This window comes from Micromys minutus (genome assembly GCF_963924665.1).
Source record: "Micromys minutus genome assembly, chromosome: 6".
Classification (NCBI taxonomy): domain Eukaryota; kingdom Metazoa; phylum Chordata; class Mammalia; order Rodentia; family Muridae; genus Micromys; species Micromys minutus.
In genome coordinates this window covers 39,576,338-39,648,426 of record NC_137975.1, presented here as the reverse complement: position 1 = coordinate 39,648,426, position 72,089 = coordinate 39,576,338, and positions in this window count along the sequence as shown.

Here is a 72,089-nt window from a genome sequence, read left to right as displayed (position 1 = left end):
CCTATGAAATTAGGGCAACCTTTGAGAGGTAATAACAACAGGGAGCACTGGACAATATCAACTGGACATTTAAAACATCAGGACTCCATGACAGTTTCCTATAGCATTAGAACAGACGGTAATTAAAAGATAGTTATTGCCTGGTTGCAGTCACCTGGAGAACCAGCACAGCAGTGATAGATAGCCTTGGTTTACTTATATCTATGATTAGTGGCCAGTTTTTAGGCAAGAATGGGCAACTTGGAAGTGGGATGAGATGGGTCCACAGAATCTCTTTATGGGAAAATGGCAAAAGTCTAGATGAGAGCAAGTCCTAGTGTCAGGGAGCATTGTACCTTGGTACAAAAGGGGACAGGGAGGTAAAGAGGGGAACATGGTCAAGTATTTGGTGGGAGAAACAGGAGTGAAGCTTCAAGAGCCAGCAGAAAGACTAGAAAAAGGCAACCTCAGGAGGTAAGAGGTAAGGGGACTCTCCAGAGCATACCAGAGACCTAAGAGTCTCCCAACTCAAACAAGGACTCAAAGGGAGGAACTTGGATGAAATGCCTTACATTCATGTGAGGAAACTTGTAGAGCCCATTTTCAGCAGAAAGACAAGGCATCAAGTGAGAGACGGGGTTGCCCTGGTCAAAACCCTGACCCTAATTGTGGGAACATGGAGAAAGACAATCTGTAGTTAGAGAAAGGATAATAAAAAATCCTCAGACATATTATCTAGATGAACCTTGAATAAGAACAGGGGTCAATCAACAGAAAAGAGGAAGGAAAGTCATTTTCAGAAACATTAGATTGCAACCAACCAGTCAACCTACTGCAGAATCCTTGCCTTTGTGATGTTATGCACTTACTTCTTAAGATTCTAAAGCACTAGTGTCTGATCCACTGAGGCTCAATGGAGCAAATATGATGTGGATGCTAAAGGAGATGGTACTTTCAGGACACTGCTTGCTTTTTAAGCAGCATATAAAGGTATCTATAGTGGTAGGGAATGTGACTATGGCTGTAGGAATAGTCCAGCAAGACAAATTCTGCAGTAGCATCCTGTTGAGCAATCTTTCCAAAATGAGGCATATTTTGATGTTTCAGTATTACCCATAAAAAAATAAAATGGAAACAGAATAGTTCTTGCTCCTTTTTGGATTTGAAGAAAAAGAAATACACATCACATTTATCACATAACCCTAACTTATATTCCAAATGTTTCCTAAGACTGCTAGCTTTCATATGTCTCCAGGCAGGAAATGTGTCTTTATGGGATACAGGTTGTAACTGTTTCGATACTTTGGCCCTATGATCCAGAAGCCCCAAAGGTCTATGATAGATGTTTTGTCATAAGCCTAAATATTAAAGAATAATCCAGATTCCTCAGTGATGGCAGAAGGCCATCGTATCTTTTGACCATAATTTTCGTTCATGGTAAATCAGTTCTTGGTCTATCACTGGAGCACAAAGTGTCGGTGCACTCCTGATTGCCCATTATGAACTGAATATTATATGGTCTACTCAACTATAAAATTGAATGTGCACAGCAGCATTCTGTTATAAGATGAAAACGGTGTGTAAGAGACTAGGGTTGAACTGGCTCACAAGGAATGAGTAAGCAGCAGTGTTCGGTGGCTCAGATTCCCAACACACCTGGTCTCTCTGCTTTGGTCGGACTTTCAAACCTGTGATTTTTTTTTTTTTTTTGGATAGTAATCTATAAGTAATTAAGGAAGAAGAAAAACTCTCATCTGATTTGCACATGACTATGTATGATATGCTAGGGTTAGCTAGAAGTAGATAGCTACTTTTTAACAGTCCCACTGAGAAGTTCTAGAAAGGGTAGTGACGAGAAACAACCCGCACAAGCAAACATCTTGTCATGCAGATCTACTGCCCAAAAGAATTGTTATAAATATCCAGACCCAGGTCTAATTGTGGGGGACAAGAACTTTAGAAAAGCTCAGTATGCATGGAGACATAGATCTAAGTTACCTGGAAAACCCTGTTTCCCATCTCACAGCAAGTTAGACATTTTCCTGAGGTTGTTCTTCAAAATTAACGAGGACTGGGCAACAATATTATGAAAGATGGAAGTCTCCATGTGGCACTGGAAAGAACTTGTTACATCTATGCAACTAGTCTGAGACACTTAAAAAGTTTAATCAAGTCAAAAATATTCAGCATGATACAAAGAAAAGGAGTAGGAGTAGTAGTAGTTTTTTTTTTTTTTCTGTATCAGATGGGAATAAATATAGAGACCACAACAAGACATTGTGAAGAGAGTGAGACATCATGGAATACCCAGCTCTAGGGATATTTTCATAAAATCCTTCCTCTTAGGATTCAGGGAACTCAACAGAAGAGGTGGCAGGAAAGGTTTAAGAGACAGAGGTTTAAGAGACAATTAGACCTGGGTCTGGACATCTATCACAATTCTTTTGGGCAGTAGATTTGCATGACAAGATGTTTGCTTGTGAGGGTTCTTTCTCTTCACTACCCTTTCTAGAACTTCTATTTTTCAATACAAGGAAAATGCATTATATGTAAAAGTAAGAACCAACCAACCAACCAACGAACCAACTGAACAAAAAAAAAAAAAAAAAAAAAAACAAAAAACAAAAAAACAAAAAAAACAAAAAAACTTTCAAGAGTTTACCAATTGGTATCAGTTCTTGTTCTGGTGACCCTAGTTAACTACTCTAAATAAATAGAACAGTGTGTGGGGACATTAATATTTTTGCTCCAAGCCCTCACTATAGGACCATGCTTGCTTGGTTACTTCCTTCAGTTATTCAGCTCCTTTAGTCCTCCCCTTAGCACTTCCACTGGAGTCACCAGGCTCAGACCAATTTGGCTGTTAGTATTTATATATGTATTTGTCAGGTTCTGGTAGAATCTCTCAGGCAACAGCCATATCAGGCTCCTGTCAGCAAGAGCTTCTTGGCATCAGCAATAGTGTGGAGGTTTGGTGCAGATGGGATGGGTCCATAGGTAGAGTGGTCTCTGGATGGCCTTTCCTTCTGTCTCTGTTCCACTTTTTTGTCCCTTTCTTTCTTTTAGAGAGGAACAATTCTAGCTTAATTTTAAAAAGATGTGTGGGTGGCTCTACCGGGGTGGTTTCTACAGGTTGTGTTTCCCCTATGTTGGGTATTTCAGCTAGTCATTGACATTGAGTAGTAGTTAATGGTAATCCCTTCCTTCCCTAAAGTTTGGGTTATTCTAGTGGCTACTCCAAGCTCCCTATCCCCCTCTGCTACGTTTCTATTCAACTTTCAGATCCTTTGTACTTCTCTCCTGTTCCTTCTAACACCTGTTTCTTCCACCACTCCCCTTTCTCCATTCCCCTCCTCTCTCTGTCCCAGGTTGCTCCTTCTACAAGATCCTGTAGTTATTTTGTTCCCCGTTCTATTAAAGAATCTGATGCATGCATTTAAGTTACTACTATTTTAATATAAATGTTTGGGTAGTTATATATTTAAAGTAGTTTTATATGCTTCTAAATTTGCATATTGAATTGATTGAATCCCATAAGGATGTCATTCTGTTCATCTTTTCTAGTTCTATTAGAGAACATTTTTATTAGACATATCTTTGATAGTTTCATACATGTATACAATACATCCTGATTCCTGGTGTTTCCTTTTGGGTTTCAGATATGAGTGCAATGATCTTTCTTCATGTGACATGATTTCTTAATATGTCAGTCCCTTATTGATGTCTTTGGTAGGCTTTAAAACTTACTGAACTTTTCTACCTTAGAATTTCTGTTTTTTTTCTTATCAATGCATTCTCTCTCTTTTTAGTAGTCATATTTATGCTACTTTCCAGATTTTTATTTAAATTCATATTTGTGTTTCCTTGGTATAGTTAAGACAGTTACACTGAAGTCTTTGACTATTAAATCTGAATCTTGTCCTCTGTTAGGGTAGACTGCCAAATATTGGTTTTGATTTGTTAAATGGGCCACAGTTTCCCAATTCTCTACTTGTATAGATAGTGCATTTTGAAAGGTGAATATTTGAATAAAAATTTACTTCTCATAGTCTTTACAGAGCAGTTTTATGCAAGAAAGACTCACAGTAATGGCAGGAGGACTAATTATTCTCAGAAAGTGTTCATATTCCTGGTTCTATTTCTTTCTCTCTCTCTCTATTTCTCTCTTATATGTAATAAGATTAAGATAATTAAAGGTATATATACATATATACTTATATGTATATCTATGTGTATACACACACACACATATATCCTCTCAACTATCCTCTTAGGAATTCATGGATCATGTTGTCCCCCTTTCTGACATTGTCTTTCGTTCAGAGGTCTTTACTATTCCTGAAAAAGTTTTAGAGCCTATTATTGCTTTTATTGACCTTCACTCAGATTCTAACCTATAACATGTTTTGATCTAAGCTCCGAGTCAGGTAAGATGGAATTCTATCTCCTAGAAAATTATTGATGAAATAGAATACTGGAGAGGACTTTTCCTTTCATTCTAAAGAAAAAATAATGTTTTGGACATTTCTCCTCTAGTGATTCCATGATTGTAGGGAAGGATTGCACATGACAACTATGTACCATATAATATTTTATCCCTTTAATGTGAATTTTCTTTGATCTGCTATTTATTTTTGTTTCCACCAATTATTGAATAATTTTTGGAGCATTTACAAAATCATTATCTCCACATTTTTGGAAAGAATAAGCTCCAGAGCTTCCAAATTGCATTTTGCTAATTTTCGCCTCTTGGTTATTAAAAATTGCTTATTTTTACTGATCTTCCTGTTCAAAGCCATCTTACTTTTTATTTCCATTTTGGGGCTCTTCATTGACTATTATGATTTTTTAGACTAGGTAAAGAAGTACTTAAAAAAAAAATTACACCACTTTAGGTAATGAGTCTTTCGCCCCCAGCGAATTGTAAGCTGGTTATAGATACGCGGATAAACTGGCATTATCGAGTTAGCTTGGGCTTTGCAATATCCTTGCTTATAGCTACTATTATTGTCTCCCATAAGTCTGCAGGGAAGGTCAAGTCTTTATAGATCTTTAAAAGTCAATACTGTTCTTTACTCTTCCTCCTTTAGCATTTACATCATTTCCACATTCTGCTTCTGCAATGTTCCCCGCGGCTTCTAGAGCACAATGTAATTGTATTACTTGTGACTGAGCATTCAACAGTTCCTAGTTCTCATCACTTTGATCAATAATTAGTCTCTGGCATTGGTGCTGTCTACTGCAAAAGGACTTTTTTTTCTGAATAGAGTTGGTGGAAACTCTAAGGTATGAGAAAATATAATTATTTAAAAGGTAAGCCTGGTGGGCACATATTACCCAATAAGTGTGACATATTGAATAATTTTCACCATCGTTTGTGATCTCCCTAGCTAATTAGCAGGGCTAAATTATTAAATGTGTATTTTCCTCCTGAAATGTACATGTTACACTCATCCAGAATCCCAGTGGTTACCACAATTACTGGCTTGCCACTAATGCACCAATGGGAGATTTTAGTCTTGCTGTTTGGTATACACTATAGAATTTACAGCTGAGGTATACATTTTGATGCTGGAAATTTTCCCCTGGTAACCTGTACCAAAACATATTTCATTTTAATGAAATCACAAATAAAACTATATGGTTAGTTTAAGATAGATGATGAAACAAATGATTAGTTCCAACTACATATAATTTTAAGCAGAGAAATTATATTGTTTGGTGTAAAAGAAAACTTTTTCACCAAAACCAAAATTTAAAACCCAACATTTTCTAATTGGGTCAATGTGAAAAAATATTCAGTCATTGATCATGTCTAATTGCTATTGTACTATTGTTCAATGGAATTAAAAATAAAGTCCCGGGGTAAGTGACATGATTTGATGGTTAAGAGCAATGGCTATTCTTCCAGAGAACCAGGGTTTAATTCCCAGCAAATGAATCATGGGTTTGGTATAATCAGCAGAGCTGATGACCCAATCGCAGTTCCTTAACTGGATTCAGCTCCTTGCTGAGAGGGGATGTTCATCATCTTACCCAGAAGTCTCATGGTAAATTTACACAAATGCTTTTCATAAAGCAATTCTCCCACCAAGTATTGAGGATTTTCTTTCTAAAAATTGGATATTTTATTTATTTACATTTGAAATGTTATCCTATTCCCGCTTCCGCAAACCCGCATCCCATCCCTCCTCCCCTTGCTTCTGTGAGGGTGCTCCACCACTCACCCACCCACTCTCACTTGACCGCCCTAGCATTCCCTACACTGGGGCATCAAGCCTTCATAGAGAACAAGGGCCTCTTCTTCCACTGATGCCAGATAAGTCCATCGTCTGCTACATATGCAGCTGGAGCCATGGGTCACATCATGTGTACCCTTTGGTAGGTGGTTTAGTCCCTGGGAGCTCAGTGCTGGGGCATCTGGTTGGTTGATACTGTTGTTCTTCCTCTTGGCTTTTGATGTGGACTATAGCCTTTTGACGGAGAGAGTTATGCTGACTTCATTACACACACTTTCATGGCTACAGCATTTGGCTTACATTTTCATAAGTCTCATTTGCATTTCTTACTGAGATCACTGGATTTTTTTTTTTAAACATGGATCATTCTTGGAATCAAAACACTTAAATCTTTAAAAAATTGTGATTGTGATTGTTTCACTGAAATTAGTATAATTTCATTTGTGAAACAAAGTCTCACTGTTTTACCTAGTCAGGCTTTGAACTTCTGACCTTTGCCTCTCAAATAGATTATTCACAAACATATACGGCCTCTTGTGTACTTTGTAAACATCATAAAGAGTTCTATATATTAAAGTAACATTAGGGTATGTACATTTAATGCTGGTAGCATAAAACAACTTTAGTGTTTGCTTTGTATTAAGATGACCTAATGATCCTCCGTATCCTCCATCCCATCCTCCATCCCTAGCTCACTAAAGTCTGGTTTTGATGACACATTCTCTTGGCAGTAACTACCGCTATCATACTTATGAAATTATGCAATTATGTCTATTAATATTTTAACATTTCATATTTTCTTCTTGACTCGTGGCTTCTGTTGATACACAGTCTACATTTTCTAAGTTCTAAGTCTGTCCTCTGTGTTGAACTTGGAGCTGTGACTTCTTCTATATCTTTGTGTCATTTCTCAAATATTAGTTCTGAGTTCCTTTCTATATTTTTGCACAATTTATTCCACATAGTTTTTTGCTCTAGTGTTGCCTTAGCATCTTAAACTGTTTGCTATTTTCTTAAATTTTCTACAGATGATTTTAGAGCTATTGCTTATTTTTAGGGATTTTTTTGTATGCCTGTGTGTGTTTGTGTGTGTGTGTGTATGTGCTTGTGTAAAATATTAAAAAAGAGAAGGTCATGAATATAAAAAATGGAAAAGTATATGAGATGTTCTGGAGGATAGAAAGAAAAGAAGGGGGTGTTTGTTTAAATTATAGTATAATCCCAAAACTAAAAGCCATAATTTTTATTTGTTTTTTAAATTTATTTTATTTTATTTTTATACTCAGGATTTTATTCCTCCCCACCCCTGGTCCACCCTTCTACTGTTCCACATCCCATACCTCCTTCCTGTATCCAAGATGCTGTTCCCACCCTACACACCCAACCAGACCTTTAAACTACCTGAGGCCTCCAGTCTCTTGAGTGTTAGGTGCATCTTCTCTGACTGAACCCAGACCAAAGAGTCCTCTACTGTATATGTGTTAGAGGACTCATCAGCTAATGTATGCTGCCTGGTTGGTAATTCAGTTTCTGAGAGATCTTGGGGTTCCAGGTTAATTGATACTGCTGATCCTCCTACAAGGTCATCCTCCTCCTTAGCTTCCTCCAACTTTTCCCTAGTTTAACCACAAGGGTCAGCAGCATCTATTGATTGGTTGGGTGCAAATGTTTGCATTGGACTCTTTCAGCTGCTTGTTGGATCTTTCAAAGGGCAGTCATTATAAGTCTCTTTTTGTGAGAGCTCCATAGCCTCAGTAATAGTGTAAGGCCTTAAGGCCTCCCCTTGAGTTTGATCCCCTTTTGGGCAAGTCTCTTGATCTTTTTTTCCTCAGTCACCTCCATTTCAACCCCTGAAGTTCTTTCAGACAGGAACAATTATGGGTAAAGTTTTGAGAGTGAAACAGCAACCCCATCCTTTACTTGATGCTCTGTTGGAAGTGGGCTCTACAAGAACATTTTTTGGGAGGTCTGAGTCATCTCACTCAGAATGATATTTTCTAGTTTTATCCATTTGCCTGCAAAACTCAGAATGTCCTTGCTTTTAATAGCTGATTAATATCCCATTGTGTCTATGAACCACATTTCTGTATCCATTCTTCTGTCATGGGATATCTGGGTTGTTCCAGTTGTTTCCAGCTTCTGGCTATCACAAATAAGGCCACTTTTAAAAACGGTCCACACCCATTCAAAGACATAGGGGTGTCTTTTGTTGGCTAACTACCAGTCATCAGGTGTGCTGAGGAGTGTGGTTGATATAGCCTGCTGTACTCCATTGAAGACAGTGATTTTTCCATCTCCCAGAAGGTATCAGTTGCAAATAGCTCCTTGTTTGGGGTAGATTTCTATGTCTTCTGCTCATTTTACTTGCTAAGATTTTGTTTGGGTTAAAGTCGTACAGGTCGTGCATCTGTTGTCACATGCTGTAGGTGACAACCTCTGTGAGCTCATATATTCATTGAAAGTTGTGTCTAGAAGATATAATTTTGCTTTACTTTTTAGTCTTCTATCTTTGAGAGATTTCTATTGCAATGTGTGTTAATTTATTAAATTAAGCATATTTTTAAATTTTGAGACTTCCAATATTTGTCCAATATTTATTATTGATTTATCTGTTTAATATGCTTATTTATTTATTTATTTATTTAATGCTGATTGATAAAATTTTGGGTATGAGCATGACAAGTACTCTACCACTGAAAAGCACACAAGGATTAAAGACCTTTAACTTTAAAATTTATCAGCAAAGTAAAGTCATGCCCTGTAGTCTTGCTTTGTATGTCAATAACATGTAATTTGCCTGTATAGCCTTGCTTTCAGAAATGCAGTAAACTCTTTCCCTTTAAAGATGAACTAGATCGATGCAGGATCTTTTAACCCAGACCCATAAAGAGAAAAAAATGTTTCAAAAACCGGTGACTATAACTGCTACCATGAGGCCCAACTTCCTACTTGCTGTGAAATTGTTATAGCCCCAGAATATTTTCCTGAAACATCTTTTCAGTTTGATCTTGAATGTCCACAATTTCCTGGCAAAATGCAGTGACTCAGACATCTATCTTCTTTGCTTTCTCAACTTTCACCCTTACTTCTGGAAGGTAAGTGGGGGCATCACATGTAGTTGAGGGCCATTGGTGTTCAGACCCATGGGCATCCGGTGAGGCAGACATACATAGTGATTGAGAAGCTTCTCACTTAAGTCTATATTTTCTAAGCCCTCAGGAGGCAACTGCCCATTTGTCTTCCTGGATGGGACATCCCAACAATGACATCGATTCTTCTCCCTTTCACTAACATTTTTCAGCAACTTGAAAAAAAATTAGTTCATCATGTCTTAAGCCACTTTATAGCTCCGTTGCCCCAGTGTAGCAAACTTGGGGGGTGGAGCAGGAAGTGCTCAAACTTCTGGGAGGTCAGGAAAGCATTAATGGAGATTTTGCAATTATACAGTTTCTATCTTCTTTAGCTCTGCATAGGAACTGTCAATCATGAAGTCCAATCTCCATTCTTTCTTGCTTTGAAGTCTGTCTGTTTCTACAGAAATTGGGTCATAGCAGACTTGACAGAAATGAGCTAATAACTTCTCAAGAGGTGTCTGCCTCCCTCATGACTCTGCAAAGTCTGAACTAGGAATATGATTTTAGATGGTGTCCAATGGGGCTCACGCAGTAAAAAGGTTTGGGTTTTTCAGTTCTGTTATTGGCTCTGCTGTACTTTTTACTAAGGCAGCAAAATGATGGTCATAGTTCACATTATAAGATTCCTATGGGACACATAGGGCCAAACTTGTGCGTACTTTTGTTCCATATTCTATTACCTCATCCTGCCTGCTGGGAACCTGTTAGCTCTGCCTACCCATCCTCACACATCACTCCCACAAAACTATGCCTGTGTATCTCCAGCTCTTGGTTATTTCTTCTTTTGTGATCAAGACTGAATATTTTTCAAAGCATGTCTGCATATGTATTATGACAGTTAAAGTTAGGAGGTCCCAAAACATCGTTCCCAAATCTTTCAGGTTTGTTGTAAGAAAATAGCTTATTAATCATTTGAATCAATAAAATATTAAACATTTAATATAGGTAAATAATAAGAAAGTTGATGACTAGTCTATATTAAAAATGTGTGTAAATATTCATGCACATGTGTGTGTGCAAATGGGTGTGTACGTTCATGGTGTACCTGTGTGTGCAAGTGTGTGTCTCTGTCTTTAGGTCAGAGGATGATTTTCTGAATTTTACTTGTCTTTTCCCACATGAATTTCATAGATTGAAATTAGATCCTTAGGGTTAGCAACAAATAACTTTACCCACTAAACCATCATCACACTAGGTCAAATTTTAATCTTTAAATTATTTTTAACTGTTACATAAAATGCCTAAAATTTCTAAATATTAATGGAGTGTCATGGAGTCCTTTTATATAAGCTGAGTATTTCTTAAATCAGTTTAAATATATCAATCTCCTCAAATATTTATCATATTTTTATTATAAATATATTCCAGATTTTATTTGTTTTACTCATTTAGTTATTTTGAAACTATTCTTAAATTATTATTTTATTTATATGTTTGAGTGTTTTACCTCAAACATCTCATGCATATCTCTGTACCACATAAAAATCTCATAAAAGCAAAAAGAGGGTGTCAGATCCCATTATATTGAAGTTTATAGGTGTTTTTCATCTGCCATGAAGGTGCTGGGAATTGAACTGAGGTCCTCGGGAAAAGCAAATAGTGCTCTTAACTGCTTAGCCATATCTCTGTCCTTCTTATTGTTTTACTATATAGTACATTATTGACTTTTTACACCCCAATATTCATTATCAAACCAAGAGTACTTACTAATTAAATGTAACAGTACTCACCGATCAACAGGGACACTTCTAGACAATCATTGTTGTATTTGGACTACACACTTGTAATATACATATACATGATGCATACATGTAATACACATAGCCCACATACAACACAAACATAGAACACACACATAGAACACACATGCACATAATACATAAATGTAACACACACATAACACACATAAAGCACAAATGTATCACACAGAGAGATATACTTACATATACACATCAGAAACCTGATATCATTTTTGTGAGATAACAAGTCTTGACTTTGATGTTCCCAAGGATCTTAGGACTAATGCTAACACACCATGAACACACCAGTACCTTGTTAACAACTGTTCTTACATAGTAAACTTTATCTTTATGGTTCTGTCTTATACAGACATTTCAATTTCACTACATTTTGTTCAGCTTTGAAATTGATGTTTGCTTCTCATTTATTGGATTAAAATTTTTCAGGAAAATTTTTATATCTCACAGAAACTCCCTTTATAACATCTTAGAGTTTTTAGTAGGGCACTGACCAAAGAACTGATACTGTTTTAAGAACATCATGTTCAAAGCATATATTTATTATGCATGAAGACTTTAAAAACAAAATTATCTCTCAAGTAAAAAAGATTCCAGGATATTTATAGAAATTCCTGCTTGGGTTTTCCCACTACTTTTTATCCCTTTTGTTTATAGAAGAAGGCGTGTTTTGTTTTTCTTATTCCATAGTATTTTACAAGAGGAAAACAGTATAAAATTAACTTAGTGGCATCTTTTATTGACAGCTTTGATTTAGTATTTTAAAAATGTCCATACTAATTTTCATATCATTTCCTCTTTGAATGTAAGACAGAACATTACATTTCCAACTAAGAAAACCCCAGTTAAAATTCTAAGACTGATATTATCACAGTACAACATGATACTAATTTTCACTCAATGTTAATGGAATCCTTTTCTGTATAGAACTGTTATGACCAAAGCTACAAAAGGTCTTAAGGTATTTTTACTGATGTTGTCACTGTCAGGTACTATCTACTGATAAGAATCTATCTGATACAATTATCTTTTGATAAGAAACTATTTCATAATAATGTTAAAGATCACTTACTCATTTGTTATTTGGGACAATTTTATAAGGTAATGCCTTTCCAGATAGCAGAGGCTTCCAGACAGCAGATGCTCCTTGGAGGCCAGAGTTATGTTTTCTTCTAGAAAGTTGTTTCAGGGGTGCAACCCATCGGCCCCAAATGACCATAAGTAATGTAGCTTTCTAAATGCACTGACAGCTCTGACCCAATCAAGCTCTGATTAGTCTAACCAAGAATGGAGGAATATCTTCATCTAGGGTTGGTACCTGGGTGCTGCTCAGCTTTTAATGTCTGTGTTTCTATGATAAATTTGGAATATTTTACCAGTAAATTTAGCTGTCCATTGTACAGACAGTTCTTTGGTTTTTCAGCATAAAGTGTTCATATGAAACATATATGTGCTTTAATACAGCTAAGGAGTGAATTCCAAAAACCTGGAAAGTAAAGCAACTAAGAGCTTTTCATTTTGCAGTTCCCTCCCTGGGTTCCTGTAGTTAACCATTCACCATCATACAGGAGTTTTTGAACAGAAATTCCAAATTGGAGATATCCACATGGAGGCAGATACTTTCCCTCCCACTCAATGAGCTGCTATTTTGTGAGGTCTACATGCAATCCTAATACTTTCATTTGACTTTACATGTTGCTGCTATGGGCGGTCTTTCTAGTCTTTGAAAAAATTATCCATTAAAATAAACACAGCATCTATACAAGGTTTTCAATAAATTAGGAAGTTATTTCAGTGCCATATGAAGCAGAAAAATAACATCAACTTCTAAAACTGATATTTATTGAGTGCTGCTTCTATGTAATATGCAGAATCACATTTGATCCACTGACCCATATCACAAGAAGGAACTGTTAATACTACTCTTCTTCAACAGAAGAAGAGATTAAAGATTGGAAAATACCACACAGCTTGGTCATTTTGAGGTCAAATTTTGACCTGATTCCTTGGTCAAAGTTTAATAGGTGTGTGTGTGTGTGTGTGTGTGTGTGTGTGTGTGTGTGTGTGTGTGTGTGTGTGTGTGTTGGTGTTGGGGTTTTGGGATTGAGCAAGACAGAGATGAGCATTTACAGAACAGTGCCTTGGTTAACTAAGAAATATTCTTTATCTAGGAGTAAGAAGACAAAGATTGTGCATGTTATGGTGAGAGTGAGGGTCCCTTCTTAGAAACAGGAGGGCAGACAGCTTACACTGGTTGGAAAAGATATTTAATAGAATAATATAACTACCTCAATCTCCAGTCATTCTAATCTTATACTAACATAAACTTTATTCTTGATAATTGACTTTAATTGTATTCAATAGTAATTGTTAGGTTGACAAATAGCTCAACAAACTAAAAACTTTAGATCAAAATAGTAGTAAATAATATTTATACTCTCTGATTCTGATGTCTTCTCAAGTTAATCAGAGAGGCAGAGAACCTAAACTAAATCTATTCTAGGAAGAAATTAAAATGTCTATAAAATATAAGAGAATGGTTATACTATCTGCTTATATTTTAACTTGACAAGAGAACTAATCTCCAGAAATGACTTAGTTGTTTATACTGTTATTATTTTTTTATTAAAAGGGAACCTTGAGTTTTCTAAATTCGACTTGCCAGTTTTAACAAAGCTCTTCTGAAAAACATCCTTTAAATAATCACCCATCACTGTGGGATTGGGTTAGAGAGTCAGCTGTGATGGAAATAAATTGATACACAGTAAAAGGGACTAGGAAGATAATTTATATTCAGCAGAAGCTCAAATACTAATTCAGAGAAAAAAAATCTCAAGATGAAATACATCCCAGAGTTAAGAAATCTAATTACGCTGAATGCCGCATTTCTCAGCAAGCTAACTTTGCTTTTGTATCTGTGCCATTAAGTCAGCATGCTACTAGTGTTTAATGGAGGTGTTTTTCACTAATATCTATAGATTATTGCAAATTTTTGAGAACAAAAATATTCACATTTTTAGAGAAGAGTGTTTGTTACTAATTCAATGCTCCAATATTTTATCCAGTCATTTTATTTGTTTCAAGACTTATTGGAACATTACAATCACATAATATAAAATCTAAATTTTAAAAAATAAAAATAATCTTATTTGGATAGTTTTATTATTGCTTTTTCCCAGATGGGCATGTTTTTCCTTTACCCTGTCATGGAGTTTCATGATCCTATTGTTTGTACATCTTCATAATATTTCAGTTTATAGTGTAATACAGATCCTTTTATTGAATAAAAGCACCTGAGTAAACTATGATCAAAAGACAGCAATACAACTATGCAGCTTTTAAGTATCACAATCTCTAACTTCACATCAAAGGAACCCATTCTGTGTAAATATTTAATTGCTCAGGATAATTTGACCTATCTTGTTCAGAAGACAGAGATCCAATTGGTCTTCGTAGTGACCTCCTTTATTAACTGTTTTTCTAGTATCACCTAGGCTTGCTGAATTGTTTAAGCTACTGAAATAGATCTGAGATCCAAAGATGGCCCTGATTACAAATTAAAAATCTCTGCTTTGTGATTCTCCCAAATAGCTACATAAATGTTCCTTTTCTCCTATCTTCTTAGAAGAAAAGCAACAAAATGTGCAGATCAATAGAGTTAGCAACAAAGAAAAGTACACCATTATCTAAGTTTTAAAGTTACAGTCCAGTCCTAGCCCAAACACATCTCAATCCTGTTTTGCTCCTATGACTCTTTGTTGTTTCAAGTCAGTCCTCTCGCTGGGTTGTAGAAGCACATTTACCCTATGACTGCTATTGGGTGCTGGGCTTCAGTGAAGCACAGAGATCAGGAAAACATAGCCTCGGATTTGGGAGGGATGACTGGTGGGCATCCAGTTGCTACTGTAAACTGTATGGGTTAGGGAACAAAGGGTAAGGAATCAGGGGCCTGCTGTGAGGAGCCCCAGTCAGGAGTTCTCTATCTCCTTGACATCCAGACACCTCTGGAAGACACAGAGGAGCCAAACATGAAGGAGCCTCCTGGGTTGAGGATGAGGACCATCCTAGACTGGGATGTGTGTGGGGAAAGGGAACTTGGGTTTACCTCATCAGTGAAAGTCCTTAGTTTAGCAGTGGTTGTGTGGGAGCACAGCAGGGCCTTCTGCAGGAGGCTTAGGCAGTGCGGCATTACAGATGAAGGTTTGCTTCATGTTTTCCACAGCAGTTATTGATAAATGAGAAAGTCCTCGGTTCCAAAATGTTCATTGATTGTTCATTGTAGAAAATGGGTGTATAGCAACTCCTTGGGGTGGATCAGAGATTAAATACCTTTTGCAAGAAGGAATGTCAGAGAAAGGAAGCTTATTGGCCAAACCCTCAGGACTTCTAAATATCTCATTAGCAGGGAGAACTCTGCTTTGGGCTACATGACCACAGGACATGTTTCAAATGTGAGAAAGAAGTGTGGCACATGTTCAAGGCCAGGAATCTGGTAGGGAACAGGGAGCTACCTACCTTCTCAGGTGATTGCCTGGGTGCTGCTTAATCTTAAGTTTCCTGCCATGGCCCATTGTCCCACATTTCTTGAGACTGAAACGAGAATGTAAAAATTTATATCTTTAAGTTGAATATAGATACATATATAATTACTTTTGGTATTTTCTTTTTTTTCCAAAAAAATTTTTATTGGAAATTCTCTGCATTTATATTGCAGATGTTATCACTTTCCCACAATTCCATCCCTCCTTCCCTTCCCATTGCCTCCATGAAGGTGCTCCCTCTCCCAACAACCCTCTCCCACCTCAGTACCTTGGCATTCCCCTACACTGAGAAAATGAGCCTTCACTGGACCAAAGGCCTCTCTCCCAGTGTTGTCAGAAAATGCTATCCTCTGCTGCATATGCACCTGGGGCTATGAATCCTTTCGTGCAAACTCATTGGTTGGTGTTTTTGTCCCTGGGAGCTGTGGTAAGTTTAGATAGTTGATAAATTTGTTCTTCCCATGGGGTTGCAGACCCTTTCAGTTCCTTCAGTTCTTTCTTTAGCTCTTTCATTGGGGTCCCCATATTTAGTCTGCTGGTTAGCTGTAAGCATCCTCCTCTGTATCAGTATGGCTCTGTCAGAGCCTCTGAGGAGCCATCCATATCACGTTTTTGCCAGTAAGCACAACTTGGAATCAGCAAAAGTGCTTGTGTTTACCCGGCACATATAGGGTATACCCCCAGTTGAGGCAGTCTCTGAATGATCTTTTCTCCAATACCTGCTCCTCTATTTGTCCCTTTATTTATTCCTATGAATGTTTTGTTTTCCCTTCTAAGAAAGACTGAGGCATCCACTTTCTGGTCTTCCTTCTTTTTGAGCTTCATAAATTCTGTGGATGATTTCTTGGGTATTCGAAGCATATTGGGGCTAGTATCCACTCATAAGTGAGTACATGCTATGGGTGTTCTTTTGTGACTGGGTTACATCACTCAGGATGATAGCTTCAAGTTCCATCTATTTGTCTAGGAATTTTATGAAGTCATTGTTTTTAATAGCTGAGTAGTACTCCATTGTGTATATGTACCACAATTTCTGTTTCCATTCCTTTGTTGAAGAATATTTGGGTTCTTTCCAGCTTCTGGCTATTAGAAATAAGGTTGGTATGAACATGATTGTGTATGTGTTCTTGTTAGATGTTGGAGTATCTTTTGGGTATATGCCTGAGGGTGGTATAGCTGGGTCCTCAGGTAGTATTATGTCCAATTTTCTGAGGAACCACCAGCCTGATTTCCAGAGTGGTTGTACCATTTTACAGTCCCACCAACAATGAAGGAGTGTTCTTCTTTCTTCAAATCCTCACCAGCATCTGCTGTCACCTGAGTTTTTGATCTTAGCCATTCTGACTGGTGTAGTAAAACTTTTAAGCTTAATAGTGTTTCCATCTACAAGTTCTTTAAAAAAAACTTTAACAACAACAACAATAATGGAGTTCTGGTTAGCTTGGCATGGTGGTGAATGAATCTCTGTTATTTAGCACTTGGAAGATGGAGACAGGAGGAACTTAGTGTACAGCTATAATACATGAGCAAGTCCCATCTGGGTTACCTCTGCCTCACCCCTCACAAAAATGCTAAAAACTCAAAAGGAGGTCTATGGAGAGATTGGTCTACTCTTCCACAGAAGCTGGGCTTATTTCCAGCCAACATAATGGTGAACAGTATCTGTTACTTCATTCTAGGGGATTTGATGATGACCCCTAAGGCTATGTAGTGCAGAGCCATACATGCAGGCCCAAACTCACATGTAAAAATAAACATATCTTTAAAAATACTTAGAAAATGAGAGGGGAGAGGAGAAGGAGGGAGAAAAAGAAGAAGAGGGAGAAAAAGAGGTGGATTGTCCTTTTAAGTTCATATTTCAGGTATTTTGTCACTCCAAGATTTGTCTAGGAGGGCAAACAATACCTAGGAATTGTAAACAACCTGTGACCTGCAGCCATGTAGTTTAGAAGCCCTTTGCAGAACAAGTTTGGAAAAACTCATGAAAGATTACTGAGGCTCTAGTCTACATATGCACAGCTTCATGAACAATTCTGGATGTGCATAAGACAGGAAGGCTAACATGAATGTGAACAGTAAGGCCTCCCAGTGAGAGTTAACTGAAAGTGAACTTTATTGTAGTGTTGAACTGAAGGAGTGGTGCTGAATTTAAACACAGCTCTCTAGTTCATCCGATAAAAAACATTCCAAGGCATCACAACATACATGTGGCAGGTTTACAGTGAGAACAGAAGATATAAATCAGAGCAGAAAGATTTGAAAAAAGAAAAAAAACTTGCAATTTGATCCGAAAATCGGGCGAGAGGATGCTGGGTTGAGACAAATAGGACTGTTTTTGATTAAAATGAAGCCATGTACTTTGGGACAAGAGGGATTGGTGCCTAGAGATCATCTGAGGGATAGCAAGACTCATTAAAATTGCTTTTTAATCTAAAATGTCTCAAAAGTTAGAAATCACAAAATTTTTTCAAGGAAAAGCATAGAACATGGACAGGACAGTGGAGAAGAAGGTTGCATCTTTCTCTTGCCCATTCTGTCCTTTCTTATTTTCTGACTGCCATTATGTCCCTCCAGCAGGATGGTCAGCTGGAATTCAGGCCCATAGTAATGGAGACTGCTGACTATAGCTCCTGAAAACCCTGATCCAAAAATACAGACCTCTTCTCTTACCTGGTTTTTCTCAGATGTGTTCTTGCCATGATGAAAACCTAACAGAACAGACAAAGGTAGTTTGGCTTTCAATCAAACCATAGTTTGATTTTCCTTTTACCAACTATTTGATCTGCAGGGAATGAAATATTCATGAAGTTAACTGGGTAATGTAGTTTTTAAGGAGACATCTCATTTTTTCCTTTGCCATGAGAGCCAGATTCCAAATTGTTTTTTCTATAGTCTCACCTCCACTTTGTAACTTGTTTTAAGATTCTGAGTTACCTTTACAAGACATTTTTATTTCTGTGGTATTCAGATGTGGTTTTACTACATCTGAAAGCTGATACTCTTTTCTGACTAGTTAGTTCTCTGGTTAAGTTTGTCACCATATGTGTGGTTTTGGTTTAGTTTGTCACCATATGTGCAAACTTGGCTGTTATTCTTAATTATACAATGACTTTTGCAATATTTCTACCTACAAATCTACTTAGAAACATAGGGGAGAGATTATACATCCCACATTACCACGTTAGATTTTGTGTTTTCATATTGTCTGATCATGAGAGTGACATGAATATTTGAAAAGTATTTATCACTAAGTTATTTGATAATGCTCCGTGGAAGATAGAGAAATAAATGCCACCATGTTGGCAAAGCTTACTTAGAGAGGCTGGACTCTCAAAGTACTGTTGGAAATATCCTAACAAATACATTTTCTTCTATTTCTTCTACTTGTCTCTAGGTAAGTCATAGTAAAAGTCTGTATGTGAGGGAAACTACTGTGGAAATAACAGGGTGGACATAGCAGTTAAAGAATGTAGAATTTATGGAAGCCTGGTATCTTTGTTTTAAAAATAAAAATTTAATTTGTCATTTAGTAGTGCATCTTGAAACAGAGCACACTAGAAGTTAACATCATAAATGCATTTTTTTTTTGGTCTGGGTTTCTTCACTCAGCAAGGATAATCCAGAAATGAATTTCTCTCTTGTGTATTATAGAATTTTTTTAGATTATTTTCATTAGTGTTCTTCTATGGTTATTTGTCAAATTACCTGTTAATAATAGCCCATGGCATTATAGAAAGTAATGACTTCATATACTAACGAGTCAAATGGATTCTTTTGTTTTTTATCAGTTATGTTTATCATCAAAACTGAAAACAAATTGGAAATGCTTTTCTCAATTATTCGACTTTTCTCCTAAAAAACTAATGAAAATAAGATTCAATGGAGAAAGTAGCTCAGAACAGGCAAATATTAAGCAAAGCAAAACATAGCAAGCAGAATTTTACATAAAATGCAACATTTAGAACATGATGAACTATAGAATTTAAACCAATATAAAACTAGAACTAGGGCTGGGGATTGCACTGAGTAGAATGTTCTCTATACAAGTACAAGGACCAGACAGTCCTGATGCCCATTAAAAAGCCAGGTGTTCTGACCCCTCTGTATACATCAAGCCCTGGGAGCATAAACAAATGGGTCTTGTCTATTCAAGATAATTCGATCAATGTGATCCTAACACAGCCAGAGATTATGTCCCAAAATTTACATAGAGAACTCTAAGAGAAGGCATGCGGCATTAGCTTCTCAACCTCTATATATTCACACAGACAGACACACATACAAATATACATATATCCCACACAAATGCATGCACCACAAACACAGAGTGTGCACACATACACAGATATCAGACAAATACAAATGGAGAAGGGACCAAAGATTACATATCTTTAGCATTTTTTTTTAGTCCAAATTTAGTAATTCTTGTGTGTGAAGGTGATTTAAAATGAATAATAGAGTGTGGGCCCTGAGAAGTTGGCCAATCCCCTGAAAGGGCAAACTTCCAGGAGTATTTGGAAAGTACAGTAGAGGCAGAGTTGTTCTGCAGATGCTGAAGAAAGTGAGAGTATGATCAAAACCACTGTATGGAATTCTCAAAGAAATAAACACATAGACGCAAGCACAAATACACACATACACATGTACACACACATACACAATATACAAACACATACACACACGTACATACACATACATACACACACACACACACACACACACACACACACACACAGGAGCCTCCCTAGATAATATCAGCAGTTCGTGTTTATATTTCAAACTGCATAATGCGGGGCTAATATAAAATTTTGTGTCTGACCTCAGATCATGTTCTGTTCTATTATGATGTTTCTGGCTCTAGGAATATTTCCCTAGACACAGGATATCTTGACGTTTGCTTATGAGAACAAAATCTTCCTGGGACATTAATAATTTCATTATGTTTGTCAAATATCTTTTAGAAATCACTCACAACCCCAGGGATGTTTTGCTGTTGAAATTGGCCCGTCACCTGCAGATTTTTGCTGATCTGAGGCCCCTGTGTTCCGCATCCTGTCACAACGGGGCATACTATCATTACTGCTGCAAAACCGGAGAGAATTCTCTGCACTTAGGGCAGAAACATGTGCTGTGCCTCTTCCTCTAAGCTGCTCTGTGCCCTGTCTCATTTCCATCCATAACTCAACAAGTTCCCTTTCTACATTTGCTCTATTAACCAAAGCCATAACCTGTTTTAAATTCATAACAATCTCAAAAGAGATTAGTATCAATTTAGATGAATACTTAATCTGTTTCTTTTTCATGATCTTTATCTAGCCCCAAGGATCTCTTATATATCTCTATCTACTGTTAGTTTTGTTTGTGTAGTTCTAGTCTTTATGAAAATTTTGTTACATTAGCATACAATTTGAATGTGTGACAATAGAATGTTAATATTTTCTTTTACATCCACTACTCCACTGTGTTGGTTCTTCCTTTTAAGCCTAGGAGCACCTTTTGATTCTGCCACATTGACTGACTCCCTTACGCTCATAAAATTTACTGTGTACAATTCTGAGAGAACATACCTCTGCTCAGACTTCACTAGCATACATCATGTGGTATCTGACTGGCCTGGTGGTTATTCTCAAGCTGTTCACTGCATCCTTACTGCTTAATCAGTTTCGGGAGAACAGGGCATCTGTGTCTCCTTTGCCTTGCTTATTTGACAGCCTCCTTTTACTCTTAGTGTTTTCTCCTCTCTTGATCTCGGTGACATTCTGTTTTGTTGATTTCCATGCTGCAGAACCCAAGCCACAGGCTATCCCTCCTTAGTGACTCTTCCAACTTTCTATAAGACTCTAAAGCAAAGACACGCTGATCTCAAGTGTTCTTTGCCGTAAAAGTCCAAATAAAGTCAGCATTTTAACTTGTTTGTCTTTCTCTGACAGTACCTTTAGCATTATGTCTCCCAGTGATTTCTTCCTCTTTTGTGTAGCAGATTTAATTTTGCTCTCTGGAGATTCTTCAGCAGTCTCTATTTAACTCTTCGGAGTTTTCCGAATGGCTCCTTCTGAACCTTTTCCTATTTAAAGAAGAGAAGCCAGGCCATTGCCTAAGTAATCAAATCTTTCCAATACCATAAACTTTAACCATAAATGCTTACTTTGAATCATGTGTATAGTTTCAAGAGATTTGCAAAATCTCTCAGTAAATCTTTACTTTCTTCAAAATCAACATGTATTAGGTCAATTTTACGGTTATGTCTCTTCCTGTTTCATTCAATCTTCATATGAGATTTTTATTTTTTATTAGTTTATGTTTTGTTGGGTATTTGAACTAGGAAACTGACTCTATCATTGACTTTTCTCTTACCTGCAGTATCTAGTTCATCACTATGCATCCTGTGTTGTTTGTAGAAGGATATGTGTTGTTTTTCTCTTACAAAGACTTCAGAGAAATCACATTTATTCTCCATGATATTAATCATTTTCTCATTCTAAAACATCACTTTTTAGTGACTTTGCCTCTTTGCCTAATAAAAATACCACCTCAAAGCACTTTATGAGAGAAACAGTTTATTTCAGTTCACAGTTTGTGATCATAGTCCACCCTAGTGGAGAAATCACAGTGGCTGAAACTTAAGACAGCTGGCCACATTTCACCCGGAGTCAGGAAGCACACAATGATATAAATGCTTGGGCTTTACTCAATTTCTAGTGTGTATAAAGTCCAAGATCGCAGCATAGTTCCCTGGGATGGTGTCACTCACAATAGAGTGTCTCCTATATCAAGTAATCTAATCAATGCAATCTCTCACAAGCATGCCCAAAGACCACTCTTTGAGATGATTTCAGACGTCAGCCAACGACAACAGAAATTGGCCATTATATCATCATTACAATACTGTATTTTTCCACAGAGTAAATCTAATCAAAAATGAATATCAAAAATTTGTATCAAATTTCTTAGCATTAGTGTTATTATGGTATCTGACCATAGCATCAAGACCCAGTATATTCTTTTCTAAAATGTCATATCATCCAAAACCTGTCAGAGTTTCAGGCATAAATTCTAAAATAAAGAATTTTCTTCACATACATCCTAGCTATTGGCTATCATGATCCTAGTCACATGTGGTCTGCCTTGCTCACTTTCTCTCCTGAACAAAGCTCCACTTATAGTGCCCTTTACTGTGTGAGCTCTGTATCGTTAACCATGTAGCCCCACTATGATCTCTTATAGAAACCATGTCCCACATTTTCAATTGGTCACTGTCATAAATCATTTCATAGAACTGCAGATGTGAATAAAGCAGTCCAACTCATTCCCGAACATAAACTAGCACATTGCTCTGAGATTTCCATTTATAGCCCCTCAGATGTGCTCCAGAACACTGCACAGACTTTTGTATCATGTCTGTTCGTCATACTGATAATGCAAATAGCCACAGAGATGCTGAAAACAAAATCATAAACTCATTCATCTGCCACATTGAAAGACTTTCTTTTAATAAAGAAAACAAGAAAAAAATATAGCAATACGAAAACCTTTCATGTGGGTAAAGAGAGTCTGAGTTAAGGAGCCCTAGGAAGTTACATAGCACAGATTTGGAGAAAATGTCATTACGCACTGTCTAGCAGTTTTATGGGAAAGTTCACCTTTCACTAACAATGATTTCAATTTATTTGATAGGCAAAGGGCCAATGCCGTTCTTCTCATCATCAACTTTTTATTATACAAAGATGTCTTTACCGAGAGAGCAAGACAGATACCCTGTGTGAAGCAAGATTTGTGATTTTAAGTCATTTTTCAGAGCTTTGCTCAGTTGCGTGTGCTCTAGACCCCATAGTCTTAATTAACAGCTCTATATTTGCTATTAGCTCACCCACAGTCCTTAACGTGGAAAACTCATTACATTTATTAAGCACTTTTTTTTTTCTGATAACAAATATCAACTACTGTGATCCTTAAACTCTCTGTGTAGAGCTGCAGTCCTAAAGGGATGCAATCAGGATTGGAACGTAGCATGTGCAGTCTCACAGGGTGGTGTTCTTTTCAAAGATGTACTTGTTAGAAAGGAAGATGCTCTCAGGGACGCTATGAAAATGTAGTTATAAAATTATGTTGGACATATGCTACTGTGAGCCTCATAAACACATCTGATTTTATCCTCCTCATTGATAGAAGCAAAGAATATATAGAGACCCAGTAGACACTTTGGTAGTCTTTGGATTATTAACTTTTTACATCTCTTTCCTCAGACAACTCTGATATAATTCAGACATCTCTCTTTTATTCACACAGCATGCACCTCAAGATCAACTGGTGCTTGGAGACAGGTTCAGTTTTTAATTATTTTATTGGATATATTTATTTATATTTCAAATGTTATTTCTTTTCCAGTTTTCTCCTTCATAACCTCTCTATCCCATCTAATCCTCCTTCCCCTGCTTCTATGAGTGTGGGTGCTCCCTCACCCACTCTCTCCTGCCTCCCTGCCCCGACATTCCACTGCACTGGGGCATTGAACCTTGGCAGGACCAAGGGCTTCTCCCATTGATGCCCAACAAGGCCGTCCTCTGTTACATGTATGTATAGGAAAAAAGAGGAAAATGAAAAACCATTATGCTTAATCTTTTCACACCAAGAAAACTTTGACTAATTCCACGTTACATCTTGTTTTACATGTACTTTATATTCATTGTAACTAGTAAGATCTTAATGCACCTTTAAACAAACCAAGTACTGACAAAAATGTATTTGTATATTTTTACGAAAAAATACTTAAAATCTGTACATTTATCTTTGTTTTTTTAAAATAAAGTTGTTCAATTAAAAATAAGAAATGTGAATAATTTTCTAAACTTCTAAATTAGCCATGACACTACAATGGACAGATCCCTGTGATTTTAGTTTCTACTTGTTGTGTTAACGCTGCTGGGGGAATGGCTGTAGATAGAGTGAGGTTTTTTTCAGGGAACTATCATAGACTTTTTTGTTTTCATATATTTTACTATAAACACAGCAATTATTCTTCCACGAATCATGTATATCTGCATACATGTACCTAGTGTGCACAGGCACATGCATACTGACTTTTTGTGAATTGATCCTTATTGTAATCTCATTTTGACTTTCTCATGTGGACTCTGAATCGGGAAGTAATGTGCAAATTCATTTTCTTTAGCCTCTGGTCTGCCATTTATGGTCAGTGAGAAAAAACAGTTTAGTTTGCCTCACATTCTGAAGCCTTTTCTCAGTATATCCAGAACTAATGTTTAGGAGAAAATGATATTCCCATTCTCTGCACATATATTATCTGGACTCTACTAACCTAGACAACACTTGCTTCTTATAGATTACCCTTTGATGACCTCCTGTTTCCCCTACAGTTATGATAGCAATTCTCAGTGAACAGATTATTGATGAGAATTTTAGTGTTGGAGGTATACATCTTGCTGTAAGCCCCACTACCTTTTATCTGATTTCATTCAGACCTGTGAGAGCTCACTGGAATAGTTCATTAGAGACTTTTTTGACAGTTATGTGCGAGGAATCCTTTGAAATAGAAAACTCTTTGAAGAAAACAAATACTTTCTGCTGGAAGCAAGGGCTTAGAGGTTGACTCTACCTGTTGTTGAGACTAGGAATTTTTTCTGCAAGAACAGCAAGGTTGAAAAGGGAAAAGCAAAGTACAGTGCAGAGGTGAAGAGTGACAGGAGCTAGGAGAAAGGCCTGAGCCTTACCTTTTTAAAGTATTAGCGTCTGTGGTAGCTATGGGTAGTGATGGCTGATTTTGAGGGCCACACCTTTAACACCTCTGGACTCACTGTATAGCCTATGCAGAGACTTAGCCCAATGAATACATTTTCCCAGAGATCGAACTGTGAAGAAGGTAGGGTTTTGATATCACTAAGAAACAATAAAAAAATGAATGAATGATTCAGAATGATTTACAACTGAGCTAAATTGAGTAACATGTATTTAAATTTCTAATCTGACAAAAATATTTGGATAATTTATTTTTGCTTAACATCTTTCACACGTGTCATGTAGGTTTGTGAATAATTATATAAAAACCTATAATCATGGTATAAAAGATGGCCATGCATAGTGGTAATGTAACAACTAATCACAAGAATGTCAGTTATCAGAGGTTAATATATGGTATGAAAACAAATATCACCTTGAACTTCATTAAAACAATTTACGGCTAAGAAAACAGTTCACTAACAGATGAAATTTTGATAAATAATAAAAGTGGTTAATTAGGAATAAACATGAGACACATCATATTGTAATGAAATGTGTGTGGAGCTGGAGAGTTGGTTCAGCTTTCTGAACAACTTGCAGAAGTTCAGAGTTTTGTTCCCACAAGTGACTCTCTTGCCTGCAACTTCAGCACCAGGGCTTATATGTTCCTCCTCTATGTTTTCTTCTTCCCTCACTGGTCACCTTCATTCATGTATGCATATACAAATGCACACATGCATATGTGTGTGTACACATGTAAAATTAAAATAGAGATGTAACCATTCTGTTACACAACTGACAATGGATTCATCATGCTAAGAGAATTATAATTAATAGTTTTATTTAATATTACATGGGGTCTGATAAATATCAGATGATGGATAAAGAACTGATAGCCAAATTAAGTGCCTATGCAGATATTCTGCGGAAATATGGACATTTTAAAAGTAAACCAATATTGATGATCCTCTGTGCTCTACTGAGTAGTAGAGAAGCATCTTTACACATGATGTGTTTATACATAGCTAAGCCATCACAAAATGCCAGATAATTGGCCCTAAAAGTATGAATAAATTTTAGTCAGGGTGCTAATTTCTATAACTTTATAGCAGAAATATGAGTCATTTTGTTAGACTTATGATATAAAATCAGTTAATGTCACTAAAACTATTAAAAAATACTGACTGCCTATAAGAGGTCAAACAACCACTACCCTAAGCTAAGTTACAGATCAGGAGAGGGTTGAAAAAGGAGGACGGGGACAAAGGGATGGTAAGAAGGAAGGTGATAGGGAGGAGGAGAAGGAAGAAAATGACACTAATGTCCTTTATCTGAGTCTAGTAAGTTCAAATTTGATCTAAAGATATGCATTTTATCTATCAATGTCTTCAGGGTCATTCAAATTGTATACATACCTTTTTTACTGAAGAAATATTACACTATGCACTTCCAAAATGAATTCTCTATGGTATTTTAGTCATTAAATGATTTGTCTAACATCTTTCTAAACAAAGATCATCTGTCCAATGTAGAAGATCAGTATTTTCTTCTAAATCATTAAAATATCGGGGTTTAATATTTATTAAGAGAAAGAAGAAAAGGTCGGCACTCTTACATGACTCAGTGATGCCATATTGAACAGTATTCTTAGCAGCTATTCTTGCTCTGCATTGATCTTGCCCCAGAGTACATTGATTTTCAATTCTCCCTTGTTCAGACCATACTTCCCACAGAATCATTGTAAAGAATGTTATTTGTACAAGATCCCCTCCTTTGTGAAGAAATCTTATTTATAAAATCACACTGGCATGGTGCTACAGAAAGCATCCATTCACACTTTACAGCACACAATTATTTAGAATTAAGATTAAGGTGCAATTTGATCAGTGCACTGACAATTCCAAAGACTATGGATCTTTCACACCTAGGAATAGATGGCAATTAAAAAGGAGAGTAACGTGATGGGAAACAATTGAATCTTTTCTTTTACAGCTAAATTCTTGAACTTCGAATTTGTTTGATAGTATATCATGGACTAAAATGTACAAAGGCAAAATTTTAATTATAACAAGAAAAAGCTGTGATTAAGAAAGTATGAATCTTGATATAGTAGGCAAGGATAATCAATAGTTTCTCATGCCATCAATGTTAATAGAGAATGCCTATAACAGCACAGCACTTCATTCCACAGCTTAGGATGAGCCTGTGAGCTTTTCTCCCTAAGAACTTGTAGCAATTTCATATTCTCTGAGATTTGCTGCCTTTCTACACAAATGATCCTTTAATTGCTGCATAAATTTACATTTTAAGCTCAACATCAATTGAAACAAATCCTAAACACCATTGCTATTCAGGGTAGTATCCACTGCACACCAAGACAATAAAAAGAGTTCTCCAGTTTCACATTACTGTCCATACACTTATTTTATTAATTGATGACCTGAAAGAACACTTCAGCTAGAATCATTTTATATCTGATACTCAAAGATAATTATTTTTACATAAGTCCATAGGAGATAGGATAGAATGTATGTATATATGTATAAACATATATACATATATCCAAGATATTTAATATTTATATAAAAAATAAAAATTTAGCTGCCTGAAAGAGATCCAGATAATGTTTTTAGCTATATGACAATTCATTTATGAAGAGTATCCAGAAGGACGTCCCCTAAGCAAATTCTAAGATTTAGCATCTTCAAAGGAAATACTGAAGAAACTTAAGTATATTTTTATCCCTTCTAAATTATAGATTAATTGATTCAGCAAATTGATTAATTTAACTCAGTGGATGTATTTCATCAAATTGATGTTTCTCTTAATTTTCATATTGCTTTAATATATGCTTGTGAAAGAATAAGCAGGGCTTGTGTGTGTGTGTGTGTGTGTTGTGTGTGTGTGTGTGTGTTGTGTGTGTGTGTGTGTGTGTGTGTGAGAGAGAGAGAGAGAGAGAGAGAGAGAGAGAGAGAGAGAGAGAGAGAGAGAGAGAGATTTGGTTGCACTAATGAGCAAACCTTTCCTATTATGTTTATTATAGATTTTGATGGCATGTGCAAACTTATAGTTTATGCAATAACTTCTTTATTTTAAAGTAATTTCTATTGATCTCCATATTAGTATAACTATATATTTCTCCTCAAGTAAAAGATGCTAAACATAATATAAATTGATATTGGCATATACACTGTCTATGACTATTGATGTAACAAGAGGAAAGAGAAAGAAATGACAAAATCAATTGAAACCGTTTTTATTTTAAACATAATTCTTTAACTATAAAATGTAAGACCAAAGTCTTTCAGACAAGCACCTTAGAGGAGTCTTTGCCTCTTCTCCAACTTTAAAGCCATTGTTCTGTGCATTTTAAACAAGCCTTCACCCATGATTTAAAGTAAGTCCCAGGGAGGTCATTGCTGATCATAGTCACTAAACCCAAGCTCACTGCTGGGTCTTGATTAACTTGTTACTTTGTGTTTAAATCAGTTTTCTATTTCTCATATGATTCACACTGCTCTCTTCTTAAGAATCTTTCATCTGCTCCTCTTTAGTGACCCTGGGGACATTCAGTAGTTAATTTTCTCTTCAAATGACAGGTGCAGGACATTCAGGTGCTACACACTCTTTCTTCTTATGCACTCTAGATATCTCAGCTGACGTTGTGGCTCTTTGAGCCATGCAAAGATGAGAACTGACAATTTTCTTGTGGGTTAAAAAATGATTCAACTTTTCATTAATACCAAAGAAGACACGGATATTTCAAGGCCTTTGTTCAGCAAACTGTTGTATTTGACAAATCCACTTGCCAGTGAGTTCATTTATGGTAATGCTAAGGAATTGATGAGTGGCTTATTGTCCCTTATTCAGTCTTTGTATCAGTGACATACACCAATGTCCTATTTGATGTTCAGGCCTTATGTATCATGTCAGAATAGGAAAATTTAATCCCATGTAAAAATAAAGGTATGGGATATTTATGAACACTTCTAATGTCAACAAAACAGCCTCTGCCCAGCCCCAGTTCTGTAATGTCTCCCTTTTCACTAGGAACTAACATGCATGTTTCTACTTTCATTTGAAACATGAAAAATTATATTGTCGAAATTTTCTTCACATATCCAGGAACAGGAATGAGTGAACTGATGATTTACATGTGATTTTAGTTTATGATATTAAAAGGAACTTGGAAGGGCTACTTGGAACTTATCCTGAGAAAGATAGACTACCATCCACACAGACCAAAGGAGTTAACACCACAGAGCAATGCAACATGGTGTGTTAAGTCTCAAACTTTAACCATGCTAGCATAGTTTCCAACGATATAGCATAGTTTCTTATTCCTATGGTACAATATTGTGAATAATTCTTAAAAATATTTACTGGAGGTGGTAATATTATAATAAGAAAGACAATAATTGAAATAAGCTACAAGATTATTAACAGGTTTTGCATATTTTATCTATTCAAGGTTATTTCATACTAAATGAGCCAGTTGATTATAAATGAAAAATAATCTTGAAGTTTGAATCTGTAAGGTCAATTTTCAGTAACATAATATCAAACAAATCTTAAGTTTTGCCTAGTAGGATGGCCTTTTGAAGATTTACATTTATTTTTGCTATAGGAACTGTAAATAAGACAAGAACCATACCTGCTTTTCTGTAAACCGTATAATATGTTTTATGTGCCAGCTACTTTCTTCTTGCTATGTGTAGAAGCTCATGGGTTTGTAATCTTTTATATTGTCTCCTTTGTTGTTGTTTTTTTCATATTTCTTTCCTTTTCTGTCTCTCTCTACCCCTACTTCTTAGCAAATTCAGAGTTATGCTCTCCACATGTTTTATTGACATTATTGGACAATTGTAGTGTTTTTAGACTAAAATAAACCCAAAAGATCATAGTCAAGGAAAAAGACTTCTAACAATGAGCATGTACTCAGTACAAGGGAACCTATCTCAGATCCCAGTGCTTGAGGAAAATACTTTAATGGTTTGATGATTGGGAAGAAAAGTAATATTAGGCAAAGTGAACCAAAGGATACAAAGTAACAGATAACAGTTGAGTTGTAGCTTATAAAAGTACATGTGCAGAATGGGAGGATTTTAACAGGAGAGTCAGGAGGGAGTAATAGAATGGGGGAGGGAAGAAGAGGGTAAATAATAACAGGTTTTTTAAAGTGACATAAAGAAGGACTATTGTATTCTTCATATGTAACATACACATATACATACACAAACAGAGGGAAGGAGAGAGGGAAGGAGGAAAGGTAGGGAGTGAGGAAGGAAGGGAAGGAAGGAAAGAAAGAGAAGAGAAGAGAGAGAGAGAGAGAGAGAGAGAGAGAGAGAGAGAGAGAGAGAGAGAGAGAGAGAGAGACAGAGAGACAGAGAGACAGAGAGACAGAGAGACAGAGAGACAGAGAGAGAGAGAAGAACAGAGCTAAACCACATGAGGTAATAATGCTCTCTGCAAAATTATCTGACAAAACCTCAGTGGCACACAAGGTAAATTTCCCTCAGAGTTGTTGCTCAGCAGAATTCAAGAGGCTCCCAAAATGTTATTTTCAATATTTCTAGTCATCTCTCAGAACATGAAGTAAGACCTTCAGTCACAGAGCTTGCATGATAGGTTATAGTATTTACATGGGAGCCTTCTCCATGAGAACTAGTTTCTATAATATCTGAAGTTGCTTTGGAAGTTGCTAAGGGAAAAAAGGAATCAATAATCTTATCTATCTGTAAAGCCTATGAGCTACAACAATGAACAGAATCTCCAGTGGTTCAACAGTGACAATTTTATCTTGGGAGTAACTAATGTCATCTACTTAGACTAAGGCTGCTCAAGAAACTTGAGTTCATGTCTAGTTTGGTAACCTTTGCCAGTTACTTCCAGTTGGGGACGTAGACCCTAGAGAAGAATATACTACTGCCATTTTCCTAAGCCAATTTAATTTTTAACTGTATTATAAACATTTACTTTTTTACCCATGGATAAGTAACCTCTTACTCCTCATCAAAAAAAAAATCTGCTTTTAAAAACATGTGAAGACTATGACAGAACTTTACCATACATGTTACACTTTAACTCAGTTCCATTAAAATCCACGACCTCTACTTTTTTTCATCAGGCAGAGAGCATAAGTGATCTTGGAGTGACCAATATCAATGGAAACATCTATAATAAAACCTTTATATCTCAAACTCAGGGAAAAAATCAAAGAATAGGTGCAGGAAAAATTTTCAAAGCCAGAGACTCAGTATGCCTGCTGCTAGACAGTGTCTTCTACAGATAACAGGAAGACTGAGCCAAAGAAATTGCAGCAATATGGCAAACCTGCAAATGACACCAGTTGACATTCCAATGAGCGTGGGTAAATTTTGGAAGATCCCACCTCTAGGGGAAGAGCTACATGCTGTCTGTCATGGGCTGATAAGACTGGTAGAATCAGTTCTCTAAGTCTCTAACTCCCTTGATATGGTATCCAGTATCTGAAGGTAAGCTTTCAACATATGCACATAAATAGACTCAGTAGGCCACATACATACATATGTATATACATATGTACAGGTGTGCATTTATTTGATAATATTATTAATTAACTCATGAATAATAATAAAATTATGAATAATAAATAAGAAGAAAGGTTCATAAATTTCAGACTATGACATAGAGGGAGAATAAAGATGTATGGGTTTGGGTAGAGCTAATGTAAACAAAGTACTAATATATAAAAATGAATTAAAAAGTGGATTAGACAATTAAAAATAAATATTATTTTTTAGGCAACAAGCATAAATTATAATTTTCTATGTCTAATTTGAGTTTAAGGAATGAGAACAAATTAAGGTGTTGAAAGATCTGTAATATTTTTAACATAATCCTAAACAAACACAAAAAAAACCCCATGATCATCTCACTAGATGCTAAGGAACCATTGATAAAATTCAACACCCCTTCATGTTAAAAGTTTTAAAGATCAGAAACTCAAGGCCCATACCTAAACATAATAAAAGCAATTTACAACAAACCAACAGCCAATATAAAATTAAATGGAGACATACTTGAAGCAATCCCAGTAAAGTGAGGGACAAGACATGGATGTCCATTCTCCCTGTATCTATTAAATATAGTACTCAAAGTTTTAGCTAGAGCAATAAGACAACAAAATAAGTTCAAGGGGAGGCAAATTGGCAAAGAAGAAGTCAAGGTATCATTATTTGCAGATGATATGATAGTATACATAAACGACCCGAAAAATTCTACCAGAGAACTTCTATTGCGATAAACAACTTCAGCAAGGCAGTGGGGTATAAAATTAACTCAAATAATTCAGTGGCCTTTCATTATACAAATGATAAACGGGATGAGAAAGAAATTCAGGAAACAACACACTTCACAATAGTCACAAAAATATAGAAATATCTTGAGGTAACTCTAGCCAAACATGGAAAATATACATGTGACAATAACTTCAAGTTTCTCAAGAAAGAAATCGAAGATTTCAGAAAATGAAGAGATCTCCTATCGGCATGGTTTGGCAGAATTAACATAGTGAAAATGGCCACCCTTCCAAAAGCAATATACAGATTCCATGCAATATTTAAAGACATGGAAAGAGCAATTCTAAAATTCATCTGGAAAAGTAAAAATAATAATAAAAAAAACAGGAAAGCAAAAACTGTTCTCAATATCTGGGAATCAGCATCCCTGACCTCAAGCTGTACTACAAAGCAATAATGATTAAAAACTCATGGGCTTGGCGCATGGGCTTGGTACAGAGACATACAGGTTGACGAGTGGAATTGAATTGAAAACACATAAATAAAACCACACACTTATGGACACTTGATCATTGACAAAGAAGCCAAAAATATACAATGGAAAAAAGAAAGCATCTTCAGTAAACAGTGCTGGTCTAAATGATCTAACTGGCAAACTGTATGTATAAATATTTGTAATATTTTATAATGAGAATTTCCCCTGCATGTAGTAAAACTTGTCACTAAATATTTTTCACCGTCAGAAATAATAAAGAGACAAAATAAAGAGACAAAAGTTTTAGATACCTTTAATAGTTCTGACCATTTTGGAGTTAGGTAGAGTCAAGAGCCAATTTATAACGATCTTGCAGTCTGTTATTCTAATGAATTACCTGGCTCATAACAAATGAAATATTATGTGATGAAATATAATTATTTTAGCTTTAAGGGAATCTCAATAATAATACATGTTAATTATTTTTAGTAAATTAGGTGTTATGGCATCATTAACCTGCATTTAGTATCAGGTTAGAGACTCAGTAGGAAAAATGCCCTATTTTAGCTAGCATGAACTTTATATATTTTTAATTAATTTTATTCTTTCATCTTTCTACTTTCAGAATTAATTATTAGCCTTTCAATTAGTTTCCCAGGGCACATGCCTTCATTGCAAAAATCCGCACAAGTATGTGAACTCATCACTTGGCAAGTCAAATGGGGCATTTTGTTTTTTCAGAAGGCAACTGCAGAAGATAAAGAGCTCAGTTCATTGTACAGTGCTTGTGGATATAATTGGAATCACATACCTTTTCAGCATGACAATTATATCACCTATTGTTGGCTTTATTTCCTAATTGAAGGGGGAAAAACACTATTCAAGTAATTATTATATTTTTGGGATTTTGTTTCAAGAACAAGTCACTTAAGGGTTTTACTTATTGAGAGCCCTACCTTTGTAGGCTGTTAATCTAAATGTGCAGAGAGAATATAATCTGGTTAGAACAACAGGGCTCCTGCTCATCCCCTAATGTTCTTGCTGTAAAGTAAATTCTTAATAATCTGACTACTAACATAGAATCTTTCATGTTTTCAGGAACTAAACTGAAGGCTATATGTTTTGTGAATAAAAACAACATGAAAAATAACATTCCATACTTTTTAAACAAAAAAAAAAATAGATACATGTTTGCTAAGTTCCAGAGAGAACATTATACCATTCCTAGTTCCAGAATTCATAAAGTCAGACCTTTTAAAATGTGATTATTTTTATTCTGAATGTATGTATTTGGTATGTATTTTAAAATAAATGTAACTATTACCTAAATGAAACTTATTCGGCACTTTCTTTTAAAATAGCAATTAACTAATATTTTAATTAATTAATCAATTAACTACATCCCAACCACAGTTTCCCCTCTCTGCTTTTCTCCTAATCCTTCCCCTTCCCTCTTACTCCTAACCTACCTTCCTCCCTTTGTCTTCAGAAAAGGCGAGGTCTCCCATGGATATCTGACTTCTTGTTGAAGTAAGACTAGACTCATCTTCTCCAATTGAGGACAGAAGAGAGAGTACAGTAGCGGGAAAGAACCCACATAGGCAGGCAATTGAGTCAGAATCGTTGCCTCCACTGTTAGGATTCCCACATGAAGACCAAGCTACAAAACTGTTACATATATGTAGAGAGCCCAGGTCAGTTCCAAGCACTCTCTGGTTGGCGGTTCAGTCTCTGTGGGCCCCTTTGGGGCCAGGCTAGTTGGTTTTGTAGATTTTTCATGTGGTGTTTCTTCACCCCTTTGGCTCTTATTTCTCTTCCTCTTCCAGAGAATTCTCAAGCTCTGCCTAATATTTGGGCTTGAGTCTGTAGTTTGTTTCTATCAGTTGTTTGATGAAGCCTCTCTAATGAAAGTTATGGTAGGCGACTATCTGCAAATGTAGCGGAATACCACTTAGCAGTGTCGGTGGTAGGCATGGGTCTCAAGCTGGATCAGTCATTTGTCGGCCATTCCTTTAATTTCTGACACATTGTTGGGCAGGATAAATTGTAGGTTGAAAGTTTTATGGCTGGGTTAGTGTCCCAATCCCTCCACTGTCTTTCCTGGTTAAAAGAAATAGCTGATTTGAGGTCTGTGTTCCCAATTGCTAGGAGTTTTAGCTAGACTCAGGCACTGATTTCTGGGTATTTCCAATTTGTTAGGTTCCTAGCTTGTCCCTTAGATACCCCGCCCCCCGATTCCAGTTGTCTCTCCCAGTACTTTCTTACTATGTCCTTCACCATATCTAATCCTCTTCTCATCCTTACCCTCAGTCCAGTTTAGTCCTCCTACCATCTACCTCAGTGTCTATTTATTTTTATTAAATTATTTTATTTATTTACATTTCAAATATTGCTGCTCTTCCTGTTCCTCTCTTCTGAGTTCCTTATTCTCTCTTCCTTTCCTTTTGCCTTTGAAGGGTGCTCCCCACTCATCCAATCACCCCCACATCAACCCTGCCATTATACCCCTTCCCAGGGGCAACAAGTTTCTAAAGGATTAAGCATATCTTCTACTGGGGCCAGATCAGGAAATCCTCTGCTCCATAGGTGTTGGGTGTCACCCACCAGCCCCTGTATGCTCTTAGGTTGGTGGCTTAGTCTTTGGGACCTCTGAGGTGTCCAGTTAGTTGATATTGTTGTTCTTCATGTGGGATTACAATTCCCTTCAGCTCCTTTAGTCTTTCCCCTAACTCTTACATAGGGGTCCCAGTCCTCAGTCTATTGGTTGGCTGTAGGATTTGTATCAGTCAGCTGCTTGTAGAACCTTTCAGAGGATAGCAATGCTAGTCTCCTGCCTGTAAGCATGGCATGGCACCAGTAAGCGTGTCGAGGTTTGGTGCCTGAGCATGGGATAGATCCTAAATTGGGCTGATCACTGAATGGCCTCTTCTTCAGTCTCTGATCCACCTTGTCCCTGAATTTCATTTAGACAGAAATAATTCTGGGATAGAGGGAAAATATTCAGAACATACAAAGAACTCAAAAAGTTAGAGTCCAACAAACCAAATAACACCATGAAAAAATGTGGTGCAGAGCTTAACAGATTTTCCAGCGGAGGAATTTCAAATAACCTTGAAGCACTTAAGGAAATATTCAAAGTCTTTAGTCATCAGGGAAATGAAAATCAAAACTACTCTGATGTTCCATTTTATGTCCATTAGAATGGCTAAGGTCAAAAACTCAAGAAAGAGCACATGCTGGTAAGGATGTGGAAAAAGAAACACTTTATTTCTGATGGGATTGCAAACTTGTGTGATCAACTAAATCTTTCAGTTTCTCAGAAAATAAAAAAAAGTTTTACCTTAAGACTCAGCTATACTACTTCTCAGCCTATACCCAAAAGATGATGTCCACCATATCACAAGGATATGTGCGCCACCATTGATAATATACTAAGATGTCCCTCAACCGAAGAATAGATACAGGAAATGTGGTTCATTAACACATGTAATACTACTCAGCTATTAAAAATGAGGACATCAGCCTGGAACAGATGGTAAAATGGTTGAAATGCATGTTATATATAATATATTACATACTATATTTTATATATGTATGTTTTATATATACATTTTATATTATACATTACACTGTATACTATGTATTATATGCTGCATATTATATAATGTATTAGATATTAAATATTACATATACATTATTTTTTTTTGTAAAAAAATGGTTGAGGACACTGACTGCTTTTCCAGAGGTCCTGAGCTCAAATCCCATCAACAACCTGGTGGTTCACAACCATCTGTAATGAGATCTAGTGCCCTTTTCTGACCCACAGGAATAAATGAAGGCAGAGCACTATATGCATACATAATAAATACATCTAGAAGAAGAAGAGGAAGAAGAGGAGGAGAGTGGGGAGGAAGAGGAAGAAGAAAGGTTATTTAAAACAACAAGGACATCATGAATTTTGCAGGCAAATAGATGGAACTAGAAACTATCATCCTGAGTGAGGTAACTTAGACCCAAAGGACATGCATGTTATGTACTCACTGATAAGTGAATATTAGCCAAAACTTCAAGCAACTCATGATAAAACTCACCAATCACATAAAGATTAAAAATAAGGGAGGCCCAAATGTGGATACCTCAATCACACTTAGAGGTAAAAACAAAATAATCATGGGAGGAAGAGGGATAAAGGGACATGTATGGGAGATGGGGGAGGGGGAAAGGAAGTAGGATCAGGTATGGGGAGACAGAAGAGAATCCCAGAGAACCGGGAGAATGAAAGCAAATATGAAGCAGTATGGTGTGAAGGGCAAGGGAACCTCTAGAAAATCCTAGAGACCTGAGATGTGAGAAGCTCCCAGGACTCAATGTTGATGACCTTACCCAAAATGCACAACAGTGGGGAGATAAAACCTAAAAACAACAACTCCAGTAGATAGAAGTGGGCCCTAGTTGAGGCATGGGGTCACTCACTTATTTCCCTTTTAAATATGATTTGTTATTCATTCATTCACTTTTACTTATTCACTGTATATTCCACTCACTGCTCCCCTCCAGGTCATAGCCCCCCACAGTCCTTTCCCTCCCATTTCTCCTTCTTCTCCTTCTTCTTGCCCTGTCCTGGGTATCCCCCCACCCTGGCACTTTAAGTCTCTGCTAGACTAGGTACTTTCTCTCCCACTGAGTCCAAACAGGGCAACCCAGCTAGAAGAATGTATCCCATGTGTAGGTAACAGTTTTTGGGAGAGTCCATGTTCCAATGGTTTGAGACCCACATGAAGGTCAAGCTGCACATTTGCTACAAATGAAAGGGGAAGCCTATGTGTAGCTTATGTATGTTCTTGGGTTGGTGGTTCAGACTCTGAGAACCTCAAGGGTCCATGTTAATTGGTTTTTCTATGGAGTTTCCCTTTAGGGCCCACAATCCCTCCTCACATTATTATATAAGAGTCTCCAAGCTCCATTCACTATTTGGCTGTGGGTTTCTGCATCTGTCTGAGTCAGCTGGTGGGTCTGGGTTGAAATTTTGTGGGTAGATTGGTGGTTCATTTGTTCTATTGGGGTTCCTGTCTGGCTATAGGAGGTGGCCCCTTCAGGATCCTAAATCCCAAACATAGAGAGTCACAGGTCACCAGCATTGATTCTTTGATGCCTCCTTTATCCCCACTCCTTCCCTTGTCCATGAGATGTCCCCCACCTTCTCATTTTCATGAGTTGCAGTTTTCTGTTCATTTTCATAGACATCAAGCCATCTCTCCTATCATACCCACACCTGATCCTGAACCTCCATTCACTTTCTACACACTATCCCAGGTCCCTCTTTCCATCTGCCTCTTATGACTGTTTCGTTTTCTCTTCTAAGTGACATTTGACATTCAAGCTTCTGTGCTTGAACCTTTCTTTTTATTTAGATTGCTTGGGTCTGTGGAGTGTTACATGACACTTGTATTTTAAGGCTAATACCAACGTGTAAGTGAGTACATACTGTGCATATCCTCTTGGGAGTGGGTTACCTCACTCATGATAATATCCTCAAGTTCCATCCACTTGCCTATAAAATTCATGATATTTTACTTTTAATAGCTAAATAGTAATCTATTGTATAGATATACCATGCTTCTTTGCTTTCCTTCTTCCTTCTTTCCTTCCTTCCTTCCTCCTTCCCCTCCCTCTTCCCCCTTCTCACCCCCCCCCTCAGCTAAGAGACATTTGGATTGTTTCCAGTTTATGACTATTTTGAATAAAGCTTCTATGGACATAGTTGAGCAAGTGTCTTGGAAGGGATGGTGGAGCATCTTTTGGGTATATATTAAGAAGAGGTATAGTTGGATCCTCAGGTAGAACTATTCCAAATTTTCTGATAAAATGTCAAATTGATTTTCACAATGATTGTATGAGTTTGCACCTACCACCAACAATGAAGTGTTCCCCTAGCTCCACATCCTTGCCAGCATGTGTTATCACTTGAGATTTTTGATCTTTGTCATTTTGATAGGTGTAAGATGTCACATTAGAATAGTTTTGATTTGTATTTCCCTGATGATTAAAGACTTTGACTATTTTTTATATGTCTCTTGGCTATTTAAGATTCTTCTGCTAATTTATGTATCGCATTTTTTCATTGATTATTTGGGTTATTCATGTCTAACTTTCTTGGTTCTTTGTAAAATTTTAACATTAGCTCTCTATCTGATGTTGGGTTAGTGAAGATACTTTCCAAATCTGTGGCCTGATGATTCGTACTATTTACTGTGTCTCTTACCTTATAGAAACTTTGCAGTTTCATAAGGTTCCATTCATCAATTTTTGATCTTATAGCCAGAGACTTGTCTCTTGTACCAATGTACTCCAGGATATTTCCTACTTTCTCTTTTATGAGTTTTAGTGTATCTGATTTTATGTTGAGATCCTTGATACACTTGGACTTGAGTTTTTTGCAGGGAGATAAGTATGTCATTCTTTTACATGTTGACATCCTGTTAGTCTACCATCATTTGTTGAAGATACTCTCATTTTTTTATAGTATGATTTTGGCTTCTTTATCAACAATTAGCTGTCTGTCTGTGTGTAGGTTTATTTCTAGATCTTCAGTTATATTTCTTTCATTGATCAATGTGTTTGTTTCTGTACCAATACCATGCAAGGATAAAGAAATTGGGAATATAACATCCTTTATAATGACCACAAATAATATAAAATATCTTGGTATAACTCTAACCAAGCAAATGAAAGATTTGTATTACAATACCTTTAAATTCCTGAAGAACAAAACTGAAGAAGATATTTGAAGATGGAAAGATCTTTCATGCTCATGGATAGATAGAATTGACATAGTCAAAAAGGCCATTTTACCAAAAGCAATCTACAAATTCAATGCAATACCCATGAAAATTTCAATATACTTTTTATAGACGTTGAAAGAGTAATTCTCAACTTCATACAGATAAACCAGAATTCCAGGATGGCTAAAACAATGCTGAACAGCAAAAGAACTTGGGAGGAATCACTGTCTCTGAACTCAATATCTATTCTATTTTTTCTTCTTAATGAGATTCAAGCTTTTCTACCTCCCCACTTTGGACCCTTCTTGTTACATAGCATCTTTGGGTATTTGGAACATGGTAATTTTTTTACTTTACATGTAATATGCACTTATAAGTGAGTACTTATCATGCTTGTCTTTCTGGGTCTGGGTTTCCTCATTCAGGATGATCTTTTCTAATTCCATCTATCTGTCTGTAAACCTCAGTAATTGTCTTTTACTTAATCACTGAATATCTTATATTTTTAAATGCTGTCTTAATTTCTGAAGCACCATTTTCACAGTATTGCCTGGCTTCTTTTACTCTATCCGTTTTTAGGCATCTTATTTCTGCTTTGACTTTCTGTATTAAAAAAAGATACACCCTGTGGATCATAAAGCCATAAGAAGAAGCTCATACTGGCTTAAATAAAAAATTAATTTGTTGAAGAATATTTGACAGTTCAATGTGCCAGGGAATCTAAGAATGTCAGGAGTAGTAAAAGTATCTAAAGCACTTTTATCCAATGGATCAATACCCTAGATGTATTAAGATCTACACATTCTCATGATGCTGTTTTTCCTTTCTGTCTTCACTTGTCTTGGCCACCAACTTCTTCTGTTTTAAACTTTCTTTGTGTTAGTGAGAATTTCACATTGTGTTATCTTCAGACACAAGAATGTAAGGAGAATGTTCTTCGAATCTATTTGAGGCAACTCATTCTTTCTCATATTCTAGTACTTGGAAATGTATTATGTGTAATTCAGCATAGTTCATAATATAGAATACTAAGTAATTTTGGTCATTCTAAAATGTTATAATATTTAAATCTAAGGAAGGTGTGTTTCTTTAATGAATATAATTATGAGCAGTGTAAGCTTATATAATAATTATATAATAGCTTATGGTATTATTATTCTATGTTCTGACATGTTTGTCACTGCATGTTTTAATGTCCTATAAATTAGATACACATATTTGTCAAAAATTTATATTCACAAATTTTCTGAGAAGTGACAGCTGCATGCATTTGTTTAAAGACCCTAGTTTTTTTTCAAATTAATATTAATTCCTTGGGAATTTCATCTTGGACATCCTTATCACATTAACTTCAAAGTTCTGCTTTGTCCACTTTCTGCCCTTGTGATATCCTCTCCCTACCTACACCATCCCTAATGAAACCATTTCCAATTTTAATTTTCCATATACTCACTGGAGCATGGTCAAACTCCAATGGCCTGCTCCCTAATGAAAACTGAGTTCTTCTGTATCTGCGTCCCACACCAGAAGCCATTAATTGTGGAAACCTATGCTTCACCATCCATATTAAAATCTTCAAGAGTTCTCTTTGATGGCTTTCATTACCTTTGTCAGGGGAGGTAATAAAGTTGTTGTCACAGAAGCTCCCCCCTACATGTCTCCTATTATCAACTGTATGTCTGTAGTCATCTAAATCACAGAGCCTAAAGTGCCTTACTTAACACACACATATTAGATTGAAAAATACAACTGGCTATTAGGTTTTAGAAAGTGATCATTTGAACTGTTTGTAATAGTCATTTAGGGATAAGGAAATAGAGGCACAGAGTACGGCAGAAACATAAGTTAAGGTCATAAGGTGTTCAAAGAGCTAGTAGTGAAAGCTAGTCTCAGGAAGCTAAAAGCCATTTTTATTTTCTGACTGAAGTTTAGAGATAACTAATCAAATTCATTTCAAAATAATGTATGGAAAGATATTACTGAATAAATGCCATAGAAATGTTATAATTAAGAGCAAAAAGACCTTTTCTGAGTTGAATAGCTTCAATAACAGTTCTAATCCAACTCTCACTGATCAGGGTCAGGAGAATATTTAACATTAGACAAAACTCTTCTCTCTGTGTCAAACTCGTGTTCAAATGATGAGGATCATTATACCTGACCTAAAAAAATTCTTGGAATCTAAAATGTAATAACAGTGAAGGAGGCAATTTGAAAGTAATTAGTCCTATTCTTACATAAGTGACTATAATAGTTTCATAATGTAAAAGGATATTTTTAAACCTTTGAATTGTAAAGGACATTAGAGACATGTCAAATTTAAGTTGCACAGGAGAAGCATATTCTGCAATGTGGTTCCCAGAGCACCAAGCTGAAAGTCCGTAGCTTGGAAAGTACATTATGTTCAAGTAGAAGGAACGATTCAGGATTTTTGTTGTTGCTGTTATTTTCTTGGAGATATCAAAGTGTTGTGCTGATAAATATCTATTATATGTAACCTTATAAAATGTATTCTGTACTTTTTCGCTAATATCCACTTGTCAGAGAATACATACCATGCATGTCTTTTGAGTCTGTGTTACCTCACTTAGGATATTTTCTAATTCTATCCATTTTGCTGCAAAATTCATAAGATCTTTCTTTTTCATAACTGGATAGCATTCCATTGTGTAAATGAATCACATTTTCTGTATCCATTCTTCAGTTGAGAAAATTCTGGGTTGCTTCTAGTTTCTGGCTATTACAAATGAGACTGCTATGAACATAGTGGGGTATATGTCCTGTGGTATGATGGTAGATCATCTTTTGGGTATATGCACAGTGTAGCTGGGTCTACAGGTAGAACAATTTCCCATTTTTTGAGGAACTACCAGCTTGATATCCAGTGGTAGTACCAGTTTGCAATCTAACCAGCAATGCCCATTTTCTCCACATCCTTCACAGCATTACTATTGCTTGAGTTTTTGATCTTAGTCATTCTGATTGGTATAAAGTGGAATCTCCAGGACATTTTGATTTGCATTTTCTCCTTACTGACAGAAACCTACCTGAAAGGTGTGCTGGTGCAGTAGTGGTGTATGTTTTATAGGAATAACAAACCCCTTTTTCAAGATTGTGTTTGAGGCCCATTCCCTGATGTTGACATGATACTTCTAATATGGCCTGTGGCTAGATAGGTCGTGGGTCAAGAGAAAAACTACCCCTATTACTATGCTAATGAACATAACAGTAAAATAACTCCCAAATCACATATTGCCATATTTGTATTTTATAGCTTCACTTACCTCTCATCACTTCTTGCAGCAAAAGGTAACTAACAAGCGATCCAGACCATAATGTCTTGATCCTGCTTGGTTGTATTTCATCCCTGTTTAAGAAAATCTTTATTTTTTCAAAGCTAGCCGTTCTGTTTTGTTTCCCTTTTCCAAAACATATGTATAAAATAGTATTTAGGTTTACTCATAGCTGCCATAAAGATATTTTTGATGGTCTATTAACTCATTATATTTCAATATCATTGCTTTACATAAACATGCACAAATGCATATATGCACAATTACGCTTGAATTTATAAATTTATTATTGATATATTTTCTTAAAATCATCCATATATTTTAGCATATTCTTCCATGAACAATTCTATGGTAAATAATTTTATTTGCAATAAATTCATTGCACTATTGTGTTTCTGGTTGCTTAAACATCCTGCTAAATGTTTGCAGCAAGGTCTTATTGGGTGAGAATTGTCTGTGAGTTATTAGAGTAGAGCGCAGTGTTCTCTCTGATGTTGGTGGGTCTTAGTCAATTGTCTATACCTTGAATTGAACAAAAATGCAGAGGAAGAAAGACTTCAGTCTTTGGTGGGTTGGTGATATTTGTATTCCTTGAGTCCTGTTATAATTGCAACATTGTTTCTCCTTGGCTGTTGAGCATGATGCCTTTGTAATAGAGATGTGACAGGGATTCAGCTGGGGCTCAAGCTCTGTAATTGCAGATCTTGATTTTGTTTCTTGTTGGACAAGTGATGGGATTCCCTCCCTCCACCTCCACCCCCGCTGGATATGTTTTCTACAAATTTCTAATTAACAGAGTCCATTAATTTTTATTACCAAAAATGTTCTAGAAGAACAAAAACTAATGGATTTTTTTCTTGAATTATTTCTAATTTCTCGAAATGACTCTATAAATGATCATTAGCAACAATGGTAGTATTTCAGATAACAGTGTCTATAGGTAATCCATGGATATGTTCTCTTAATGAGGATTACCAATAGGAAAACAATGAAAAATTTATACTTGGAATAATCCACTTACAAGCATTTCCTGATGACTCAGTTTATATGGTAGCATAGGGGAAAGTTCATAACAAAGGAAAGGTAAGCCTACACGTGTATTGTGGCTGGGGATTGTTCGTCTTAGAAGGTAGAGACACAATATACAATTCAGAATTGTTTGGTGTAATTTATTTGGAGAATATCCTTGATTTTTCTATTTTAATTTTTCTGAAGTAAAGAACAATGTCTGAGAGCCTAGAAGCTTTTAAGACGCTACCAATCCTGCCCATTCTAAAGCCATCAATGCAGATACTGTGGCTCCCAGTCATAGGTAATACAAGGAGTCTGGATTACGGTTGGTTGTGTGATTATAAAATCTTCCATTTGTGTGTTCTGGTTCTCACTAAAATATTAGTATCATATCACAGAAAATAAAATACAATTGTACCCATTTTATATTAGTGAGCAAATATTGTCATGCATGTTTATGGCATACATCAAGAATGTCTCATTGGTAACTGAGGCGCAATACGTATAACAAGTAAACATATCAATATTGGTATGGGGGTGAGAGCAAACTTCTGGAAATGCTATACACAGGATGTAAAAAAAAAAAACACATTAAACTTCTCTTTGTGTCCTTTTCCAGCAAATGGTTAGAGTCTAAGTCACTCTGATCTTAGTTTAATTATGATTGCATCAGCGTATTTCATATCAAGTCTCTAATTTAGCAGATTTTGCTGGCTGAATATAGCCAATTCCTCCCAGCAGTTGTTCTACTAATTCACATTAGCCTCCATGGAGGAGCAAATGGCCCTCAAGTGGCAGTGTGATGTGCTCCATTGATAAATGTCCAGCCACAAAGTCCCTCCAATGGGGAGTCTGAAACAGCGAGGAAATGAAGCTGGGCTAGTTATCCAGTTTTCCCTTTGATTAATCATTTGCATTGTTCACTTTGCAAGCATTAATTTATCCTTGGTTTCTGCTCAAATTCATATCTGCCATATGCTCAAGAAAAGTATGCACCTATAATGGCTCTATAAAAACAATGGGCTTGCTATGGAGTAATCAAATCCTCAATTTTCAAAAATCACTAAGACTTTTAATAACAGTAGCCTTTAAGAACCTTGACTATTGCAAAGACATATGAAATACATGTGCCTCTAATAAAATACTACATGTTATGTACATTCAGTTAACAGGTGATGGTTGTTTATGTTTTCTACTTCTCTGGCAACTCTCTGAGTTTTGGCTCTATGGGCCATTAGTTTCCAAATGACATTGCTCATTGCTGTGCTCACTGAAGTACACTTTGCAGTTAAGAAGACACACCAGGTTCACAGTCCACTGGTGAGGGTCACACACGAGCCTTTTGTCATTTGAAAGGGAATATTCGGGATCACTGAATAAAGGGGTTATATATGTCTTGCAAGTCTATTTTTCTGAGTGTGCACAGAGTTGATCAGATCTTTAATCTGCACCTCAGGGACCCAACCATGAAATCTTTCTCGGTCGTTGTCTAAGATGAAACATGTGAGAGAAAGATGTGCCTGATACTATAATTTATTTAATCACACATGATGCAATATGTTTTGTGCACAAGTGAAGCGTTAGCTCCATGTTTTCACCACATCCTCTCTCTATCCTCCAGGTTTGCATTCTTCCCAGTAGACATTCCAGGATGTATTCTTTTTTTTTCTTTTCTTTTTTTTAACGACTTTATTTTGCAAAACAAAGATAAATGTACAGATTTTAAACATTTTTGCTTAAAATTATACATTTTTGTCAGTACTGTTTTTTCAGACATTAAAATAAATTTTACATAAAACCATGTGAATATATTTTTTAGTCAGTACTTGATTTTTTTCAAGGGCTTGACAGTATGCATTGAAAACCTACTAGTTACAATAAGTGTAAAGTACATGTAAAACAAAACGCAACATGGAAATAGTCAAAGTCTCCTTGTTTTGTGAATATATGTATTTTTTTTTGTTTTCTTTATTTCTTGGACTTCATACAGTCTGTGAGTTGTTTCTGGGGGAGTGCAAGCCTCTGGGGTTAGCATTCCACTATCAGTGACTGCATATTATGTCTGTTCTTTTGTGACTGGGTTATCTCACTCAGGATGTATTCTAAGCCTTGCAGGTGACATCTATGTCCTCTTTAGAGCTGAGCACTAAAAGTTGTTTATTCTCAGGGCTTTAATCTATTACAAGTTGCTGCCTTCACAGCTGTTCATACCAAGGCTGAGAGTGACTCTAACCTATGAGGAAAATCATAAATATTTAAAAAGCAGTTTGGTAACAACATGTCTATGTAGGAGAACATTAGTAGTGGGTGTTGCCCTAGGATGGAAGACTTCCCCAGACATGGGCTTTAGATGAGAACATAGTACAATGCATAAATTCTCTGTTATGGAGCTAGCCTCAAACCTAATCAGAAAGTTCTTCCTTATCCACACCCTTATTGCCCCAGTGGGTATCTCTATCCTGGCAGCCTTGTATTTTTGTATGCTGGGTATACAACTGGTAAGGCTGTTAATGACGTTTCTCCTGCAAAGTGCCTAGTGGCACCATGAGAGATAGCCATGAGGGATGCATTGGAAAATCAGTTCTAGCTTAATTTCTTTATGTCCTGTGACTGGAGGGAACCTTCAGAAACAGGATCTCACTGTCCAGTTCTGAGGAGAAACCACAGACAGTGAGAATGACTTCTATTGTCTTGGGGTCCGTGTGATCTCTTCGACCAACAACTCATCGATCTAGTGATCTTTCTTCACTTACCTATAGTGCATTTATGTTTTCCCCTCTGCTCTATTAGTATTGTACTCAGCAGATTCCGTTTTGAATCTTGCAAAAATTCTTCTTGGTAAGGCTGTATGAGTCGTATAATCCACATACAATTTTTTTTATTACAAAAATAGAGGCTTGCTCTGTCATAATTTATATTTTATGTTTTATTTTATTTTAGATTTTGTGTAGGTAATATGCATGTGTATAAAATTAATTTGAGAACTTATCTCTTGGTTTCTAATACATAAAAATTAGAAGGCACATGATTAAGACACGTTGAAGGAAATCATAAGAAAATATTTCCTGGAAGTATTTCCTGATAAATTTTCTGCCACTCATCTGAAAGACTGAGATGCTCCAGTCAGAACATGTTAGGCAACAACCAAAAGTATGCTGCGGCGGATGTAAACTGCATACACTTTCTAGATAGTAAGTTTTATGTTTCTTCCTCTTTTTATTTTTTAATTTTATTTAATCTTTTATTCTTTTACACTCCAGATTTGATCTTTCTCCCAGTCCACCCTGACTGTTCCACATCTTGTACCTCCTCCCAACCCTGTTTTTATGAGTATGTCCCCACCCCCTATGCCACACTCCACTCCTTGGGGCCTCCAGTCTCTTGAGGATTAGATGCATCTTCTCTGTCTAAACCCAGACCTCTGCTGTATATGTGTTGGGGGCCTATATCAGCTGGTGTATGCTGCCTGGTTGGTTGCTCAGTGTTTCAGAGACCTCAGGGGTCCAGGATAATTGAGACTGCTGGTCCTCCTACAGGGTCGCCCACCTCCTCAGCTTCCTCCAGCTTTTCTCTAATTCAACCACAGGGGTCAGCAGCTTCTGTCCATTGGTTGGGTGCAGATATCTGCCTTTGACTTTTTCAGCTGCTTGTTGGATCTTTCAGCGGGCAATCCTGATAGGGACCATTTAGTGAGTGCTCCATAGCCTCAGTAATAGTGTCAGGCCTTGGAACCTCCCCTAACTCAATTGCCTATTCAATCCTTCTAGATCTTGAGATTACTTATGAAGGATTTATAATAATTGACAGATAGTACTAACTGCTGTGTCATGAGCTTGAATTAAGAAAACATGCACACATACACACCACATACATAGATACACATATATACACACACACCACATACATAGGTACACAAACACACACACACACACACACACACACCACATACACACAGACACACATGCACAGATAAAAGCACTCTTCACGCACACCACATATAGGAAATGCACATTCAAACACACACACACACACACTCACACACAGACACACACAGACACAGACACACACACACACACACACACACACACAGAGAGAGAGAGAGAGAGAGAGAGAGAGAGAGAGAGAGAGAGAGAGAGAGAGAGAGAGAACACCCTGAAATGAACACATACATAAACGAAACAGGCACACACATACCCTCTTTCATCAATAAATAAAACCCACTCTATCTTTCAGTGTAAGTAAATTGTGTACATAACACATGAGAGATGACCTGTGGACAAAAATGCCTTTCCTATCGAGGTAATTGAATCATCATCATTGTAGCTTATTTACCAGAATGAGCTAGTGTTAGAATGAAATGCAGGGGAGGACTTGGGGTGTGGCCGATCTGGCCAGGATCTAAATCACTTACTCCTGTGGAGGCAGAACATGGGGTGTGGCCAGTGCCTTGTGGGGCTGCTCACCACTTATGGCAGCATGAGGATTGCTGATTTCTCAGGAGTATGGGAAGCTCCTTCCATCTTGTTTTTCACTCCCGGGGCTTTCAACCAGTCTCAATGGAAAATCAGGGTTCCAAATACATCCTATCTGCCCCACAATATATCACATCAACCTCTTCCAATTACTTTTTATTAGAAATGGTATTGTAAGATATAAAATCTTTAGAGTGTAACCAAATATCCAAAGATATACATAGTATTTTGGGTAAGGTTTTGGATTTCATTTGTAATGTAATTCATATAATTTATATCACCAGACATTTTCCTTAAACAAACTTCAGTGCTTGGCTAATTAGTTGTGAAATACTTTTTCTTGCTTTGAGGAAGAAAGAGTATAGAGATATTGTTTGTGATTAAGAAGGACAGATGACAACTTGGAATTTCGAGAGCAGTGTAAAAGAGCATTCATGTCAGAGAAACATTGTGTGGAATCACCAGTTTCTTTGAGTTCAAATTAAAAAAAAAATTAGCTGGGAATGAGTCAAACTTTGCTGCTACTGACTAGATTAACTTTTGTCTTAAATCTGGGGTTTCTGTAGAGTAGTGCCATCTGAAGTAGGGAGATGGTGTAACACAAGAATACAAAGACATTCTCTTCTGTATGTTCTTATTTACAAAGGCAATTTAAAAGCTTCGTCCTTCACATTCGGAACACAGTACTGCTTAGATTCCTTCTTTGTGTCTTCAGGGTTGGGAACATTAGTTTACTGTGGTAATCTGAGTCCATATTGGCTTGACCAGTGGAAGCTTAAGATTCTTCTGGAAAAGGCTAGGCAAAGCAGCTACTGGCTCTCCTTGTGAATGCTTGGATACATAGTCAGATTATTTGGTCCACTGGTGGCAGCTATTTCGTCCTTCCCAACAATGAATTCTCTGGGAGGACAACAAGATTTGTCAGTGGCAGCTGCTTGACAAGCTGAAAAGAGAAAGGAGCAAGGAGATAGAATGAAATTGCACTCCAATGCAGCCTCAAAATGCTCAGTGGAAAGGTGCTGCCTGATATGACAGCTATGCAAGCCACCAGACATGTCACTGGTAAGATAGGCAGCTCTGAGACAAGATAATACTTCACACAGGATTGGAAGAAGCTCCAGCAAGTAAATTTCTAAAATGTCATATCTGAACTCACGTAAGTAAGTATAAGGGCAAAAGGGCAAATAAGGAAGCCTACTGCAGTGATTAGCTTGCGTATGTTTAAATTACAGTAACACAGGGTTCATATGTGGAGATAAGGAAACAGCAAAGGACATGGAAGAGAGACAAAAGAGGGCTTTGAAACATTGCTTGAACACACAGCTTGGGGTTATGGTCTCCCATAAATGTGACCCAGAGTGTATGGTGCTTTCTGTCTTAGACCAGTCATGGACAAATCCTTTGTGTTTTCTCTCTGTGCTTTTCAAGTTGAAAAAGAATCTATCTTCTCTGTAACCGTCTTACTCTCCCCAACATGTGCCAACAAAGGAAGTGATTTTATCAACAGATGGAACATTGAGGCCAACTAGCCGGTAATGTTGTTCTATAATGTAACCATGCTTATATGATTTTTCTCCTAGAGTAATTAATTGACTATAGTCTTATGCCCTCTGTGCTTTGGGTAAGATGAAATCAGGTCAGAGGGGAAAATGACTGTTAGAATATGTTACAGTCTGTTGGAAACCTTGTCAAAACAGTAAAGCCATTGTAAGAGGAGGTTAAACTGTGGGCAGTATTTGCTTAGTAACTCGCTGAAATGACTAAGCAATTAACAGTGATTTTCAGAAATATTTACAGATCCTTGCCCAGCTATTGTATAAGTAATGAAATTGTTACAAAAGATTATTATTTCATATATTGAGAAATGTTCTAAATAATAGTTTTCTTGTGTGTGTTAATGTGCATGTATGCTCTCTTTCCCTCTCTCCCTCTGTGTCTGTCTCTGTCTGTCTCTATATCTTTGTCTCTGTGTGTGTAGGTGTGCAAACATGTGTGAGAGATATTGGTATGTATGGCATGTATTTAGAGCATGCATGTAGAAGGCAGAAGAAATTTTTGTTAGTTCTGTCCTTCCTAAGGTGAGACAGGGAGTTTTTGTTAAGGATACTTCTTAATACAGCAGACTAGCTGGGTAAGAAGTACCCAGAAATCTCTGTGTCCTCCTCACACGAGGAATGCTGGCATTACAGGCAACCTAACCTGCATTCTGGGAGCTGTGCTTCTTATATTTGTGAAGCAAACACTGTACTACAGTGTCATCTCTCCAGCCCTTAAATAGTGACTTTTGTTATTTTATTTACTTTGAAAGAAAGATGCCTTAAAAAAAAAAACAAGTACTGACAAAAATGTATTCATAAAAAAAAAAAAAGAAAGATGCCTGCACCCAAGGTAAGATAAAAGGTAGCTCAATATGGTGTATGAGAAAGCATTACAAAGTGTTATTTTTACTACTCAGCTATCAGAAACAATGACTTTATGAAATTCTTAAGAAAATGGATGCATCCAGAGTATATCATCCTAAGTAATTTAGCCCAGTCACAAAAGAACAGACATAATATGCAGTCACTGATAATTGGATACTAGCCCCAGAAAACTCTGAACACCACAGAAACAACTCACAGACTATATGAAATTCAAGAAAAACCAAAAGCCAAAAGCCCAAAAAAATCAAAACAAACAAACAAAAAAAGAAAATAAAAAACCATTATGCTTAATCTTTACACACCAAGAAAACTTTGACTATTTCCAGGTTACATTTTGTTTTACATGTACTTTATGCTCATTGTAACTAGTAAGATCTTAATGCAAACCATCAACCTTTAAAAAAATCAAGTACTGACAAAAATGTATTCGCATACTTTTATGCATAAATGCTTAAAATCTGTACATTTATATTTGTTTTTAAAAATAGTTGTTCATTTTAAAAATATAAAAAATAAAAAAAGACAAAAAAGGAAAGTTATTTTTCTTAGTACAATAAATAAAGTACAAATTGATCTTCATTACTTGACTGTAAGCTGATAATTGCTCATTCAGTCAATTTTTATGACAAACAAAAATTGCTTTGTATGTAATGTATGGTAAACTACTAAAATATTGGTAATCCACAGGAATTTACATATGTAAATAATATCATCGTTCTTTTAAAATCATGAATCTCCATCTAGGACACCATAAACATTCTCTGCTGTCATATATTGGACATGGATAATGAATATTTCATAATCAGTTTTTCAACCACTCAATATTGATTTTAATGATCTTTGATTAAATAACATGTCATTCCAAGAAGATTGCTAGCTGCAAAAACTTTCCTTGATCAATGAAGTAAAAACAAACAAAACAAGAAAACAAACTTTATTCCTAACTGTCCATTCCTATATTACATTCTGTTTGCCTGCCTTTTCTGATGCTGCCTTTTGTCTGGGACTTCTTACATTCAGTAAGTTAGAAATGTTTATCTGACTGTCAGTAGTACAGATAGCCTTCCATTTTCTGAGAGATTGCTATTCGTATAAATCTTACTGTGTCTGACCACAAGAGTAAATTTTTTTAAAAAAAAATCTCTCAGGCAGGGAAGTGCAATTTTCCCTTTCCATCCTGGCAAAGTAACTCCCTTGTTATTAATGTGAGGGTCACAACTCCAACAGCAACAGCACATTAGAAACAATTTCCCTCTTCTCTTCATAGGTTATTTATTTCTTATTTACTTGGGAGTACTTGATCATGCTTCCATAGAACAGTTCATCATCAGATAGCAGTAAGAGCAGGAATTCAAGAGGGTCAGGAACCTGGAGGTAGGAGTTTCCCCATCTTGGTTTGTTCAATCTAAATTATATGTTTGTTGTTTTTATTGAATCCAAGACCACCAGCCCAGGTACCAACCAGAATGGGCTGTGCCCTTCAACACCATCATTAAAGACAATGCCTTACAGGCTTGTCTTGAGCCCAATCTTATGGAAGCATTTTCCTTACTGAGATTTCCTCCTCTTAGATAACTATGCCAAGCTGACATAAACGTAGCTAGCAAAAACTAGAACATCTGCAGGAATGTTTCATAGACTGATAAATAAGAGAATGGACAACCAATAAGGTTTTTAATTAAATGAAAAAAACCAATCTAATTTTTCCTCATTAATTTATTTATTCAGTTTACAGCCTGACCAAAAATCCCATCCCACATCTCCTCCAAGTCCCACCCTCACACCCCTTTTCAATTCCCCCATTATCTTTTATTCCCGAGAAGGAGAGGTCCCACATTGGTACCCACCCCTACTGGTACGTCATGTTGCAGCAGGACTAAGTGTATTCTCTCTGCTGAGGCCAGATAATGCAGTTCAGCTATGGTAAAGGGATCTAAAGGCAGGCAACAGTTAGAGATAGTCCCTTTTCCAATAGTTTGGGACCCATCTTCAAGTGTTATTTACCTGAATATACCTGTCTTTTGATCTTAGTGAAAAATCATTTAATTTCCTAAAGAGATGATTTGTTTTTAACTCTCCTATATTGAATTGAAAAGTTAACTACCAGGAGAATATTAAAGTCAACATTATAATAAAGATTCTTGTCTGTTTCTTGAGAGTAGTGCTATCGCTAGACTTCTAAGCAGTGCTTTCAAGTAACTTATGCCTTTTAAATAGCTGCTATTTCCCCACCCCATTAGTGTGTATGTCACCTCAGAAGTCAGTGTGGCCTAGAAATCTTCACTTGTGGATCAGGAACATTGTTTGTATCACTTCTGAGGTCTCACAAAGGTAAAGCTAACTATTATTATTACTATTATTATTATTATTTATAAAAGGATCACAATCATACTTAGTTTCATGGTAGCTATAAAGAGAGAATATATCAAAATAGGTCACCAGGAGTACATTATTTATTTCTTACAGAGCCTCATTTCTTAGGTGGTAAAAAAATAAAAGAACAAACACACTGGCCACACATCTCAGAGAAATATATATGATTTAAATATGTGAAGACAAGGTTTAGCTCCATGTAAAACAATGGAGTTTTCAATGATTTAGAAGGTCCTATGTAACTGCCTAAATGGGTTCTATTCCCTATATGCATGAGTCATAGAAGGAAAGTCTAACCTTTATAACTAACTTTATGGAATATGATTTTATATTTTAATAGAATCATTATCTGAAAGATAGCTGTTATAGAAATTTCTGATATGGGAGAACAAAGAATGCTAAAATTCCTCCAAAGATGAAGTCTACATTCAAAACTTGCAAATAGATTGTTAATATCAGGTCATAAAAGTGTGGAAGAAATCAGCAACTAACCATGACAAGAAAATAAAAAGTAATTCAGAATTCCATTATGAAAGGATAACAATGAACAAAATCACATTTTGGTACAAAGGAGGGATGGCATAGAAATAAAGTAATTGGAGTTGTGCACAGAAAACTTACCCAAGGGATGCAAACAGATCTAAGCAAGGATAAAAATCAACTGTACCGATCTTAATAACTCTTATTGTCAATGGAAGTAGAATCCCAGTAGAGAAACTGGAAAGTTGAACAATTCATTGGCTGGTAATAGAAGAAAATAAAATGAGAAAACAGCTAGATAGGGACTTAGATGTTATTTTAAAGCTAATGCACTGTGAAAAGAAGCAGGGAAATGAACATACCTGGCCTCACTGTAATAACCAAAGTTCAGAAAAGTTAGTACAAAAATTCAATGCTTCCTGTTCACATTCTATACACAGAGGAGGCAATCTGCCAAGAAATCTTTATAGTAGGCTCAACACTAGAAACCAGATGAATTCAAAAACATCATTAACGCAAAGATGAAAAATATATAATTTATGTTGCAGACACTTTCTCTTAAGTGGGAGAAGGAAAAATCAACAACCCAGAAACACAATAAGGGGTCTCTTTACACTGGCTTCCAGGGACATCGACAATGCCTTCATTTGAAATGCCTTGCCTCTCTTTCTATAAGTCATTTTTATAATTCAAAAGATCATAAAGTTTGATTAAATTCTTCTTTGACCTTCTTGTACTTCTTGACCCAGGCTACTGTTTCCTACCCTCCCAAGCATACTTTCAGGCCATCCTTTTATGTCTTTCTTCTTATGGAAGAAACTGGAAGAATTGGGTTTGAGTTCTTTCTCACTCTCATAGACTTACTATACCCACACCAGCCTTCTCTTCAGTGCTACAGGCCTGCCTGCTAATACAGCTTTTTTTATACCTCCATTTTTACCCCAAATCCTCACTAGTTACCTACCATCTATAACACCTAGGCTTATAAAAGGTGCAATATGGACTTAGAGTTTTCTCAACCTTAGCATCTTCTCAGAAATATTACTCACTGTTTTTAGTTAAGGCATTAGGTACTTGCCTTCCCTTTACTCCCTCTCCCCTCCTTCTTTTGAAAATTTTTTGTTGTTGAAATTATAAATCTGTTCTCTTAATTTTGAGGAGAAAAACATTTTCAAAAGCCACTTGGGACTAATTTATTTAAAACTTAATCTCTACTTAGTCAGTGCCTTAATTTTCCAATTTCTATGGGAGCATAGGAGCTTGTGGTGAGATGTCTCACTAAAAGTGTGTAACCCTCTCCTTGGTCCAAGATTGATTCCTAAGATAAAGTAGTCTATGGTCCATCCCAGGAACTCACAAGGTGGAGGGAGAGGACCAGGTAACTCAAATTGTTGCTTCCATCTCCACACATGCAACTTGGCTCATGGGTGTGTACACGCAAAATAAATAATCAGAATAAGCACAGTCAGGACAACATAAGGCAAAACCATCTCTTTGTATAAATCCTCTTAACAGTTGCCCTAACCCTTCAAAGCTCTTTAGCTCTTTGCAACCATGGAGCCTGAGTCAGAGTGAGTCTGGGCTGCTGTTAATCAAAGCCCTCAATAAACATTCCTTGTTTATTCAATATTATCTTGAGCGACTTTTGTTTAAACGAAGTTGGTTTATTTTGCTTCATAAATGTCCTATCACCTAAAATATAAGAATTCGCATCTCATGGACATGTGCTGGATGGCACTATACTGTCTTATGACCATCTACCTTTGTGTTTACTCAATGATATTTATGTAAACAGTTGTCCTGCACTTGAATGACTGTAATATTGTGATACTTGTATATTTCTCCTTTGTAACTCTATTTCCTTCTCATCTTTATGCCAGCATCATTCCCTTTTTTCCCCTCACAGAATATGGCGTGTGTTTTGTTATACTCTTTTATGGTTGCCATGTTGGTATTCTTAACATTCCTTTTCTCTCCATGTTTTCAGTCTTTTTGGGTAAGAAAAGCACATATCTATGTAATATAAATAGCTTGGTCAACTTTTCTGACTCCTAAACACAAATACTCCAAGATACTGATGGACACTGATACTAGAATCCTATGTGTGTGTCCGGGGATGCAGTTTCTTTTCAGTAAGTAATTCTCTTCATTCACTTCCTATCTATGGAGGGGACAAAAAATTGTAGATTCTTCAGTGATTATCTTGTGAGCAGGTTCTCTCTAACTTCATCAATATTTTGAATATCTAAACAATCGGTTGGCCTTGTTGGCATTCTTTCTGAATCACCATCTCTTCCCTATTTTGTCCATATTTATCCCCTTCACAAATCTTTTGCATGATCAGTCATTACTTGAGATTTGTACCTACTCTGAATTTTCTTTCTGTGTTTAATAATGCAATGGATCCTTTGGTCCACTGGTTTGTCTGACTTCTATGTTTTCCAGTTCTAATCATTTCAACAACAAAGCAAAGAGCAAATTCTTCAATGTAGAACCATTGCTCTTCCAAATACAGTAGCTGAGTTATTGCATTGTCTAAAAATTCTTCGTTATTTGTTAGGACTCAGCTGTGGTATGGCTGCAACTAGAAGATTATTCCAAGTTCTATACCCTTACACTTAATAAAACTCTATTCTTTATCTTACATAGATAGAATACCAACATTTTTGTGTTCAAGTTAATGGAACTACAAAACTTCATGATGTCATCTACTTTGTAAAAATCTCCATTTAGAGAAATTTTAAACTGGGATAATGTGAAGACAAAAAAGATAAAAATTTAGAAGGATTGCATACAGAAGTTTTTCTTTCTGAGATGGTAATGAATTTCATGGAGCCCAGTTTAATAGGAGTCTTTGAGAGCCTTTGAGAGACTGTCAATGATCAATAGTTACAAAATAATTGCTCATATGCATGCTGTCTGGGGTGCATAGTGAGTCTCAGGTTCCCAGCAGTTTAAAATAATTACACAAGATCTTTAATTCCAGGAATACATAATTTAATGTAAAAATAGTGTATTTCTCTTATTGAGGAAGCTCTAATACATTTTTGTATATACATTTTTGTTTTTACAGTGAAAGTTCTACATTTTATGTATTCCTATAAATTTTGGGATAACTTTTGACAGCAGTTAGGTTGTTTCTGGCAAGAGAATAAATAATGCAATAGTAGCGATTTTATACAAATTAGCTCCTGTTATGTGTTGACAAGATGCTAATTAATTGAACAGAATTCTGAAGACACAGTGGTATATATACAATATTGTCACAGTGCATTAAAAATGTACCCTTGAATAGCATTTGCTTAATATTTCCTGGGCATAATGTAATTGTCCAAGCATTTTGCATGACTTAATGTGTCTAATCCTCACAGAACTTCCTTGAGATAGGCTTTATACTTTGTCTAAAGTTTAATACAGTGAATAAATTCACACAAACAGAATATATTAAATCAAATCCCTATATTTTAAATATGATCTCAGTAACCTGTAATGTTACCTATTTTTTACTATATTGATTTTCATGTTATTGAAATAGGACTACACTTTTTTAAAATAAAAACTCATTCTTAACAAGATTTAAAAGAAGCATTTTACTTTTATATATGTTTTTTAATTAACACCTACTATAATCTTCTATTCTTACTCAACTTTCTTATCATTTTTCCTAAGATGCTTTTTAAATGTTGAGTTGTAGTAGTGTTATTCTAATTTTTAACCACTTTTGTGGTATTTAATATCTAAACCTATTGGTTCTTTCAAATATTAATCATTAAATCCCTTGTAGCATTTAAATTAATGCATGGTGATGCTAATTCCAAAGATGATGAAATAGACAAACAGAAAATACAAAAAGTGGAATTTACCTTGGGAAGCTCAAATATTCTTCAGAATTGTTCTGTTCATTCAGCTGTAGTGACTTTGCTCACCTTCATTAAAAATCTATCTTTTATAGTGTTCAAAATCTCTTGAATCAGAAGATGTTTAATTACTATTATTGTTCCATTGTCACATAGAAATGTATTTTCAGCTGTTTTATACATTATGTATTCCCATTTAATAATTGGAAAATTTTGATATACATGAAAACAAAAAGAAAGCATGCCCTTGTGAATGCTTTTTCACATCATCTTTCTTGATACTTTAAAAATTTTGAATGCCGTTCTGAAAATTCAAAGGAATCTCCAGTTTCTCCTAAGACCAACCCATAGAAAGCCTTTTCTGATGCAGTTGTAATATTTTTCCTCTTGAGGGGAGATGGCTCCTCAGGTCCTTGGAGGACTTGCTTGTTTTCCCATCATTTAGTCTTCTGGACTGTATCAACACCAACATCTGTGGTGACTCCACACGCAGTGACCTTGCCCGTGTCACCATGCAGACTTGACTGTGTATAATAATCTTGGTGTCTGTTTTATCTACATACAGATACACTTTGAATTTCACCACAGAAAGAAAGAAATTAATTATAAGTAAAATCCATAATTAAATTTTACAATATAATTTCCTTTTTTCCCTTTTTTTTCTTAAAATTATATTCAAAAAAGAGAGATAATTGTACAGATTTTTAAAAGTATTTTGGCATAAAACTATATGAATATATTTTTGTCAGTACATTATTCTTTTAAAGGTTTGATAGTATGCAGTGAAATCTTACTAGTTATCATAAGCATAAAATACATTTAGAACAGAACATAACATGGAAACACTCAAAGATTTTAGGTGTGTATAGATTAAACAATGATTTTTGAATACCAAAAATTGCCACCAGGTTATATTATTAGCTCTTGAATTATTGATGATTTAAGGTCTAGGTTTACCATACTCTGAGAGGGTGCTATATTTTTCTTTTCTAAAGACTGAGGCTTTCACTTTTTGGCCTTCTTTTGTTTTGTTTAGTTTTCTTTTTGAGCTTCATATGGTGTGAGTTGTTTCTTGGGTATTCAGAGCTTTCTGGGGCTAGAATCCAATTATCAGTGACTGATTATTATGTCTGTTCTTTTGTGACAGGGTTGCCTCACTCAGGATTATATTGTCCAGATGCATCCATTTTACTAGGAATTTCATAAAGTGATTGTTTCTAATCACTGAGTAGTGTAAATAGACCACAATTTTGTATGCATTCATCTACTGAAGGACATCTGGGTTCTTTCCAGCTTCTGGCTATTATACATAGGGCTACTATGAACGTTGTAGTGCATGTGTCCTTATTGTATGTTAAAGCATTTTTGGGGTATATGCCTAGAAGTGGGATAATTGGGTCATCAGGTAGGAATATGTCCAATTTTCTGAGGAACTGCCAGACTGATTTACAGAGTGGTTGTACCAGCTTACAACCCCACCAATGGTGGAGGAGTGGTCCTCTTTCTCCGCACCCTCCCCAGCATCTTCTGTCATCTGAGTTTCTGATCTTAGCCATTCTGACTAGTGTGAAGTGTAATCTCAGGGTTGTTTTGATTTGCATTTCCCTGATGACTAGGAATGTCGAGCACTTTCTTAGATGCAGCTCAGCCATTCAATATTCCTCAATTGAGAATTTTTTGTTTAGCTCTGTTTCCCATTTTTAATAGGATTGTTTGATTCTCTGGCATCTAATTTCTTGAGTTCTTTGTATATATTGGATATTAGACCTCTATCAGGTGTGGGATTGGTAAAGATCTTTACCCAATCTGTTGGCTGATGTTTTGTTTTCTTGACAGTGTCCTTAGCCTTACAGAAACTTTGCAATCTCATTAAGTCCAATTTGTCTATCTTTAACCTTAGACCATGAACAATTGGTGTTCTGTTCAGGAAATTTTCTCCTGTGCCTATGTGTTCTAAGCTTTTCTGCACGTTCTCTTCTAATAGTTTCAGTGTTTCTGGTTTAATGTGGAGATCTTAGATCCACTTGAACTTGAGCATTGTACAAGGAGATAAGAAAGGGTCTATTTTCATTCTTCTGCATGCTGAGTGCCAGTTGGACCAGGACCATTTGTTGAATAGGCTGTCCTTTTTCCATTGAATGTTTTCAGCTCCTTTGTTAAAGATCAACTGACCATATGTGTGAGAATTCATTTCTGGATCTTGTATTCTGTTCCATTGATTTACCTACCTATTTCTGTACCCGTACCATGTGATTTTTAACACAATTGCCTTGTAATATAACTTGAGGTCAGAGATGGTGATTCCTGCAGATGTTTCTTATTGTTGAGAATAGATTTCAGTATCCAGGTTTTTTTTTTTTTTTTTTTTTTTTTTTTTTTTTTTTTTTTTTTTTTGTCATTCCAGATAAATTTGCAAATTGCTCTTTTCAACTGTTGGGATTCTATAAACCCCACCCCTCAGTTACCTAGCAACAGCCAGGTATACCCCACCCCTCAATTACCCAGCAGTGGCCAGGTATGCTCTGCCCTAGTGACCTGACACTATAAAAGGAGCTGCTTGACCCCTCCTCTCTCTCTTGCTCTTGTGCTTTTGCAGCCTTGCTCTCCCACTCCTACCCCTCCTCTTCCCCTTCCCTTCCCCCCTCTCTCCCCATGTGCTCATGGTCTGCCTCTACTCCTCTCTCTCTCTCTCTGCCTCTACCACCTTCTTAACTCTCCCATGACCTAAATAAACTCTATTCTGTACTATACCATTGTTTGGCTGGTCCCTTGGGGAAGGGATTCCCAACATGGGCCCCTCAGAGGCATCTCCCTTACTCCCAGGCCTTGCTGTACCTCTGTGGGCCATATGACCCCACTCTCTTCATTTTTCCCCTAACATTGGTGCCTAGACTCAGATCGTCATCTTTTCACAACATTGGTGCCCTGTGACTTTTCCTTTCAGTGACTTTTCCTTTCATTGGTGCCCCATCATCTTTTCCTTACACCAACTCTATGAGCAATTGAGTTGGATCTTTGATGGGGATTGCATTAAATCTGTAGATTGCTTCTGGTATGATGGCCATTTTTACAATGTTGATACTTCTAATTCATGAGCATGGGAGATCTTTCATCTGAGATCTTTTTCAATTTCTTTCTTCAGAGGTTTGAAGTTCTTGTCATACATGTCCTTCACTTGCTTAGAGTCACACCAAGGTATTTCATATTGTTTGACTATTGTGAAGGGTATCTTTTCCCTAATTTCTTATGTAGCATGTTTGTCTTTTAAGTAGATGAAGGCTAATGACATCTTTGGGGCCTTTTGCTTGGAATATTTTGCCCGCCTTTTATTCTGAAATAATGTCTGTCTTTTTCTCTGAGATGAATTTCCTGTATGCAGCAAAATGCTGGATTCTGTTTATGTATCCAGTCTGTTAGTCTATGTCTGTTTATTGGGGAATTGAGTCTATTTATGTTAACAGATATTAAGGAATAGTGGTTGCTGTTTCCTGCTATTTTTGCTTTTAGAGGTAGAATTAAGTCTGTGAATCTTTTTTCACTTGGTTTTCTTGTTTACTTATTTTCTTGCTTCTTCTAGGATGTAGTTTTTATCCTTGTATTGGGTTTTCCATCAATTATTTTTTGTAGGGCTGGATTTGTGTTCAAATATTGTGTAAATTTAGTTTTGTCCTGGAATATCTTGGTCTCTCTGTCTATTGTGATTAAGAGTTTTGCTGGATATATTATCCTGGGCTGACATTGGTGTTTTCTTAGTGTCTGATGTCTGTCCAGGACCTTCTAGCTTTCATAGTTTCAGTTGAGAAATCGGGTGCAATTCTGATTGGTCTGCCTTTATATGTTACATGACCTTTTTCCCTTACTGCTTTCTTTGTTTTGAACACTTATTGTTTTGATTATTATGTGTCCAGAAGAGTTTCTTTTCTGGCCCAATCCCTTTGGGGTTTTGTAGGTTTCTTTTCTGCTCATGGTCATCTCATTCTTAAGGGTAGGGAAGTTGCTTCTATGATTATGTTGAAGATAGTTATTGTTCCTTTTAGTTGATATTCCTCACCCTCTTCTATTCCTATTATCCTTAGGTTTGGTCTTTTCATTGTGTCCTGGATCTCCTGTATGTTTTGTGTTAGGAGCTTTTTGGTTTTTGCATCTTCTCTGACTGTTTTGTCTATGTTTTCTACGTTGTTTTCAGCCCCTGAGATTCTTTCTTCTGTCTCTTGTAGTCTGTTGATGATGTTTGCATCTGTGACTCCTGATTTGTTTTTTTAGGTTTTCCATCTTCAGGGTCGTCTCTTTCTGTGTGTGTTTTTTTAATTGTTTCTATTTTCATTTCACTCATCTGTTTGTATTTTCCTGTATTTTTTGAGTGATTTTTGTGTTTCCTCTTTAAAAGCTTCTATTTGTTTATGTGTGTCTTCCTATGCTTGTTTAAAGGAGTTATTCATGCTTTTCTCAAAGATCTCCATCATCATTACAAGGTATGATTTCAAGTCTGAGTCTTTTTTTTCTGGCGTGTTTGGCAATATAATGTTTGCTGTGGTGGGAGTGCTGTGTTTTAAAGTTGCCAGGTTGTCTTAGCTTTTGTTGCTTAAGTTCTCTTGTTTTTCTCTTGTCATCTTGTTATTTGTGATTATTTGTGGTCTTCTTGTCAGTGACTGGCACCTTTCTCTCCTGTGGATCTGTGGGCCCATGGGCTCAGGAAGAAAATTGCTTTGAGTGTTAGGCTTTTACTGGGCAAGCAGTGAGTTCTGGTAGCAGTGACTCAGCTCTGTCTATATGGGCTCAGGTGTGGGAGTTCTTCTGATGCTGTTGTGGAAGCTCAGCCCTCTGCATACAGGTCCTGATTACTACTGGCAGTACTACTCCCTCTTTCTCTAGGCCAAAATGGAGCTTTTTTTCAGATAGTACAGTACTTTCTGCTCTCTGAGAACTCTAGGTGTGCTCACCCTGGGCCTATGTGCCTGGCTCTCCTCTGCTCCAGGTGTATGAAGGCCTGTAGTGCTGAACTTCAAGAACTGCCTTTTTGGGCAGGCCCGGGTTCCCACTGGCATAGGCCTGTGCCTTACTGTGGGCGTGTGCATTTAGTCCAGGCTCACAGGTTTCCAGGGCTGATCCCGAGTCCATTTGCCAGAGGCCTGGCACTTACAGTGGGCTGCAGGCAAGTTTTCAGCAAACTCCACCTAGCCCTCTCTTTGCTTTGGTTACTCACAGCACAATCTCACTAGGCCTGTGTCCCTGTATCTCTGCTGTTCCAAGTGGCAAACGGCCTCAGCATTTGGTCTGTGTGCGTGGACTTCCGGGACAGATCCCGAGTTTCTCTAACTTTCAATAGAGGAAGAAAGAAAATCTTTGGTTTCTCTCTCTCTCTCTCTCTCTCTCTCTCTCTCTGTGTGTGTGTGTGTCTCTCTCCCTTCCTCCCTCCCTCCCTCCCTCTCTCGCACTCTCCCTCCCCCATCCTCCTCCTTCCCTCCTTTCTTCCCTCTCTCTCTCCCTCCTTCCCTCCCTCTCCCTTCCTCCCTTCCCCCCCATCCTGTGTGTGTGTGTGTGTGTGTGTGTGTGTGTGTGTGTGTGTGTGTGTGTGTTTATGCTCATGTTAAGAAAAAAAAAAAAAAAAAAAACCTAAAGAAAAATCAAGGTCAGCCTAGCTGCTGCTGTAAGGAAGAGAATGTTAAGTGAGTATCTGGCAGGAAGCCCAGAAACCCAAGGTTGACACTTAGCATTATTTCATAAAAAGTCTAAAACGCTGACACAAAATGTATGGGAGCCACCCACGGGTGCAGAGGATGCAGTACTCAGTAGCTGCAACCCACAGTGCTGCTGTGATCATTTGCATCACAGCAGGGGGAGGCATGAAAAGGTGACAAGAAAGGACAGAAAGAAAACCAGATGTCTCAGTTTCCTACTTGTCACCTAAAGCTTCTGGGTAATGATTTTCCCCCCACTGGTGTTTGTCTGTAAACAATTTTCCTTAGCCACCTTTGTTTTTCTAAGTTACTACTTCCATTCCTTGTCATTGCTTTCTCTCCAGACTAGGTGAGGTACTACATTCAAAGAGATACCATGTTCTTTGGTACCCCTTAATAAGTTCAGAGTCAATTTTCACTGAGCTACCAGATAACTTAATTTCTCCTACATGTTTTACTCCATGTTGGTAAACTACAGCTTTTAAACTCTCTTTTCCCTTTAACTATTTTTTAATTTAATTTCCAGTCATTGCCCACCTCCCACAGTTCCACATCCAATTACCCCTCCTACTTTTCTCCAAGAGGGTGCTCCTCCCCACCAAACCTCTCCCCACTTTCCCTGGGGCATCAAGTCTCTTGAGGATTAAGAACATCTTCTACTACTGAGGCCAGGCCAGGTAGACCTCTGCTATTTATATGTCGGGGGCCTCTGCCCAGTCTCTGCATCCTCCTGGTTGGTGGCTCGGTTTCTGGGTCTCTGGCTGCTCCCTTGGGTTTGGGTTAGTTAAGAGTGCTGGCCTTCCTATGGAGTTGCATTTTCTTTCAGCTTCTTCAGTCATTCCCCAATCCAACCATAGGGGTCCACAGCTTTAGTCCAATGGTTTGGTATCTGCCTCTGTCTCAGGCAGCTGCTGGTAGGGCCTCTCAGAGGACATACATGACAGGCTCCCTTGATAGGACTAAGGCTGGTTCAGAAATTTTGACTATGTGTTAGTAACCTAGTCCAACCACTTGAGGGCCTGTCTATCTACTGGAGGTATATTCTTGGAGTTCCCTCTTCCTAGTGTTTGGTATTTGGCTAAGGTTACCCTTACTGAATTCTGAGTGTCTCTTCCCTCCCGAGTCTCTGACATGTTCTAAAAGGTCCCCCCACGTTCCCTCCCTCCCCAAGGCTACCTATTTCCATTCTGCCCCTTTGGACTTCTCTCCTGTTCCCCCTTTCCAGATCCTGTTCCCCTTTTATCTTTCCCCTCCCTCTCCCACCCAAGAGTTTGTAAGGAATATGTACTTATAGTGAGGCATTTATTGTAGGTGTACATATGATGCATGGGTCTTTCTGGCTTTCTTCAGGCAGGAAAAATCATTAGCTTTCATTATGGTTTCTGAACATAGTACGCATTCAAATAACATTTATGCATTAAAATTAAAATTTGTCCCATTTGTCTGTGTGATCTGGGGGAATATATGCACACTCTTAGTATATGTCTTTAATCTAAAACAATGTAGGTAAAGTTAGTTTGGAGAAGGGAACAGCCATGTTTGAAAGTGACATCTAGTTAAGTGGCAGACAAAGCCACAAATCAGAAAGATCTGGCTGACTGAGTCAGAGATAAGACACACCCAACTCTCAGGAGAATGACACAGGAAAGAGAAGCTACTTAAGAACAGCTGAGAGAGCGAGAGAGAGAGAGAGAGATAGAGATATTAAGTTAGTTTGTGAGTTCATGCAGTTCAGTGCAGGTGAGCCAAGGCAGTTGAAATTTGAAGCCACAGAATAAAAAGGAGCCAGAATTTTGGAACATATTACTAAAGTCAACTTGAGGCCAAGCCAAGGAAGGAGTGAGAAGCTGGGAAAAGCCAGATTGCATCAGACCACAGGGAGAGAAGTTTGAGCTGGAACAGCTGAGTTCAATTAGCCAGCCAGAATTCAGAAACAATTAGAATGGTTGAGCTTATTTAGAAGTAAGCTGAAACATGCTAGGTCAATGTTAGCCAACAGCGGTTGGGAGATTATGCAGAGGGTAGAAGCTTCCAGACATAGGCCTAGGGATAGTTGAGAGAGAGAGATAGAGTCATGTATTTGTAAAGTTTGGGTATGACTCTCACCTCATTCCCCTATCAGGTCAACAAGTTAACTTCACATACCTGCAATGTTAAAGTGTGTTTGATTCTCAGTTCTTGCTGTGCACAGCTTAACTGTCACTGAAAAACAGTCTGCTGCTAAGGTGATATATTAAATGGTGAGAGGAAAATAAAATTACTTCACTAGGCAACATTTGCTGTCAATATTTCAATTTGGGAATGGTATGATAATCACATACAATGTTTCTTAGCTCTTTACAGAAAGTTTTCATCTGGGTGTCTGAACACACTAGGGAATGTTATGCACAAAAGTGAAGCATATAAGTGGACATCATCATGTGTAAATGAAATAATTCCTATGTAAAGCGATTACTCATTCCTTTGGGCAGATGACCTCTATTCCAGTGTAATTTGCTCCCCAGCTCTTCCCTTAATCAGGGAATATAAAAATAAACACTTTGGTCTTTTTCACACTTATGCTATTTTCCTAAGATTTCTCTTTAGGTACTTTTACTTCAAACAGAATTTCAAAATATTTTTGGAATATTTCCTGTAAGTGATCACTGTTTTAAAAGACATTTGACACTTCAGTCGGGTTGCAGATGAGATGGGAGGGACCGGCTCCCATTTAATGATGCTCGCACACAGAAAAAGAGAGCTCCAACCTCAGAGGATAAAAGCTAGAGCAAAGATGATTGAAGTTAAAACATTTTGAAAGATGTGTACACAGGAACTTCAGATCTCTTGGTTTGATCTCCAATTACAGGAATAGAGGTTTCCTTTTACTTCTAAAAGTGATTATTAAACGTATGAAAGTCTATTCCGAGAAAGATGAAGTTGTTGAAGACATAGACTCTGGAATAGTTTAGATAAATTAATCAATAACTGTTGCATGTCAGCTTGTCAAAGGAAATTAGAGATTTTCAATGGAGCATCTTGAGAGGCCACTTACTGGAATGGTTATGTGATTGATCTGTCGCAGCATGACATCTTTTCCCATAATTTTTTCACTTTTACTGGTAATAGAGATGCTTAATGTTTCTTGTCAATTTGTTCCAATAATTGAATAGCTCCAAATTATTAGCTATATTGCCAGAAATCATAAGCTTAGTTTCTTTCCTCTTAAATCAACATTCAGAGGACAGGGAACACCCAGTGGGCCTTGGACTTTGTAGGTGGCACATAGTTCCTGACTTGAGTCATTGTCATTTCTGAGAGGATCCTGCTCCTTAAGTAGCCAAAACTTGACCTGACTCCTTAGAAGAAGAAAATGCCTTCTCCTTCTGTGTTCTTATTCATTCAACAGAATTTCCTGTTCAGCTTTTCTCCTTAACTTTTAATACAACCGAATTACTTTACTTGTGTATTTCCAGATGCAGATAGACTTACGATTTACTATTTTGATCATGTCTGGTAGCAATATTTTCAATATATGTATATGCAAACACACACATAACTATCAAAATAATTCTCTAATGGAAAAACTGTATCACTAGGTGAATCCCATCTCTTTTTCCTCCATTCATATCAAAAGGTTCCATATGGAAAATTTACCTCATATAACCTTTGTCTTGTCCTATATGAGATAATGATACTTCTCCAGAAGTGAGCCTTATAATAGCATATATTTTCTAGATAACAGCATCTATACATTTTAGTGAGAATTTATTTTTTCATTTATTCATTTACACAAAGTCTCCAATATAGTATGGCATAGCCTTGGATTTGCCTCTGGCTGTCGGGAACATGCTAATGTGCAGCTGCATGTCAGCAGGCCTGGCTTTTAAAAGCCTATTCTTATCACATGTAGGTGTTTGAATTTGTTGTTCTAACAACATTGCAAAGCATTCATATTATATTTTGTGATCAGGAAGAATTGTAACCTGGTTTGAAATCAAATCAATGAATAGATAAGTGGAAGATGAATTGATCTTAAGCCGTACAGTTGTAGGACCCAGATGTCTTTTAAGGTTTTACTGTTGCTAGCTAAGAGCTAACTGAGAACATTTTGGTGTACAGGAGTTTAGAAATCCCAGTAAGAGTATAAAATGTCTGGCTTCCCAGATCAATAAGCTCAGGCGGAAACTGCTGTTTTGCTGCCATTTTGCTATTAGTTTCAAGTGTATTCATTAAAAAGGAGCATATATTTATAAATTTAGTTTAGTGTATGGAAAATTGTGGATTCCTTTCCAAAATTTACAAATATAAATTGGTATTGAATTTATGTAATGAGAATAAGTTGATATATAAGAAGGGAATGTCATATAATACCAAGAAGGTGTTCTGTAATTAAGTCTTCACACCAGGCTACATCAGAGACTGACTATATTATTTATAAAAATTTAACTGTGTAGGCCCATTATATGATGATAAAAATACTTTGTAGTGTTATTCTGAAACAGATGATGAGGAAGAATGACTAAATCAAATGCTTATCATAGGTTAAAGACACAGTAAGCAGTAGCTGAAATAAATGAAGCCACATTATAGATTTGCATTTGTGTGCATGTGAAAGTCTGTAATATGCATGGGTGCATGTGAGAGATATTTACTAACTCTGTTTTACTTGAGAAGTTTAATACAATATTCATTGATATCACTGATGTCTAGAATTTCTGATTCCTAAATTTTATTTGTTCTTTAATATTGCATATATTAATCTATAAAATTTTGGTCAAATCACGTATTTACAGTATTTAGTTCCTAATCAATAGAAGTGAATAATTATATGAATGACATAGGATTATATAATCACTTTATAAAGAAAGAAAATGGTTATAAATGCTTATCTATATATTTATTATATGGACTGTTTTATATTTGAAATTATCAACTGAGAAAGAAGGCCAGTTCTAATGCCCCCAAAATGCCAAGGAGTGAGATAAAACAAAGGGGGAAGAAGGCAAGTATAAACCTTGCTGTCTTGAAAACAGTTTGAGTAAAATAGCTGTATCTAGTAGCTGATAATTTCTCTTTTTAAACATTTTAGAAGAAAGTTTATAAACTTCCCTGAAGGTCACAGAGCATTATGAGACACATACAGGGAAAAAAATAATCAAATCTAAATGATAATATGGGAGAAATCTGCCATGAGCTTGATAAAAACATATTTTTAGCTGTATTTAGCCCAGGCTTTCTATAAAATCATGAAATGATGATACAAATATTCAGTCCACACCTTCTATATAATATGTGTAGTTCTGGAAAACAATCAACAGGCAATATGCCATTTGGTTAATTTTAATTAAGTTCCATTCAAGTATTGCTAAAAAATGATGTGTAGTGATGAAGTAACCTTCATAACCATTAGATACCTGAAATCCAAAATAAACAGAGCTTGATGAACAAATCCTCTAAACAATTATATTTGATTCTAAAATATTCCTATCTGTGTGTGTGCGCTGCAATTTATATTTGAGCCAATTTTTATGATAAAATGAATTGATTTGGAAATTGGAAGTAATATGAGTTCCTCAGGCTATCATTGGCATTGTGCAGATGGAGACAATTTACTGTGTTCATTTTCTGTATCACTTCTCAACCTTAACTGAAAACTCACCCATTATTCTCACAATCAATGGTCTTCATTATTAAGAAAAGCCAGGTGTTACAAGATTCTGTATCTTGAATCTAATTTAAGGGACTCATAGGCTGATAAACTCAAACAGCTTACATTTAACAAGAAAAGTACAAATAGGTTTTACAAACCATCTCTGCTTTGTCTATAAGAAGTAAATGAGTACTATTTAGTATTAATGAGGTAGCTAGTTAAAATGTTGAGAATGTTTTCCTTGTATGTTTTATTGTAAGCTTCTTAAAAATATAAATGTAGGACATGGAATCTAGGGAAGAAACTAACAATACTTCACTAAACAGACATAATACTAAACAGGCTCTCAAAGAAGACATTCTTATACCCAAAGAGTTTTATACTGCCCAAGCCTAATCAGAGAACCTCCATTTTACTCTAGATAGAGCTTAACACTGAGACCCAAAACTGGTCAAGGTGAATAAAATAAGAGACTTTAGAAGGTCCATCCCTTACCTGGATACCTGTAAGACACCCACAAGGCATAATACAGCATGAAGAGGGCAGATGAGGACAGTTAATAGTGACTAGGAGGAGCAAAGTCCATTTTCTGTAAGGCTGTGTGCTCAGTTGATTGCCCTCCAGCGAAAGCTCTACATCCAATGGTACATGGCCAGTACAAAAAAGTCACAAATTAGGACAAATAGGGAAGGAGGCACAGATATGTGAAAAGTGGGAGGATTGTTGGATCGAATAATATACACTATTTAAAATTTTCAAAGAAGTAATCAAAATGAAAATAAAAGAGAAATAGGTAATGAGAAAGATAAATGAAGGTAGCCAAAATATGTATTAGATATCAATATAATATTTTTTTTATTTTCAAATATGTGGAAATTAAAGTATACAGCATCTTCAGCATGGTATACAGTGATAGTTATTTTCATATGTTAACTTGACAGAGCTATAGGATGAATACATACAGAGTTAAAAAATTACTTCTTTCTGTGTATATGAAGATGTTTATGATATTAACACCCAAATTACCAGACTGTGCAAACCAACACTACCAACATGATCAGATAGGTAGCCTTAAAAGTATTAAGCCCTAAATAGGACAAAAATGGTGACAAATAGTCTCCAGTTATCATATGGCAGGCCACAGGCCTTTTGTGCCTTCATACATACATGGATCTATTATGCCTTTATAATAAGTTATTTTCCAGATCTCTATAAAGATGCATATTGTTAATTTCAGTGTAACTAGATATCTAGGAAACAGTTTTGAGATAGTGATGGTTTAAGCTCTAACAGTCACAATCTATATAAACTACATATAATTCTTATGAACTTATTTTAGAAAAGGAACAGTTCTAGGTTTATATAAGAAAAGGGGGATTCTTCACTAAAAACTGCAATTCTCTCCACATTCTGTGGAAGTTCTATTGAGCACGTTGAACATAAATGAAGGCAAAAGTTGTTTGGTTTTAGGGTCTAAATTAAGAGTAAGACTGGGAATAACTCTTGAAACCAAAAAAAGAAATTTAACGTTCACTAGTTTCTTCTCTTCACATAAAGTGTAGAAAAATCAAAGACACATCTATTATAATGGACATTTTCCTTTATTAGCATGCACACCATTAATTAGGGAGATACTAACTCCAGGATAGGACTTAATTAACTGTGAGATCAATATCTAATTCTGATCACTTTTTATATGTCTCTAACAACACCAAACTAATAAAAATCAGCTGCATCATTTTTCTTTTTCTTTTTTCTTTTTGAGTAAAACTCATTTAGCCAAAACCTCAAAGTGAATTGTTTTAAGGTTCTCATGAAATAGAAAAAAGTGATTGAGTCAGTAATTGTTGGGTATTCACTGATAACCATGAAAATTTAAGGAAACCATTTATGTACATATGGATTCCATATATTTGTCACGGGTTACTTGTTTCACTGAAGTGTTTGAATGTCAATGCACTCTCAGCTGGATTTATTAGGTTCATGACTTATTAGGTTGGAATTATGTGTTCAGGAATAAATACACAGGTTGTGTCTTTACCTCATTCAGGTTAAGAATTTCTTGCACAATAAGTTCCTCAAAGCTCTTCTCAGCTCTAAGTGGAGAAAGATTTGAACACATTTTCTGAGCCACAGTGGAAAGGAGACAGGATATACTTCATGTGCTGGGTTTTCTTCTGCGAGATCAGAATGTCAGCTCGGGGAGCTTTGTTCTGAAGATAGATTCAGTGGGAGAGCATCTGTTTATTGTCGTCATCCAATACTAGTGTCCAGAGTGTCTATTAAAGAATATTAATGTTACAGGCCAAACATTAAACATCCTGAAGTGGAGCATGAAATTGAAGTGCAGAATGTACTTGAAATCATTCACTTTCCTTATTTCTCTCACTGAACCAAGGACTTGGCATTCTTCCCTCTAGGCATGGAGTCTGTGTTTTCATAATGACTTTCCTTTGTTCCGAGCTAATTGCTTTAGAATGCTCTGTTACATTTTGCACTTTTTATTATCCCCCTGGTACAGACCTGAGGTATACAGGGAAGGGACTTAGATCACCATGTGACACATGGCAAGTGACTAAAACCTTTTGGTGTCTGTGATTATAACTCAGTTGATACCATTATTTTCAATTTCCACCAACTAGTTTGGAATAATTTATATAAGACAGAACATGTTGTAGGTTGAAAACTTCAAGTTTCAGATAAAAATTTAAACCACCAGAAAAGGATTCATGGAAAATGACGATTGAAGCAAGTTTTGACTAGTTTAAAATCCCCAAAACCTTGAAAATATAGAGCAAAGCAAGTAAAGTCAAATATTTTAGACATTATGTACAAAAAAGAGGGGCAAAAACATCTGGGTACACATTAACACCAAAGCAGAAAGCATAGAGTAATTATAAAGTTATATAAAAAAATACATACATTATACAGACATATACATATACATA